The sequence below is a fragment of the Dendropsophus ebraccatus genome, chromosome 15, assembly GCF_027789765.1.
Source record: "Dendropsophus ebraccatus isolate aDenEbr1 chromosome 15, aDenEbr1.pat, whole genome shotgun sequence".
In the NCBI taxonomy this organism is placed as follows: Eukaryota; Metazoa; Chordata; class Amphibia; order Anura; family Hylidae; genus Dendropsophus; species Dendropsophus ebraccatus.
The window spans coordinates 65,848,753-65,920,841 of NC_091468.1; the positions used below are offsets into that span (position 1 = coordinate 65,848,753).

A 72,089-nucleotide genomic window follows, 5' to 3' on the forward strand; every position below is an offset into this window, starting at 1 on the left:
GGGGGTAAGTGGTCATGTTTTTGTAGCGCTGGATAACCCCTTTAAAGGGATACTCCAGCGAAAATCTTTTTTTATTCAAATCAACTGGTGTCAGTAAGTTATATAGATTTGTAATTTACTTCTATTAAAAAATCTCAAGTCTTCCCATACTTATCAGCTGCTTTATGTCATGCAGGAAATGCATGATTTTCAGTCTAACACAGTGCTCTCTGCTGACATCTCTGGCCGAGACAGAAACTTTGTCTCGATTTTCTATGAATCCCCATAGAAAACCTCTCCTGCTCTGGACAGTTCCTGTCTCGGCCAGAGATGTCAGCAGAGAGCACTGTGTCAGACTGAAAATAAAACAACATTGCCTGCAGAACATACAGCAGCTAATAAGTATGGGAAGACTTGAAATTTTTTAATAGAAGTAAATTACAAATCTATATAACTTTCTGACACCAGCTGATTTGAAAGAAAAAGATTTTCGCTGGACAACCCCTTTAATGATACAGTCAATGTTATTCCTAAACTGTGCAGTCTGGGATGAAAAGAGTTAAAACCCTCAGAGTGATACAAGTCACATAGGTGGTTGTCCATTTAACCATTTCCATGCCTTGGTCGGTGCACTAGAATTACATAGCATTTCATGTTTAAAGATCAAATGAAGGTGACCGCCTTATCTCTGTATTACCAGCCCTCTAGAGTATATGAACCAATTTAGTTCTATTACTTTACTCTCTGGCCGAATGAACCAATCCGATGATACAATCACTGTTTCCTCTATAACAGGGATAGGGAACCTTGGCTCTCCGGCTGTTGCAAAACTACAACTCCCATCATGCCTGGACAGCCAAAGCTTTAGCTTTGGCTGTCCAGGCATGATGGGAGTTGTAGTTTTGCAACAGCTAAAGAGCCAAGGTTCCCTACCCCTGCTCTATACTATGAGATCCGCGGAGGAAAGGGTTAACACTCCAAATCCTTCCGACCGTGACTGATGTTATTGATGGCATTGTATTTATCGGAGTGTCCCTTTAACCCTTTCCATAGCTCAAAACACAGTCTGGGGTTGTCATTTCGTGTTATAGAAAAGCGATGAGGAGGTCTATTTATAGAGCGACTTCTCGCTATTCATGCGATACTAGAAGAAAAGAGAGACAAGACAGTCGGTTCGTGCCCTCTATCCCCAGTTGCTATTGATTTTTCGTCACCGAATGTAATCAAACTGCCAGTCAGTCGGTGCCGTGCATGGAGCCCTCCTCTGCCAGGCTGAGATGATCAGGAAGGTTAGGGAGGATGAGTGTGGTAAGAGGCGTGGTGTGGATGGGGATGGATGGGGAGGCAGCAGGTTGCAGCCACTACTACACATGTCAGCAGCACATGGAGGGAGCACTCACCTCTGCAGGGAGCACTCACCTCTGCAGGGAACACTCACCTCTGCAGGGAGCACTCACCTCTGCAGGGAACACTCACCTCTGCAGGGAACACTCACCTCTGCAGGGAACACTCACCTCTGCAGGGAGCACTCACCTCTGCAGGGAGCACTCACCTCTGCAGGGAGCACTCACCTCTGCAGGCAGACACAGCTGGGCTGCCTTCTATTGCCATCTCTGTCATTGCCTAGTTGCTAGCTGGCTGAAAGGTTTCTCTCTGTTACTGTAAAAGAGGAGGGGGGAGAAGAAGAGGGAACTAGCAGAAGAGGAGGAGGAGAAGATGTGAGAGAGACTGAAGGGACTGTAGATCCAGCACTCACATCCCAGCCTGTCTTACCTCTCAAGTATCTCTGGCTGCTGTCAACATGGACATTATTATGAACAGCTCCTTGTCAATCCCTGACAGCTTCCTCAACAGCAGCCCTGCTGAGCTGGGTGTCAATGGCTCCCTGTCAGCCATGAGATGTCCATATGGTGTCTTGGGCAACACAACCAGGCTAGATGGCAACCAGTCCTATCTGTGCGATGGGCGAGAGCTTCTTCCTGAGGACACCAACTCCATCATCATTGCCATCATCATCACAGCCCTATACTCCATGATCTGTGTGGTGGGGCTCTTTGGCAATGTCCTGGTCATGTATGTTATTGTCAGGTAAGCAGACTCATGCTCTCTTTTTAAGAATATGCTGTTACCCCCTTTCTCTAATCCACCTTAATTCCTTATACCACCTTAACAAGTGGGGGGGGGGGGGGGGGGCAAACTTTCAGCTTGGCTTTTTAGACCATCATCTTCTTAGAGGGTTGTTATGACTTTATGACTCTGATATTTGTAAACACATGGGAATGGTGGGTGAGGGGGACTGGCAGGGGAAGTGTTAAAAGTAAGAAATGATGAACCATAGAAGAGTAGGTAAGGCCACCTAAGGAGATTCATAGGGAAGTCAGACTGATATATTAGAAACAGCAGGTGCTACACTTTAAGGACAGATGGGATGTATAAGGACAATATAGCAATCCATTCATCTTGTCATCTTTCCTCATGGAATCAGTGATGACCTCATGTTGTGTGTGATGCCATGATATTACTACTAGGGGGCAAGATATAAATATATATATATATATATATATCTTAATGGGGCAAAGTTTTAGATACTCTGGATAAAATACTCCTGAACCCTCAGTCTGGGTGTTCTGGTGCTGATGTTGCTGAGTGACTACAGGGCTGCTGAAGAGGAGGAAGAGGAGTAGACCACTGAATTAATCTCCTGCTGATCACATTATCCCAATAACACAGAGTCAGGGACATTGGGAGGACACTGATTTCCAAGCTCTATTTCAGTAGGTATATGGAGGAAGGGTATGTCATAAGGGCAGGATACATAGCACACTCCCCTCCCCAATCATGACACTCTGGAGATACAATTTAACCCCTTCCACCTCTTAGGATTGATTAGTTTTGGACAAGAGAACACAGTGATGAGAGGCCAATTATATATATAATGCTGTAATGACATCCAAAGAATATATAACAAACTGCAATAAGGGGAACATAACAATTTATTATTATTATTATTATTATTATTATTATTATTATTATTATTATTATTATTAGTAGTAGTAGTAGTAGTAGTATTTTGTTATAATAATAATAATAATTATTATTATTATTATTATTATTATTATTATTATTTCCCCCTTTATGTTTCTGTAATAGTTTACACTGTAATATACACTATCCCAGTTATTTATTGTTATTTGCGGTATTAATTTATTCATTTTGTCTGTATGTTTTGGAAATATGTGATATTGTGATATATTGTGATATTATAGTGGTATATATAGTATAGTATCAGTATATTATAGTTGTACTGTAAATAGTATAGCAATAGTATATCATAGTGGTATATAGTATTGTAATAGTATACAGTATAGTAGTGTATAGTAATAGTATATATTATAGTGGCATATAGTATTATAATAGTAAATATTATAGTAGTGTATAGTAATAGTATATTATAGTGGCATATAGTATATTAATAGTATATATTATGGTGGTATATAGTATAGTAAACAATATATTTACTTTTTTTAGCACAAGCATGGTTAACAGGATAGAGAGTATATTAGTTTCTCTCTCTCTCTCTCTCTCTCTCTCTCTCTCTCTCTCCATATATATTGCTGAGGAGACACTGGTTATGTAATACATAAAGCTCTTCTGATAGGACCACACACCTGATGTGCAGTTGATGGATTTTTTCCATCTGAAAAATATGTTTCTACTCTGTGGCAGAGATATGAGACCCACCCTCACATTTGATCTGAGACCCCCCCTCACATTTGATCTGAGACCCCCCCTCACATTTGATCTGAGACCCCCCCTCACATTTGATCTGAGACCCACCCTCACATTTGATCTGAGACCCCCCCTCACATTTGATCTGAGACCCCCCCTCACATTTGATCTGAGACCCCCCCTCACATTTGATCTGAGACCCACCCTCACATTTGGCCATGGCGTAGCCCCCATTGTATGGAGTTGATCTGCATCCAGGTTATCCAACGCAGTTTGCATGGGATCTGCTTGAGAAATGTATAAAGAGGTGGCAAGATACTTATTTAATCTACAACTATTGCACGGATTCCCAAAGAAAACCATAGGACATTATTTTGATCACCTCGAATTTTGATGCAGAATCCATGTTGGAATCCAAGCAAAACTTTTATCACCTGTGAATATGATAATTTGCCACAAGACTTTTTTTTTTTTTTCTGAATAATTTTTGGGCTGACTGTGACTATAGGAACATTATTTGACAGGACATCCTTTATAACTTAACATTACACTAGAAATGATAAAAGTGTCAGTATCAGCTACAGCTCTATAGGTAAGGCACATATACTGTATAGTCGATCAGTTTATGAGTGAACACTGCCATCTATAGGACATTGCAGATTTAGGTGAGATTGAAAAGAATGGGAAAGTAAATAATAATAACAATGCTGAAATAAAAGTGTACAAAGCCTCATGTCTCGGTTTTCTACACGCTGTTTATTACCATATCCCCATGTATTACAGCTATGCCAGTTCTCCTTTACACTTTTGCACTGGGGGCTGGGATTTGGAAGCTTTATGGTTACAGATTATTAGTGTCCCTCTGGTTAGAGTCACCTGGTATAGTGAGAATCATCCTCTTAGTCATTACACAGATAGGCATGGCTATAAACCCTATTAGTTGGCATGATCAGATTGTTGAGGTTTTTCAGTAGTTTTATATTCAGAACAATGTCCATAAATTACTTGGATACAGAACAAATTTTTTTTTTCTTCTTTTTTTTTTTCTTAAACAGTTTAAAAAACTCTGTGCTTATAAATCTTATACATTCTTCTGATCATAGGACGCACTGGACCCATAATAAGGGACATTAGATGGCATTGATTCATATGATACAAATACAGTGATGTAGAAAAGTAAGATAGGCTCCTCACTATGAGAGCTACAGTGACCTGTTATTGTATCAGCCACGTTTCCGCAGTGTCCATTTACTATGCCAATCATAGTGCCTCCTTACTATGCCAGCCAGGGACTCTTATTATTGGGAGCAGCCTTGCAATATATACCTATATACACCTTCCCCTGAGCTCACCAGACAGTAGTGGTACAAAGGCTACTGGGAATACATCTGCTAAGTCAGCATAAAGAGTATGCACAGTCCTGGGGATCATGGCTAGAAGGTTCTGGAAGAGTTATTATCTAATTTATATAAGCATCTCTATTATCTGCTCACTGATCCGTCCTACAATGCAGAAGTGTGTGTGTAAGATGTGCCTCTTCTGGAGCCCTGTCAGGACCTTAGACTAACACAAAGCTCAGATTTCATGTCTTTTTTTGTTTGTTTGTTTTTTGTTTTTTTGCATCCAGATTATTAGATGCCTCAATAGATTGTTCCTTCATTTTGAGAGGAAACATTTTATCTAGTGGTCATATAATTTGTTATATACCCCTGTAGAGGCTGGATCTCTCTGTTTTTGTGATGCATAGTTCCCCTTATACAAATTTTGAAACCTCTATGTTAAAGGGGAACTCCAGTTAAGAATGATTTAACCCTGTTCAATTCTCCCCCATAATCTAAACTTGTGTGTAATAGGTTTCTATTACACCTTGTAGCTGATTAAAATCCCCACTGCTTGCTGTACTCTGTCTACACTACTCTGTCCTCCCCCCTCCCTTCTGAGACAGAGGTCACATGATCTCTGCATCTTCTGTTACCAGGCAACCTGTAATAGCTTATCTGAAACCCCACCCACTACTGACATCACACAGTGATCACCTGATCAAGGAAGGAGAAACAACAGACTCTCCTGAGTAGTATAGGGCAAAGGAGACACTGGTGTTTCATCTCTCTATCTGTCTATGTGGATAGATAGATAGATAGATAGATAGATAGATAGATAGATAGATAGATATCATATAGATAGATAGATAGATAGATATCATATAGATAGATAGATAGATAGATATCATATAGATAGATAGATAGATAGATAGATATCATATAGATAGATAGAGCCAATGATGGAAAGATACTAAAAGACAGGGGAGGGTACCCATTAGTTGGCTTTGAGATGCAGTGCATGCTGGGAGTTTCCTTGATGCCATGATGTATTTGCCATGATGTATAACTGGGATAATTTTTAAAAGTTTGAATCTGGGGCTAGAAGCAGCGTAGACAAGTAAGATAGGAGTCAAACAATTCTTAGGGAATCGGTGGCTGCATCTATATGCTTTTTGTGCATTTTATATTTTTATGGGATTACTAGAGTTCCCCTTTAATGGTCAACCTCTTCGCAGTCTCTTCAACGAGACCCAATATCATTTCAAAATCACCTCCTAAAAGTCAGCCCTCAGTACTAATGTGGGGCAAGAAAACCTAAAACAGCTGTCTACAGATTGGTGCTGGATATTCTGGTTTGGCTAATAATTCCCAGTAATGTTTCAAAGCTCTATAAGTGGTCAAGAATGGGAGCTGAGCTGCAGGAATCCTGCACAGCCACTGCCACAGTGAATAGAGCCACATGCTTCCTACCTCATTTACTGTGCTTAAATTCAGGCCCAGCTGTTCACCCAAATAGCCTGTCAGCTATTCATGGCTTATCCTAGGCATAGGCCATCTTTCAGTTTTGCCTGGAAAACCCCATTAAAGCAGAAGTCCGGCAAAAGATCATTATTTGAGGGGGGATTAAAAAAGACAATATGCTCACCTGTCCCCATGCCGGTGCTTCGCTGCATCACCGGGCTCCCATACCCTGCTGGGTGTCCTCTTGTGGTTTCTGGGTACATCATAACTCGCGTTGAACGTCACAAGCGGGTGGGATTTATCCCACTCAGCCAATCAGTGACTGAAGCAGTGTCCCGCCTCAGTCACTGACTGTCTGAGGGGAGCATCCCTCAATTGGGTGGTGACAGCCATCTGGGGTCAAGGGGTGGGACGGGGCACTTGGTGGGCACCGGTATAGGTGAATATAATTTCTTTTTTATGTTAACCTACCCCTAGCCTGGAATAATTTTTTTGGCCCAGTGCCGGTCTTCCTCTTTAAGATAAGGAATTTAAAAAAAAAAAACAGAAGGAAAAAAAAGGAAATATATAGCAGACCCTTTGCGGCATGCTTCACAAGGGATTTAATTCAAAAGAAATACAGAAATTGTGCTTTAAGTTAATTACTATTAAGCCTTTTCTACACAGATTGAATTGAATATATCCGTATAGGTTGTGATCTTACATGTGTAAGATCTAGACATCTATTTCAAGGGCTCTTCGACCAGTGTAATGAAACCACTGATGCAGACACACAAATCCGTCACATGTTATATAGGGTATGTAGTTCTTATGACCTCTCACTTCTTTTATTACTATAAGACGTTAATTAGATGTATCCGGCCATTGGGAGATAACAGGTGAGTAGAATTGGTTTAGAAAGGGAAGTAACATAGGAATAAAGGCTAAAGAGAAGTTACAACATTTAGGATAAAGACATTGAAATAATGTACATGGAGCCCACCAATACATAGGGAAATATAATTCACAAACAACATTCACCTTCATTTTGTTTTACTCTGATACTGGTGCTACTTCCTTGATGGAAACTAAGGGTTAGAATCTACTCCTAACCTTGTTCTCAAAAATGCCCGCCGCTGACTTGATAGTATTCAAGTATGGTAAATGGGCTGGCCAGGGGAGATGGAACGCATCACACAGTATGGATAGGAGCTTTGTTATCCTGGAAGTTCTATATAGGGTCTGTATCTAGCTATCTTCAGTCTTTTGGATGAGAGCTTATGGTGAGCCATTCTATCTGCCTCTGTTGGATGTGGTGCCATGTGATGGCCATTATGGCTGCAGCGCAGTGTTTGCGTATGGGGGGTGGCCCAGTGGATCTAGGACTGGCAGCATTGGGGCTGCTGGACCAATGGGCCACTCTCTCCCCAAGCACTGTTGTTATGGCGGTGGAAGTCGCTGTGCAGCTCTGCGCCATTTAGGTTAGGGATCCATGTGAATCATGAACCGTGAAGTGGTGTCTAAGCTTATACACTTTTACCAAAATGGAAATAACTCTTGATGTTGGTTTTATATAGTGCTGAGAAGCAAACAAATCTGTGTTAGGCATTTAAATATGTTGCCATGCCTGTTTTTCCTCTTAAAGAGGTTTTCCGATTTAACCTTACTACTCTTCTATCCACAGATCCCTTCCAGAGATCTCCATATTAGCACCTCACCTCCTTTGCTTTGAATGGTTAAATTGGAAAAACCCTTTAATTCTGGAAGTTTGTGCTACTATCTGGAAAAAAGTCTGAACCATGGGATGAAATTGATCACTTTATCAATTGAACTCAAGTGTTATGATGGGAACCACCATACAGGAACTCCAACTATATTTAACAATGGGTTTAAGGCAGTCCATAGTGTTAACTTCATCAGGTGATCTCCAAACATAGAACTGGAATTGGGAAAGAGAGTCAACCTGGACCAGACCACTAGTTTCTATGCCTCTAGTGTTTTATGTCCTTTGCACCATTAGACATGCACTTTGACATTTCATGGTGTCATCATTGGTTTGGCTTTTGCAGTTGAAGATATCATCTTTGTGCAGTGCACGCCTGATGACTTTCAATGATACTGGTACCATTAAACGTGCATCTATGTTAGCAATGATGAGGGGCCGTAGTTTTGTGTTTTTTTTGGCTACAATTCGAAGAAGTGCTCGTCTGTCTCTTGCATGCATCTTTATTACATAGATTTTTTTGTCTGCAGATGTTTTGCAGGTCTTTCCATTCTGAGATGTCATTAAAAGAAACAATAGTCCTCTATACACCCATCAGCTTGGGTCATAGATGTCCCCCACCAGGCACTGACTAGCAATAGTTCTCTATACTCTGTATATCTTAATACACTCCAATACCTATCCAATAACTACCCTAAAATGAATGAACAGACCTATAGAACAGCACAAGTAATGAAGTTTATCGACAGTGATGTAAGCTGAGTGATTGAGATAAAAAGGAAGGGTTATTGTGGGTGCCATGTGTGGAACTTGCCTGACCCCATGCCAAACTCTAACTCAGCAACCTCTTTACTTGTTCCCAAGACGCTAGGGATGCTTTCCCAGGTTATCAGATTAATGGATGTGCAGCAACATAGCGGCACTCGTCTTTACAGCATGGGGGTTATTCATCTTATTAGGGGAAGGGGCATAGGTGTTCCCTATGTCTCTCTAGGGATGCTTTAGCTTGTTATCTGGTCTTTCTCCTGCCTTAGTATTTGTATTTGTCCGGGCTTTTTTGACCTGCCTTGTCACTCTGCACGTATCTTATTGTAGAGAGCCCAGTTGGGGGACCACCATTTAGGGCGGATTGTCCAAATAGGTAGGGTCAGTGGTTGGGGTAATAGCAAGACTGTATTGTTTCCTACCTAATATGACAGAAAGAATTTGACCCTCTGCGATCAATAACTTTTGACCTGAGTGATTACCTAGAAATAGGAGGAAAGTTAAACAACACTTTTAGTCTTCAAATAGCAACACAGGAGGCCGCCAATGCCAGACTAGTAGGCCAATAAATCATAGAGTTCAAAAGCTCATTTTGTCTGGTTGTCATCTTGGTTCATACAGTGTCATTACAGTCATACTACATCAGCAGTACACAAGACCACCCAATACTACGCCATTGGTACATAATACAACCCCATAATACGGCATTGGTACATAATACAACCCAATACTACGCCATTGGTACATAGTACAACCCCATACTATGCCAGTAGTACATAATACAACCCCAGTACATAATACAACCCCATACTATGCCAATAGTACATAATACAACCCCAGTACATAATACAACCCCATACTACGCCAGTAGTACATAATACAACCCCATACTACGCCAGTGGTACATAATACAACCCCATACTACGCCAGTAGTACATAATACAACCCCATACTATGCCAGTGGTACATACAGTAATACAACCCCATACTACGCCAGTAGTAGATAATACAACCCCATACTATGCCAGTGGTACATAATACAAACCCATACTACGCCAGTAGTAGATAATACAACCCCATACTACGCCAGTGGTACATAATACAACCCCATACTACGCCAGTAGTAGATAATACAACCCCATACTACGCCAGTGGTACATAATACAACCCCATACTACGCCAGTGGTACATAATACAACCCCATACTACGCCAGTAGTACATAATACAACCCCATACTATGCCAGTGGTACATACAGTAATACAACCCCATACTACGCCAGTAGTAGATAATACAACCCCAAACTACGCCAGTAGTACATAATACAACCCCATACTACGCCAGTGGTACATAATACAACCCCAAACTACGCAAGTAGTACATAATACAACCCCATAGTATGCCAGTGGTACATAATACAACCCCATACTACTCCAGTAGTACATAATACAACCCCATACTATGCCAGTGGTACATAATACAACCCCATACTATGCCAGTGGTACATAATACAACCCCATACTACGCAAGTAGTACATAATACAACCCCATACTACGCCAGTGGTACATAATACAACCCCATACTACGCCAGTAGTAGATAATACAACCCCATACTACGCCAGTGGTACTTAATACAACCCCATACTATGCCAGTAGTACATAATACAACCCCATACTATGCCAGTAGTAGATAATACAACCCCATACTATGCCAGTGGTACATACAGTAATACAACCCCATACTACGCCAGTAGTAGATAATACAACCCCATACTATGCCAGTGGTACATAATACAACCCCATACTACGCCAGTAGTAGATAATACAACCCCATACTACGCCAGTGGTACATAATACAACCCCATACTATGCCAGTGGTACATAATACAACCCCATTCTATGCCAGTAGTACATAATACAACCCCATACTACGCAAGTAGTACATAATACAACCCCATACTACGCCAGTAGTAGATAATACAACCCCATACTACGCCAGTAGTAGTTAATACAACCCCATACTACACCAGTGGTACATATTACAACCCCATACTACGCCAGTAGTACATAATACAACCCCATACTATGCCAGTAGTAATTAATACAACCCCATACTACGCCAGTGGTACATAATACAACCCCATACTACGCCAGTAGTACATAATACAACCCCATACTACGCAAGTAGTACATAATACAACCCCATACTATGCCAGTAGTACATAATACAACCCCATACTATGCCAGTAGTACATAATACAACCCCATACTATGCCAGTAGTACATAATACAACCCCATACTACGCAAGTAGTACATAATACAACCCCATACTACGCCAGTAGTAGATAATACAACCCCATACTACGCCAGTAGTACATAATACAACCCCATACTACGCCAGTTGTACATAATACAACCCCATACTATGCCAGTAGTACATAATACAACCCCATACTATGCCAGTGGTACATAATACAACCCCATACTACGCCAGTAGTACATAATACAACCCCATACTACGCCAGTGGTACATAATACAACCCCATACTACGCCAGTAGTACACCACCCAGTACACCAGTATCAGTCATATGAAGGTAACACTTGGGGTGAATAATATGGAACTATCAGTAACTCAGGATGATTTAACGTATATCATTATTGGTATCATTATTCTAGACAATTTTATTTTGTGGGGCAAATAGATCGTAGTAGGCTTGAATAATGTATTTATACTTATATTTATGTCGGTGAACTGTTTTTCTTTGTTTGTTTTTTATACTTTTTAAAAAAAAATTATACTTTTTAAACTTTTTATTAAATTTTCCCCAAAATTTTTATACTAGTAACTCACATAAAATGATTATAAAACGGCCAACACCAAGTGCCACATTTTAGTCCCACCACCAGTTCAAAAACTTCCCTCTCCCACCACAGATGCAGAATGATTTCCCCCCCCCCCTCTACAATGCTTATTCTGATTGACTGGTTTATTACCATAAATATGCTATTACATCGAGCACATGGTTTGTTTGCTTGTCTTTAGGGAGCTTTTATTACTAATTTAGTAGGTAATGTACTGTAAACAGTGGATTTTCTCTGTGTTTTATGGTGTATTTGCTTTAATAACCATTTCATGTTCTATTGACTGCAGTACCTGTGTAGTACTAGTAAATAGCTTGTTGTGGAGCCGTCTTACAAGCCAACCAGCAATGGATTACTTTTATCGGCATCTATGACAGCCGAGGTGTAGATCAAAACATGATCATTAATATCTCCCATCATGTCGGCTTTCTTGACTGAACACCTACTGTAGCTTTTATATCAGTACCATAACTTCATCATTCAAGACATAGCAAGCAAGCTTAAGAATGGCATGAAATAACATGAAGCATCGTGACTCTTTTTTGGCTGCTTATGTCTATGATATGATACTAATAAGCTATAATTTGAGCAGTATAAACTTTGTTTCATATATAGGTCCTATAGTCAACTGCTAAAAATATTTAAAGGGAACTTGTCATCCCCGTCATGATGTAGCCTTAACCACAAGTCATTTGGGTGATCATTAGTGGCTTCTTCCCATCCCACCAACTTTAAATGATAGAGCTCTCCATGCTTGAGTTCATCCTCAACTCTGAGGTCGCTCACAGCGTCCTGTTTGGCTTGCAAGTATATGTCTTTCCTTTAGTGATCATGGCCTCGCTAGTAGAGCACTTGCACAATATCACTCCACCATTTATAAAATGGTGGACTTACTCTTCAATTGTCTATGGCTCCCAACTCAGCGCCACTTCTCCTGCATCTGACCAACATGCTCTAACAGTACATTCACCGTAGGGATAAAAATGAAAGAAACCAGCAAAGGGGGAGGCCAAACAGGTGAACAACACCATTGCAAATGAACGGAAACCCAAGATTGTGTTGCTTCATCAGAGGTACTCATCCATGAGTTTTCAACCTACTCCTGGTTTTGGTTAAAAAAAAAAAAAAGACCAAAAGACTGACGGAAATACTCTGTGCGAATATAGCCTCAATGTGTCTTGCAGTAACCTGTAGCCTTTTTGTATTCAATTTTTTTTTATATTTCATTGATTGAAGGGATGTGCAAAAATAATAAACAAAAATTAAAACCAACAAAATTCAATACGTTACTGCAAGACCCATTAGAACTTTGGCGGTATGCCGTCAATTGGTGGCATATTGTCAGGGTTCTAATGTGTCTTGCAGTACCATATTGCATTTATTTTTTCATTCTAATTGTTGTAAACTTCATTTACCCATCCCTTAAAGCATGGGTCTTAAACTCGCGGCCCTCCAGCTGTTGCAAAACTACAATTCCCATCATGCCTGGGACAGCCAAAGCTTGCTTTGGCTGTCCCAGGCATGATGGAAATTGTAGTTTTGCAACAGCTGGAGGGCCGCGAGTTTGAGACCCCTGCCTTAAAGGCTCAAAATGTACAAAAATTAAAATGAAAAAATGCAAAAGTTACTGCAAAACACATTAGAAATCTGGAGGTATATTGTCAATTGACAGCATACCACAAGAGTTCTAGTGAACCTTGCAGTTATGCAGGTATGCTGTCAACACCAGGTATACCGCCAAAGTTCGAATGTGTCTTACAGTAACTTATTGCTTTTTTTTATTCTAATTTTTGTATATTTTGCCCCATAAAGGAATGTATAAATGAAATATACAAAAATTAGAGCAAACAAAATGCAATACATAATTGCAAGGAAAATTAAATCTCTGATAGTATGCCACCAATTGACAGTATACCATCAGATTTCTAATGTGTCTTGCACTAACTTATTACATTTTTTCATTCCAATTTTGGTATATTTTGTCTCTTAAAGGGATGTGTAAATGAAATACCCAAAAATTTACATTAGTATTTAAAAAGCTTCAGAGCTCCCGGCATCATAATGAATGCTCGATCAAGCTGTACGTTCAACCGAATTTGCGAAATTGGAGCATAGTTTTGGCTGCATCTGGAACGCATTTGAACTCAAATGTGGAAACACTGCTTAAAATGTTGTTTTGTGCATAATTCTATAGAGAGCCTAGTACTGAGACAAGATGCATGTCGCACAGTAATATATATGGAATGTTCCACAGAATATCTTTTCGAAGAAACCATACCAATGGAACGGCGATGTTCCATCACAGTATATGTCCATATAATAAGTATTTAGCTCTGGTTTCCTGTAAAGTAATATTTGGGTTGAATAAATTAATAATGCTCTCCGCGTTGACTTCTAGAATCTGATATGCATCATACCAATTTGTAATAAAAAATGACAAGAAAACAAGAAGTATTGCAGAGTGTAATTTTCAGTTAATATTCAGTTAATATTCAGGTTCATCTATTAGCCGGAACTGGAAGCGTCTGAAACCATTGTCTGAGGGCACAGCATGTTTGTACAATATAACCACAGCTCATTGATCTCAAGGTGTGTAATGTTTTCTTGGCCCTGTGTTGATTCTGTTGGGAAATTGAAGTTTTGCTGCCAGGTTCTTTTACAGATTACCATTGATCCCTGGGGAACATAGCAGTTGGATTCCTTGTGATCAGCTTGCTGTCTGGCGCTTTTTAACGACTAGCCATTGTGCAGAGCAGACAACTCATTATAGAATTGCTTTCCCATCTTTTACGGAATTAATGGCAAACTAAAATTTGATATCAATCTTTCAAATCCCCATTGAATGTAAACACCAGAGCGGAATTTATTGCAGACTGAAATAGTCAACATAAATTTTCTTCAAGAATACGCATCACAAAGTAATATAATCCTCTGAAACTGTAAAAGAATTTAGAAGAAATACCAGTCTGGAAAATATTGCAAATAGATTTGTAAGGTTCTTAACCCCTTCCCGCATAAAGACAGACCCGTACGTCCTGTGGCGGGTGGGGGAGTTCACAGAGGGGTCACAACATTACCCCACTATGCAGTGTGTGTCTTCTGGCTGCTATTAGTAGTCGGGGACCTTGGGCAACTGCTCAGTATGTGTCTGTGTAGGAATCCTGCTTCTAATTATATAAACCTGTATACAGTTGAAGACATAAGTTGAAGACAATGGGGGACATTTATGAAGGCTGCCCGCATGTGTAAATCATGGCTGAAACCCTGCACCTGCTCAGTTGTATTGCAATGGGGAATAATTTAAAACTGAAGTATGAGTACACCGGTTTTCATAAATGTCCCCTAATGAGTGTGGACCTTCTGTGCTACCAAACCGGATTGGGTTTGGCCATGTTTAGTGGGATGGTCCAAGGGCCGATGAGCAGAGTAAAGGAGCGCCGATCTGCTAGATCAGCTCTTGCTTACTGCAAGCAAGAGCTGTATATATATCATTAGCGATGTTCGTGCAGCCCTTGCCTTTAAGCGACACTGTACCCACAATCTGACCCCCCAAAACCGATTGTACCTTCTGATAGCTGCTTTTAATCCAAGATCTGTCCTGGGGTCCATTTGGCAGATGATGCAGTTATCGTCCTAAAAAACAACTTTTAAACTTGCAGCCCCATGCCCAACGGCCGTGGCCTAGAGTGACAATGCATTAGGCTGGCACACCCTCTCTGTCCCTCCTCCCCGCCCTGCTCATCATTAGGAATGCTCCAGGCAGATTATCTATTATTCCTCAGCTGTGTCAGCACACACATGGGCTGGATCGTTAAGGCACCTGTGCAATGTTCAGACAAGAGAAAATGTTCCAGTGGCATTACTAATGATGAAGAGGGTGGAGAGGAGGGACGGAGGGGTGGTGTAAAGTTAGGGCTTAGGGCACAGATATTCTAAGCCACACCTGTTGGGCACGGGGCTGCAAGTTTAAAAGTAGTTTTTTAGGACAATAACTGCATCACCTGATGAACGGACCCCAGGACAGATCTTGGATTAAAAGCAGCTATTTGACGGTACAAGTGGTTTGGGAGGGGTCAGATTGTGGGTACAGAGTCGCTTTAAGTGTGAAATAATAAATAGTGTAAAATAACAAACTTTGGAGTTTCTTATTTGCCTATATCGATGGTGGGTTGTTACCCACCAATCTTGTGCTGTACTCTTATGTTTTTAAAAAACCATAAAGTATGTTTAAAATCAATAAATAAACCTTATACATATCTGTCCATGCTCTCTGGTGTTCTTCTAGCTTCTTCCCACTCCCTACAGCTGAGCTGGAATTTTTCAGCCGATCGTTGAAGTGAAAGGCCGCTCAGGCCCAACAAAGACTGTCTGTCTGAGAAATTCCAGTGGTGGTTGCGGGCAGAGGGCAGAAGCTAGAGGAACATCGAGGTGCATGGACAGCTATGTAAAAACTTTAAATTTTTACAGAATTTTGGGAAGGATTAAACAAGATGATCAGCCGATGGTCTTTTTCATCGGCTGATAGTTGTCTTTATTACACAGAGCGATAATCTGCCAAATCGGCCTGATGTGTAATAGTGCCTTAACTTTTCACCCTTTACCCTTCTCCAGAATGCTGAAACTAGACTATATGGTGATGCTATAGGGTACCAGGTTAACCCAAAAGCATGGTCCTGGTGTGATAGTGGACCAGAAAGTAATGGTGCATGATATCAGTGATTCCGGCAGACAAGCATAGTCAGCAGTCAGAGTCATACACATAAGAGCCAGATTCCAGGGATGGGGTGGAGATATACAGTAGTAAAATACAAGCAAGTAGTCAAGGCAGGTGGTAGAGGTTAGCTATTAACATAGAATGAAGAAGTTATGGATCAGGTGGAGAAGAAAGGGAACAATTCCAGAGAAGATCTCTGGTGAGTCACTGAGATCAGTGTTTAAAGTGTACATTTCGGAGGAATTGTAATAAAAATGTCTGGGGCAGGGTTCCAAGTCATCTGCACAGTTTCCAGTGGATTCTTCCAACCCTTGATGGCCTTGGTTGTTAGCTTCGTCTATGTAAACCTATGACCATAACTTTCTGTTTGAAATCAGCATCTATCCATCTATTATATGCTCCTTATATGAACTCATATCATTAAATAATGTGATTTTACAGTGTGGATAGGAACCAGTCAGACAGGGGTCATTTATTATATAAGGTCACTTATTGGAATCAGTTTTTTAGTAAATTTGCCCCATTATTATATTTCTTTTTTTTTTTTTTGTTACATGATGCATTATTTTCAGCTGCCATTTTCTACGTTTTTTCTAAGAACTCAGTTATACTTTATTAGTTAGTTATAATAAAATGTTAATATACAACAATTCTACTAATATTTATACTATTCTTTCTTCAATGAACTCATTTAGGCTTAAAAATGGATTAAAAATACTAATTTAATCCTGATGAATAAACGAGGCCCAAGTTGGATAGACTTTCAATAATCTGTAGGATGTGAGCATGATTGTCAAAGCACCTGTGAACAGACACCTATATACTGTATATAGAAGGTGTTGAACTCAAACACATTCACTGAGGTGGAAAATGTCATGGTGTTAATTGCCATTGCTGCAACTGATACAAAGGTTGAAAATATGCTGTTAGGATCCCTTCACACGTAACGTGTCACAACCGATTTGCAGTGAAATCCACTATGATACTGATTACCATGCAAGAAGTTGTCTATGAAAAATTAACTTGTCCCCTATCCACAGAATAGAAGACAAGTGAGTGATCGCAGGGGGTCTGACCTCCGTACCCCCCCCCCACCACCACCACCTATACCCATATCTGGCCCCAAACTTCTTTGTTATAAATAGAGACGCAGGGACAGCACATTACCTGCGGCTCTATTCATTTCTATGGAGCTGCCAGAAAGAGCCGTGTAAGCCAAAAAGTGTTTACTCGGCTCTTTATGGCAGCTCGATATGAAGATTGGCAGGAGGATATGGAGGTCAGACCCCCTGCAATCTCTTACTAGTCCTCTATCCTGTGGAGAGGGGACAAGGACAACCCCTTTAAAGTCTATGGTCTTCCATTCTCAAAATGGATTTTAAATTTTACTGCAAGAATGCAGTGATATAGCCTTGAAAAACCCAAGATGTGCTGCTGCTTTAGTAAAAAACAGCAGAGCAGCCATGCTTACCTGTCTGCATTACCCGTTGCCCTCTGGTGCCAGCTACAGGTCCCACTCAATGGCGGCCCATTCAGCCAATCACTGCGCTGTTCAGTAATTGGCTGAGCTGGCCATCACTAAGCAGGAACTGTAGCTGCGACCAGAGGGCATCCGGGAGAGTGGACAGGTAAGTATGGCTGCTTTGTTGTTTTTTACTTTAGCAGCAGCACATCTTCAGTTTTACAACATTCTCAAATATCCTATTACCTTTGCCGTAAAACTGTTATTTTCTCTTTATTTCTTCATTCTACAAGTATTAGAGATGAGCAAATCTTATAAAAATTTGGTTTACAATGTTTGCAAATTTTCACAGTAAACTTCACAAACCAAACCATAACAAATCTATACTTACCTGTCCAAGCCGCCTCCAGCCCGCAAAGACAATCACTTACTAAGTGGGCTGTCACTCTCAATACACAAGAGTGACAGTCCACTTAGCAGGCAGGCTGGAGGTGGCTGAAAGCAAATTTTTAGTCAGTATGATTTATAGTTTATTATCTCCCTCACTGACACCTCCCAGTTGGATTTGAATTTTTAGATTGGTTAAAAATGCTTAAAGGGGAAGACTGATGTAGCATATGTGATTCTCGTGCACTGAGTCTCATGCTGGCTATAGTTTACTATGTTTGGAGGCTATGTTAAATTCGGACTAAACCATGTCATAGTCCGAACAGGCATGGTGAATATGCCTTGAAAAAAATATTAAAGTACTATTAAAGTATTACTTGTGGGCCCATTGTACTCTATACAGTCGGATACTACCAGGGGGTATAGTGTTAGAAATAAGATATTTTTGTGTTTCTTTTTTTAACACCCCTCCAGCAATGCATTCACCTACAGTAGTATTAAAGTGTACCTTCAAAGTTATATGAAAAATGGATCAGTTGTTGCCCATAGTCCCAGCCACATATGACTGCTCGATAGGAGACAAAGCCTCCTGCTCGGTCTCCTAGGTAACTGAAGCCTGCATGAGACCCAGTGCCCAAGAATCACATATTCTACATCATTGACTCTCGCATTTTTGGTGACTGAGCAAGAGGAGCAAGACGCTCTGTCGCCCATTAAGCCATTGCAATTGTCTGGGTGCATGGGCAATGACCATTCCATTCTGGTTTTTGTAGAGCCAAAACTGAAAATACATGTGATTTACAAAAATGACTTCAGCGCACAGTCATTTTTCTTATAGCTTTGTAGGTATACTTTAACCCCTTAAGGTCAAAGCCAATTTTCGTTTTTTGCGCTTTTGCTTTTTCCACTTTATGTTTAAAAGGCCATAGCGCTTGCATTTTTTCACCCAGAGACCCATATGAGCCCTTAATTTTTGCAACACCAATTGTACTTGTCATATATGTTCCTCAAGTCGTTACAATTACAACAACATGTAACATGTATAACTTTTATTTTATTTGATGGCTTTTAAAAAATTTAAACCGTTGTTAACAAATGTATGTCCCTAAAATCGCTCTATTCCCAGGCTTATAGCGCATTTATTCTTTGGTCTATGGGGCTGTGTGAGGTGTCATTTTTTTGCGACATGATATTTACTTTCTATCGGTACCTTGATTGCGCATGTGCGACTTTTTGATCGCTTTTTATTAATTTTTTTCTGGATTTAATGCGACCAAAAATTCGCAATTTTGCACAAAAATACGCCGTTTACTGTGCGAGATCAGGAATGTGATAATTTAATAGTTCGGGCGATTACGCGCACAGCAATTCCAAATATATTTATTTATTTGTTTATTTATTTATATTTATAAAATGGGAAAAGGGGGGTGATTTGGACTTTTAATAGGGGAGGGGGTTGTTTATTAACAAAAAAACATTTTTACTTTTTTTTTACTGTAACTGGAAGTCCCCCCAGGGGCCCTGCATATACACAGCACTGATCTCTCATAGAGATCAATGCTGTGTATACACACAGCAAAGATCCATTAGATCGGTGATAGATTGCTCTGGCCTGCTGCAGGCCAGTGCAATGTATTGCCGAGCCGGGATCAGCGTCATTGCAACGCTGAGGCCTGGCCCGGCCAGAAGAACGAATCTATCCCATCCCACTAGACACCAGGGACACCAGGGACACCAGATGGCTGAACCTTGACTAGAGACATATGTACTGTACTACTTTTATAAAGAAAGTCTACTACCCCTTTTATCTGATTTTTCAACTTTATTCCAATGGGAACTTAAACCTGCTCAGTCAGCTTAGTATAGTCTTTAACTCCTTCACGTCAGCTATACAGCAATTTGCCGAATCTTTGTAATATCAATTTGGAGCTTCAGAACTGCTGCTTCAGGATGTGTTCCTTGGGGGGGGCTGAGATGGAGATGAGGGAGCTTTATCTGCTTTTTCTGTTGAGTATGGATCGGCTAGAGCTGCCAAATTTATTGAAAGGACCATGATGGGCCTCAAGAGTCCCATCTGGGAATCTGTACACTACTTAGGCTTCCACAAGACCTCCTCTATAGTAAAATGCAATGCAATTATGTCATTTGTAGTAACTTAGAGCTTAGTTTGTCTGGAATCCTGTACATTAGACGTGTAGATGGCAAAGTTTGCTCAATAAGTGTCCTTTCTACTCAGTACTTAAAGCATACCAGGTGTTATTAGACTAACCCTTAAATATGGGGACAAAGTAATTTTTGTGCTGTCACTGTTGTTATTGAGTCCCAGAGAATCCCTACAATGGTGATCAGCTATTTCTCATTTTCTTTATTTCAGGTAGTAGACACACATAGGGCTTTGTTTCCCTTACTTATCTGCCCTATTACAGCACAGTCCATACTTCTCTCTGCTTTGTCATAGTACAGTGGTCCCTCAACTTATAATGGCCTATGGTTACAAGATTTTCAACCTACAATGGTCTTTTCTGGACCATCGTAAGTTGAGACCAGACTCCACATACAACGCTACAGACAGTTGCTCTTTCTGACTGTTACATGTAAGGACTTGCTTTATCTATATTAGGTACCTGCTTATTTTAAATCCTCATTTTTTTCTTGTTCTGTAAAGGGCTTTTTTTGTGGTTTCAGAACCAATTACCAGTTTTCCCATAGAATTTTGATCTCAACATAAAATGGTTATCCTGGAACCAATTAATATTCTATGTTGAGGGACCACAGTACTGGAGAAAGTACACAGGAAAGAATAGGCTGACACGGCACTGGGCTGATGATTGATCAGCAATAGATGGCATTTGAGGAGAGAAGGGGTTTTTAATGCAGAGGGGTTTGCAAGGTACTATGTAACCATAAAAAAAGAAATGTCACAATCACAGCAAGGAAAGGGTTACACTTAACATCAAGCTGCTCCTTTTTCTACAGTAGTAAGTACAGTAGCAAAAACAATATTTCTACATAGGACAGTTGCCCTGAGCTTTTTGGGTGGTCAAAGATGTGAGGGAAGCCTGCATTTACCTTTGAGGGACAGTGTGGATCATCTTCAGCAGACAGACTACCTTAGCATCTCCTAGCCAGGTTTTCTTAGGTTCTCTTCCTCTATCCTACACCCAGCACATTATTTAAATTATCCAGCTCTATAGACAAGATCTACACCTATAGCATACTCCCAGCGCACCACAAGTTTCTAATCTAGAATTAAAAGCCAGTTCTCTATGTTATTTTATAGCTTCCTTCACTGGCAAGTTGCAAAAAAATAAAAAAAAAGGTTGAGAGGTCTGCAGCAATGGTTGAGCGTAGAAGAAAAAGCACTTCGCAGTTTTTATTTCTCACCTGAGGTATGCTTTAATAATATTTTTTAAGGGGCATTGTACATTAGGACGACAAAGAAGTAGATTCTGGGAATGTGAAAACTGAAGCAGAAGGTGGTTTAGTCTAAGGGCAACACTTTATGGAACTCTGTGACACAAAACACTTTCAATTCTCCGAAGCACCGGGCACTGAACACAATACAGCTGTAATTTACATTCTGGCTTGTGTAGCAGAAGAGAAGTAAGTAGCAATCCTCGAGCCATTGCTGGATGTTCTTTCATTAATCATTCCTTGAACAGGTTAATTTTGCCAGTGTAAGACGAAACAATTGAGAAAATCAATACCTTCTGAAACAACTATGTTCTTAAGGTGGAGAAAACGGCGACATATGCACTCCATACCTATGTTATCCCTTATACAGATGGAGAACATGTTCCATAAATCACAATAAGGCACATTGATACATTTAATAGCACATGACAGGCAAGTGACAACGAGAACGGAATGAGAGAAGAAGTGAAAATTAGTAATTTAAAGTCGGAGTTGCATGGAGCAGATGCTTTCTACTGGAAACTAGCATGCTGTGCCTAAGCTGTTTCAAATTAAAATGAATACATTGCAATGCCACAGTATTTTCAGGAGAATTCAGACGAGACGCTTTATGTCCCTGCTGCGTTGGTACAAAACATTTGAATAATAGCTTTTTCTTTCTTTCTTTTTTTTTTGTGGCATTTTGCTTTATTGCACAATCCTTTCAGATGCTGCTAATATTTTTGGCACTGCTTGTGTGTCTTCACGTATCAATTTACCACTTCACAAAGTGCAGCCTTTCTATTTCATTCGTTTCAACAATGGAAAAAGCTGAAATCATGTTTTGAACTTGAGAAATTATAATATTGGGAAGGTATTATAAAATGCACAGACAGAGATTGAACCCCAAAGCACTACCTAAACGAAAGACATAGGAAATTGAAGTGGGAATTTATCAGAGCTCTGTAGACATAATGGGACTTCTGATGTCCCCTCAGTTTGAGGAGCAATAAAGTAGAAAAATAGGTCATGGTATTAACAATTTCACAATTGTGCAGATGACTGATTCTAATGGTTCATTGCAAGTAGAGTAAATATTAACTAAAGGCTCATACAACTGCAGGATACACGCAATAGATTAGGGAGAACTGAGGTTTCTTACGAATTTTGCAAAAAGTTTGGTTTGTTTTTGAAACAAATTTTTTGCAACGTTTGTAATAAGTCAAATTAGTGGCAGCTCAATTTAAAGGGAATCTGCCACCCCCCGTGCAGGGGCAGAGCCCGGCCGACCCCCCGCTAGAGACCCTTATACTTACCCTGGTGCACGAAGTCCCGCTCCTGGAGCCGCTCCCGCCGCCGAGATATCGTCGTTGGAAGCCCGACGCGCGCGCATCAGAGATGAGTCCGATGCCCGTAAAGAATGAGGGCTCTATTCATTCTCTATGGGCATCGAACTCATCTCTGATGCATACGCGCCGGGCTTCCGACGGCGATATCTTGGCGGCAGGAGCGGCTCCAGGAGCGGGACTTTCCACTCTCTCAGGAAGATCGTATGTCTTTAGAAAGATCGTATGTCTTTAGTTAAAATAGTCCTACAACCACAGATTATTTATGTTCTTGGCTCTACTCCCACATGGATCCCAGATAAGTGGTTTAAGCTGATAGAGGTATTGCTGAACCAGTTAATATGGGGATGAAAGCGTGTTAGGATACGTCATAGTCACCTTACAGTTTTAGAGAGGGTAGGGGGGTTATCATTACCAGACTTTAAAATTTATTTTTTGGCAATTTAGCTACAGAATATATTAAGAAATAATCACTCAATACTGGGGTCTTATGTTATTGGTCGGAAGAGAACTTCTTTTGAGCTCACTAGATATAGGTAAGAGTGATGACATAGAAACGACATATAGGAAGTTATGGAGTAAAACATGGAATAGCGTTAAGAAGATATGTTTAATTAAGGGGAGCACTATATTCACCCCATTATGGGACAAGCTACACTTAGTTGAATTAGTTAAGATGGACACTAAAGATTTTTGGATTAAGAAGCCTATCATGGAAGTAGCACAGATATTTCAAGATAGATCCCTGATGATTTTTAAATCCTTGCAGGAAAAATTTTCATTAGGAATATGAATCACCGATTGACACAATTTAAAATTCTGAAAAGAATTTATTATTCTCCATATACTCTCTGTAAGATGAGGGTACACCCTTCATCATCTTGCTCACGATTTATGTGTGAGATTTACCCTTGTGCTAAAATGTACCTTTATTTAACGGTAGGGATTCGGGTCGTGCCGGTCTCTGCGTTTGAATGTAAATGGTTTTTTTTTTTAATTCAAATACTCAATAAAAATTATTGTAATTAAAAAAAAAAAAAGAAATTGTTGTATATTTGAAATATATTTAACTTAACATAATGCATCAGTATAGACCTAGTTTCTTCATGACACAACCTCTTTAATTATGGAAACAGCGCAGTTCCTGCAATGCACTTAGTCTGTTCTTGCATTGAAATTCTCTTAGACGTCGACCTAACACATGTGATCAATGAAATGTTTTATATTGAAGTTAAAAAGAAAGGTTTAGAAATGGTAACGCTTTTTCCGCATGTGTGATATGAAATGTGTATGTCGAGATATCAAGTGTTCAATAGTTTTTAACACATGCAATTTTCTTTCCAATTATCAAATGGGGTGAAAAAAATGACAATTTATAAGATTGCTTTAAAGCCAAGCTCACATGCACAATGTCTTTTTTAGTAAAGAAACAGCAGTCTTCAAAAGTTTCCGTAAAAGTCTATCCATAGTCTAGCCATAGAGCACAATGTAAAGTACGGCTGGGTGCTGTTCTTTACACTGTGAGTACAGGCTATATTGTGTGGCCAGTGTTCAATGAATAGCGGCAGCACAAAATAGACCTGTCAATTATTTTGTGTGGCCGCAGAGAACCCTGTCTATAGTGTCATTAAACAATTGCCGGTATTGCAACCTGCAACAACGGCCATTCTTCAATGATAAACTTCGCAGTGTGAAAGTGGCCTTAAAGTGTCACTGTCGTTTAATTTTTTTTCAAAAATCAATAGTACAGGAGGTTTTAAGAAACTTTGTAATTGGGTTTATTAGCCGAAAAATGCATTTTTATCATGAAAAAAAAAACAGTTTGAAGCTCTTCCTCTTGTCTTCATGGCTTGTTTATGGAGAGGGAGGGGTGAAGAGAGATGAGGCACCAAAACAGGACAACAAAGAGTTAATCTACAGTTAATCACCTGGCTATCTCCTCTGACAGTCAGCACTGACCTCTCTGACCTCTGAATACCACTGTCACCCACCTCCCTTTTGTGTAATCCTTTGTTTTCTACTCTCTGCTGCCGACTAACTCCCTCCTCCCTCCTCCCCTCTCTATAGAACAGACAAAGTTGTGTCTGATGCAACAAGTCACAATTTCCTGATATTTTGCAGTGAATGGAAAAGAGGAGGGGGGGGGGACCTGGGAAAAGGCTCTTAAAATGCAGATAGTGAAATATTTGCCTAATAAACCCAATTACAAAGTTTCTTAAAACCTCCTGGACTATTGATTTCTGCAAAAAATAAATTTCACGACAGTGACTCTTTAATGCACTCTGGGAAGTGTGAAAATTCAGCTCTCCCATTTCTGCATGTCGAACACACTTCTCCTCCTGATGGATCAGAAATAGGTATCACAATACAGTGTATAGCATTGCTTTAACACAAAAAGGCCAGATTGGGTCTGTCCAACCAGCATGCTACAAAAGAGAGGGAAGCTGTCAGAATACACAGAATAGCTTATTAGCGCCTGTAGCAATGAATCATAAACAGTGTGTGGCATTTTATTTCAAGTGTCAGTTTGAAGCATAGTGTAGTGTTTGGTATACTGTACATTAAAACTTTCGGAATAAATCGCTGAGTTATTGTTTGTTAACATAAGAATTTCTCTTGAAACCTGCATGACTTTCATAGCTGGGTTTTCCCACTGATTCGCATTAAGTTGTATTCAGTTCTCGTCATACTCATAAAATTATATCCTAGAAATGAAACAGTGTGCACACAGTATAAAACAGGTTCAACAAGAATACCTAAATTATCCTTTAAATAGCCAGTTAAGATAAACTGGAAAAGCATTGATTCTGGTTTGTAGTTTTACAACTGGCACAGTTCTAACTTAACTTGGAACTGCGTTCAGCTGTTTCTGCCAGTGCTGTACACTTAGGATAGAGCTGCAGGGCACACAGATGGCAGCTGAATTCTACATCCTGCTAGCTGTGTCTTGTGACTGAAAAAAAGCATAAGGGATCCTGGGGGTCTCAGCAATCGGTAAGGGTCTCAATGGTTAGTCTTCCACCAATGTAACAGTTTTCACTTATACAGCAAACGATCTTTCAGCAAAAGCTCAGAAAGGACACAAGACAACACTGTGATCAAACTGAAAAGCTTCGGTTAAATCGGGCTGTGATCGTCTTGTTATAAGCATAGATAAGCAAAAAGAAACAATTTCAAAATACACACCTTCTTCTATAGCCTGTCTCTAGAATTTCACATCTTGTCACATACAGTATACTGATGTTCTTGGCTTTACGCCCAGGCTTAGCTTCTACAGTCTCATAACTTCTCATGGCCAACCTAGGAGGGAGACAGAGGGGGCTATATTATTATTCAGACTACAGTATAATCACTACAGAGCATTGCATATAACTACTTCTACTTGCTAAATATATGTTTTCTCTTTAACAAAATTTCCCCCCTAACTCCACAGCAGCAAAGCTATATAATCTGAAATCTGGTATTCCCAATCCTTGTTTCTTCACCTCCTGATAGGACACTTCCAGCCTAATCCTCACCTTTCTGCCTTCCCAAAATTACCTCTCAGTTATCCTTAATACTTTCTCTCTAATCCAAACTGGACTGTTTGCCAAGCTATCTAGCAGTTGGATTAATATTATCATTTAACATATCGAACATCCCATATTCAACATGACCAACGGCAATTTATATTTCATATTTTCATTCTGGTTTTGATGCTATGTGTGACCGGGAAAAGATTCAACTCCACATATATCCCTGGATATCCTAATTCCCACAGAAAATCCTCTCCCAGTTCCTATAATTCTATCATGCTCCACTTCCCCATCTAATAGAAGCAATGGGAACGGTCTTTCCCCAGTTTATACTCACTACAGATACCCAACCAAACTCTTCTAAAAGATTTGTAATTAGGGGAAGACTAATATTAGAGTTACCTACATAACACACCACATTGTCCTCATATAAAGATTTTTCCTCCTTCACCCAAATCTCTATTCATCCTCCATAAAACTCCCCCTTCAGGGCCCGTTCACACTATGAAAAACAGGCAGAAATTCTGAACCGTGGCCTGATGACTCTCTGAATTCCGCCTGCTATCTGTTTCAATGGAATGTCTTGTGCCCCTCCACACTTCACGCCTCTCCGCTCAAAGAATTGACAAGTCAATGCTCGCGCCCCTCCACTCTCCGCACCTCTCCACTCAAAGAGTTGACATGTCCATTCTTTGAGCGGAGAAGCGGGGAGAGCAGAGGAGCGTGAGGCATCCCATTGAAACAGATAGCAGACGGGATTTTGCGCACAGTCGCAGGCAGGGGTTCCGCTCTGAATTTCCATCTGTTTTCCATAGTGTGAATAGGCCCTCAACTTCATCTTATTTGCCAAGGGATCTATAAAGGAGAACAAGTAAGGAGATAAAGGACAAGGGTGTCTTGTTCTTCAAAAACTCCAAAAGAATCTGTTAACTTCCTATTTACCAAACCTTTTCTAGTACGACTACTCCACCCTGTCAAACGCTGCATGGCTGTCGTCGCTTTATTCATCATGTCTGTTACTTTAGAAATTGAAGATTAACTATTGAACCTGATAAACCCTACTTGTCATATTGTAAGTGACACACGTAAGGTATGAACTTGTTAAATATCATGTGAAATCACAGGAGAGTGTCATTCTCGCACTCCTGAGCTTGGAATACACAAGTGTCATAAAGCAGTGAATAATTTTGCAGCATAAAAAGCCCGGTGATCCGCAATGAATTGATAGATTGTAATTACTGTTAAGGATGGATAAGAATTCTAGTCCGGATCTGGAGCCTCTTCTCATTCTAATCACTAATGTAACAAATATCAGCATGTAAACACGGTGTGTGATGAAGGAATATTTTATACAGGGTTAAGGCCTCGTACTCACAGTTTTTATTTTCTTTTTGCACTGGTTCTTCCATGGATTGATTGAAAACGGCAAAAAATCTACAATTTATAACTGGGAATATCTGCTGATCTTTTTCCTCTTTAGATTTGTAATCTGTGTGGCAAGAAAAAAGTAAGTGTCATGTCATTTATTGATAGAACAAGTACATCTAGTACCCTGTTTTCCCAAAAATAAGACAGTGTCTTATAATAACTCTTGCTCCCAAAAATGTGATATGTCTTATTTTTAGGGAATGTCTTATTTTTTTTCCTCCCCTTCTGACCCCAGCCCCCTTCCCCAGCCCCCTCTTCCCCTTCCCCCTCCTCCCCCGACCCCAGCGCCCCCCCAAGTATTTAAAGCTATCCTGTAAATCCTCCACTATGCTTTATTTTTAGAGGCTGTCGTAATTTCGTAATTGTCGTAATTGGGCTATTCCATATCCGAATCCACAGCCAAAGCCATGACATAGAAAGCAAAAGGCTATGTTGTCACTTTGGGAATATATCAAGGTGACCTTTGTGTCATATACCCTGTTTCCCTGAAAATAAGACACCCTCCGATAATAAGGCATAGTGGAGGATCTACAGGAAAGCTTAAAATAAGGCATCCCCCGAACATAAGACCACTGCCACCACCAGGATTATGTCAATAAGTGTGAATTCTTCATGGAAAAAGAAGACATCCCCTAAAAATAAGACATAGTGCATCTTTGAAAGCAAAAATTTATATAAGACTTGTCTTGTTTTCGGGGAAACCCGGTAGAATCATGTTTATAGATCGTGATCATTATTAGTGGTTGTCTATATGTGGAATGTCTTTGCCTGATATGTCCCCGAGGTGGGTACATAGCCACAGGCTGCATTTAAAAACCAGGATCAATTACAACATATACATAGATATCAGTCATGTTCTGTTGTCATATGAACATACCTTTAGGCTATGTTCACACACTATCAAAATAACAAACATTTTTATTGGTTAGACGTCACTTAACAACAAAAATAGGATGCAGCCCTAAGGCTGCCAGGAAAACATGAGTACAACCTATGGCCTATGGCTGTATCCATGTTTTCCAGGACTCCCTAGGGCGACATCCACCTTCTGCAGCTGCAGGGAATCAACTGCCCTGAGCTCAGGTTCAGATAACGTTGCCAGACCTAAACATTTTGAGTCCGGCATTTAGGAGATTTATCAAGCATCGAGGATCCACAGTGCGTCCACATAATCAAATTTGAGAAAAACAGCAATCCTGTTCATCTTATGTAGACATAGGGGGAGATTTATCAAACATGGTGTAAAGTGAAACTGGCTCAGTTGCCCCTAGCAACCTATCAGATTCCATCTTTCATTTTTCAAAGAGTCTGTGAGGAATGAAAGGTGGAATCTGATTGGTTGCTAGGGGCAACTGAGCCAGTTTCACTTTACACCATGTTTGATAAATCTCCCGCAAAGTGTATATGTGTGTGTGTACAGTGTGTGTGTGTATGTTCGTGTGTTTGTTTGTGAATGTATGTGTGTGTGTGTGTACAGTTTGTGTGTTTGTGTATGTATGTATGTGTGTGCACAGTGTTTGTGTATGTATGTGTCTGTACAGTACACACGTACACACACATACTGTACACACACATACATACACAAACACACATACTGTACACACATACATACCTACATACATACATACATACATAAACACACACATGTATGTATGTATGTATGTATGTGTGTTTTTGTATGTATGTGGGTATGTGTGTGTGTGTGTGTGTGTGTGTGTTTACAGTGTGTGAAGCTCCAAATGCACAGTTTACCATTTAGACTGTGCAGATAGCATTATCAGTGAGCAATTAACTGTGATAGAAGGAGTAATAGCGGCCTACTGTGCATCTGTGCTTAGCATTGAATCTATTACATGTAGTGTGTCAATCTTTATTGTCAAACTTGTTTTCATAAGGAAAAGAAATATGCTAAGCTGTGCCTCACTCTTACCATGCAGGTTGGCTTAGTCTTGTTCTGAGGTTTTCATTGCATTAAATATATAATATGATGTGAATATTGCCATTCAGAAGGCAATCCCCTTTGTGCACAACAATATGGTAAACTTTGTGGCAGAGTTTGCAGCAGTACTGGGAATTACTGATCTACAGTATGTCGCTGTATTGTGGAGATAGCATTGCAGAAGCGCTGACCTGCAGTATTACCATTTTCCTATGACCTATTGTTTAATTTAAGTTTTTATGTTAACCACTTAACAGTTACATTCAAATTGTGTAAAACCCTCCCAAAAATGTCTCTTTTTCTATAGGTAATTTGAAATAAATGTCGTAAATATATATTGTTGGCGCCTGACTCTGATGCTTTATGGCTATAATTAACCCTTTAGTTACAGAACTGATTTTAACATCAGACAATTTTTTTTATTGGTGTGTGTGGCTGTAGGAGTCTTTGTACAGCTGTAAGCTGTTTTCATAGGATCAATTTTTAAGTATATATGTTGCTGCAATGAATTTTTGTGATATTTCTTTTCTAGAAAAAAATGCAAACAAAGTGCAAAAAGCAAACAAACAAACAAAAAAAGCAGTAAGACACCCCCCCCCCCCCCCGGATCGGATTAGCTCAGGCAAAACTTAACTGGCCTTAGTCATTTGTCCCAGGCAAGACTAATTTTAATACCCATTAAAAAAAAAAAAAAAATCTTTGACCACTAAGCCTAATGATAAGCTTAGACTTCCTGTTCTGTACAGATCACATTGCAGCAGTCTCCTCCCTATGATCAAGTACTGTAAAAGATGACACCAGTATATGGAGAAAATGCCATTAACAATACCTAAAGCTCAGACTCCCCTTCCCTCTAGAATGACTTCTGCACAGGTCATAGAGCATGCGTAGAAAACGCAAATAGGATCTGGGCCAGACTATTGTGACTTGCCAGAAGGTATATCTCTAAATTTCATTAAAACAGCTCAGGCATGATGGGTGCCCCAATAATACTGTACAAATAATAAGATAAAAAACATTTACAGAAATTAGAAACAAATTAGGAAAAATAAATAAATCTAGGTAACACATTTACTTTAAAAGTGAATGTACAACAATAACTGCACAATTAAGATTTCCACATCTTTTTTTTTTTTTTTTTAATCAATAAGCCAGCCCTTTCTGGGTGAGATAACAAAGCACTTCATTATTAGGCTATGTTCACACAACAGTTTTTCAGCTCAGTTTAAAATGACGTCCGTTATTTTGAGTCTAAAATAGCGGACGTCATTCAGCTGTTTGGCCTCCCCTGGTGCAATGACTGGTGTTTGCCCATTATTCCAGTTACTAATTGGACTTTGGGTGTGTCTCAATTGAAAAGTCCATTGAATTTAATAGTAAAAAAAGGAGAAAGAACAGTGGAAAAAGAGAACTGTGTGTGAACAACTAATAAAAAACATCCGCTGTTTGCAAAAGACGTCTAAAAATAATGATCATGTTAATTATTTTTGACGTCCGCAGTAAAAATGTCCGTTATTCAATGCGTTGTGTGCATTGGACGTCTGTCTTACCATTGACTTCAATACATTGCCTTTTCTCTATTTTTGACGTTGTGTGAACATAGCCATAACTGTAAATTCGTCTCTACTATTAACTTATTAACACAATAATTCACATCCATATAATGTCCATTAATTTTCATAAATGACAATGTGCACAGTATAAAATGTGCACAGAACGTGGCTGGGATGTTTCATTTGAACACAGGCTATTCTTGCCCAGTAAAGCAAAGTCTATAGCATGTGTTGTTGTAACACCCGCATCTGTCTGTAGTGCCCACAGAAAGCAGATACGGGTTTAGATAGGGCAGCTGGCATGCGGATAAGATGGGATTGGGTTGCCTTGGAAACAAATAAACATGCATTAAAACATTTCAACTTAGACTTAAATCCTGAGAAATCATGCCGACAATCCATGTGGGAAAGAAGAAGTAATTGAAGTGAATGTTAGAAGCATGCTGCTGAAATAGTTTGTCTTCCCATATGCCGTGATAATATGCGGAGCGCTTGGTGTATTGTCGCTTATTGTAAAGCACAAGGAAATGGTCCTGACTGCAAAGCATTGATATTCAGGTTCCTGGGTCAGAAATTCCTTCCCATTGTTATAACATTGTGATGAGATTTACGAAGGTCAGATAACTCGCTTTTTATGCTTGGTAACTCGTCCTATCTTTCTCCATGTACAGCAGAGCATTGAGCTGTCACTTCTAGAAATAAAAGTTTCGGTTCACATTTGCACATCCTCCAAATTCCCTCTACAGTACTGTGCAAGAGTTTTAGAGGAAAGTTTACAAAGTACTAAGTAAATGAAGAGATAAATCCGTACTTGTGACTGGCGTTCACCTTCCATTCTTCGAGGTACCTGCACACAGTTTTTGAAGGAACTCAGCGGGGAGCTAGTTGTAGACATCTCGGAGAACATCTTCTATAAGTGTAGGCTGCTCAGAACCTTGTTTCTTTTTGAGTAATACCAACGTTGTTGAGAACAGGGCTCTGTGGAGGCCATATTGTCACTTCCAGGGCTTCTTATTCTTTTTTAAGCTTAAGATAGATTTTAAAGACACTGACTAGATGTTTGGGGTCATGCTGCGAATAAAAATTTGGAGCTCAATAGCTGCCCCCTGATTTGCAGCATTTTCTCTGTGCCAGCCTGGCAACAGCCTAGAGATATCTTTGAGACTCGCAACTGAGGCTCCACGGACTCTTGTTTTGCATATTTAAATTTTGGGGGCATCAGTGGAGACTCTTGATTGAGTACTTCATTGGAATTTTTTCACTGATCTCCTTGAGTTCAGTGATTGCTGTGTTTTGTTTGTCGATCTGTCATTGCCCCAATTAGCCAGAATCCTGCTCCACACTGACGAGGGGCAAATACCCCGAAACAGCTGTCTGTGGATGGATGCCTGCCTTGACAAGCTCTTGTGATGTCACAATACTCGCATGTTGAGTTAGTCTTTGACACAAAAGGGGCCACCCTGGTGTTTCCCTATTTATGTTCTAATACTCGCAGCCAAGCAACCTATCAGGGTGGTGTGGTGCTCTCCCCATCATGGAGGCACCCCGTGGCAACATGCTAGGGATATCTGGCTATTCCCGTCTTTTGAGAATCGCAACTGAGGCTCCACGGACTCTTGTTTTGCATACTCTCTGCCAGCCTAAAACATTTGCACAGTACTGGAAATGCCTTTCTGGTTCCCATCAATATTGGTGATATTAAGTTGCAATTCCTATTCTTGGCATAGGTAACTAAGTGGGAGATGTGGGTCAATAGAACTGTAATACTCTTGCCCTCTACCACTCAAGGGCTATGTTTCCACAGCATCTGTTTTTATGGCCCTTTGAGGCCAAATAACAGCTCTTGTTTCATAATGATGGTTGTCCTTTGTACAATAATGGCCGGCAAAAAAGGCGCTCTTGGAACACAGCCTACCTATGATACACTAGTTCTTGGTATACAGATAACACGTTAGTGGCATGAACAGCTTTATTTAATTTTTTACAATTGTTTTTAAGAAGATAAAGTGGATTTCCGAAATTGCAAAGATAAGAATCCCCGTTTGTTGAATCTGTTTTGCTTATTTCTTTGAAATGCAAGAATAAAAAAGAAAGCCACAACTAAATGCAGACTACAGCTATGTTCACACACCGCCGTTTTTATTGGACGGCCATCCTTAAACGGCAAATAATGGCTGATATTTTATGACGAGGGACGTTATTTATATGGATTCAGGATAAGGGTCTACCAAAGGACTCAAAAAGAGCCCACAGAGCCCACTGCAAAACATGATTGTCTTTGCTTCATGGGACTCAGGTGGCATTTTGGGAGTCAAAGGGCATTTAGATGGAGAAAGACTAATGGCTACATATAACCCATGAGGGTACCAAATGGGGAAGAGAGTAGCTTATTAGCTGAGGCCAGAACCAGGAGGGTATCGATAAACCAAATCAGCAGGCAGAGTATTAACCAGAGTTCAGTCCAAAGTCAGAATGCTGGAGGAACCTAAAGCACCAAACAGAAGTTTACAGCAAGCAGATATGGAGCCAGAAAGCATTAAAAGAATTTCAGAGTGACACAGTGTTGTTGCCTAACTTAAAGCGACTCTGTACCCACAATCCCCCCAAACCACTTGTACCGTCAGATAGCTGCTTTTAATCCAAGATCTGTCCTAGGGTCTGTTTGGCAGGTGATGCAGTTATTGTCCTAAAAAACAACTTTTTAACTTGTAGCCCTGTGTGAAATGGCCGTTGCCTAGAGTGTGTGTATATTGGGCTGGCACAACCTCTCAGTCCCTTCTCCCCGCCCTCTTCATCATTAGGAATGTTTCAGGCAGATTGTCTCCTATTTCATCAGCTTTGAGAACATGGCACATGGGTTGGATGGTTAATGCACCTGTGCAGTGTTCACTGCAGAGGAATAGGAAAAATCCTGCCAGTGGCATTCCTAAGGATGAAGAGGGTGGGGAGGAGGGACAAAGGGGTGGGGCAAAGTTAGGGCATAGATACTCTAGGCACTCTTTGGCACAGGGCTGCAAGTTTTAAAGTTGTCTTTTAGGACAATAACTGCATCACCTGCTGAACGGACCCCAGGACAGATCTTGGATTAAAAGCATCTATCCGAAGGTACAAGTGGTTTGAGGGGGGGGGGGGTGTCAGATTGTGGGCACAGAGTTGCTTTAAATATACTGCCATGGTGCTGGAAAAGATGGCGAGCCAAAGCCCTAATTGGTACATTCGGCCTTAACGTGGATTAGTCGACCAGTCCTGCTGGTGGCCATGGCATTTCACAAACTGGAGTGAGAAGCACCAGAAGAGATTCCTCGGGAGCATGGAGAGTAGGTTTCTGACAGGAAAGTAATAAAATTTCTGACAGGAAAGTAATAAAATTAAAGAAGCACCGTTGCAATTTTTTTTTTTTTTTTAAAGAAATCAGGGGATTGTGATCACAAGCAGTTTAGCAATTTACTGGCTTTATTTTTATATGTTATTTATTTATTTTTATTTTTTTTATTATGTTTAAGTCAACATTATACATATGGCCACTAGATGCCTCCCTTCCTGTCGAACTTGGGGGTTCCTGCTGCATTGCCATACAGCTGCATACAGGTCTGTGTGGGCGAAATGTGTGGGTAAATCTGTGTTATTCTTGCTATTTCAGCCTTTATTTACATACACCCTAATACCCTATTACCTATTACATGTTAAGTTATTCGATGTTCTGTATTGCACTTTTCTTTTCTATACATGGTCTTATATTATCAATTGTACTGTATTTGCTATTCAGGGACCTTCATACCTCTATGGTTTATGCTGTGTGTGTGTGTGTGTGTGTGTGTGTGTGTGTGTGTGTGTGTGTGTGTGTGTGTGTGTGTTTTTACAGTTATTTACTATAAAATATTGGATATGGATATTTTCTACTAACCAATATTTTGGACTTTCTGTTATTGTATGGTGGGTTGTCATTTTGTAGGTGTTTATAATTCAGGTTTTTTTTCCTAAATGGAAGACATTGGGGTTACTTGGACTGTTCTCATCAAAAGGATCCTCTAACCAACATGTCATGTCTGTGGCCATCTCTATGGGGCGATCAGTGTCTTAGTTGAAGAATCTTTACACTAATGGGTTTGGGTTGCAAAGAATAGAAAATATAAGTAGGAATGAGCGAATTTTCAGTAGGAACAAATTGAAGTGAATCACTTTGTTAGGATTGGCCGTCAGCTTGTCAGGCTGCTGGCTTTGAAGTTTGTGCCACTCCTCCCCGGGTGTCGGAAAAAGCTGGATCCAGTCCTGGGACTACTCCCAGTTTCCCCTTTTCCCCTTACCCGGAGCTTCGCAGACTTCAAAGCCAGAAGCCTGAAAAGCTGCTGGCCGATCCCAACAAAGTGATTAACTTTGTTCCCGCTGTAAATTTGCTGATCCCTAATGGTAAGCAGTCTACACTGGTGAGGAAAGGAGTTGGGTTAATTCAGGATAATGGGGGGGAAATTTACAGAAATGACAAGTAAATTAAAAATTCTAATGATTTTACAATTAAGAATTGTAAGATTCTATACATAAAATAATAATACTGTTCAGTTTAGGAAGATGGCTGGTAACATCTTGGATTCTGTAGGAGTTTCAATAGCAGCAAAGACAAGAGCTCAAGGGAGTCGCTTCGGAGATTAAAGGAGATTATTTTTCTCAGTCATATAAATAATTGGTGTAGGATAAGTCAGTCCAAGTGGATAAACCAACAGAAATGACATTTTAATAATTGAAACGAAAGCAAAAAATCACTGAACAATGCTCTGAAAATTTGTAATACACATAATAGATAAAATACCCCGATAATAGAAAGTACATAAGAGCTAATGTAATGGAGAGATTTAATAAAATATTTTATAGTTTCATCATCTATTATGTGTCATTTATTGCTTGCATTTATTTGGTTTAATTTGGATTTTAAACACATTTAATATGACTTCCAATTTGAAATGTGGCCTATGTTTAATAGGGGGTGGGGGTTATAAAATGGCTTTCTCCAGGGCTAGAAAAGCTAAGTAATGTTCTACTATAGGGGTTAAACAGAGTGGACATTTACATACAGATATAACAGAGGTAGAAGAGAAGAGTCTAAATGTTGCTGGACTTTTGCAGTCTAGGGGGGAGCCCATTGGGCTTTATCTGCTAATCAGCATAAACCCCCAAAGCTTAGCATTTAAGTGAAAGAATAAGTTTAGATAGCAATAAAATGCGTGGACAGGTCTGCTTTAAAGTGACACTGTCACTCCCTTTTTGCAATATGACTTTTTTTACATAGGAGTAAAGGGTAAATTTTGCAGTCATGGTGCTTGTTCCAGTAAAAAATGGTCTTTTATCATCTGCGGCTTGTGCTACCTGGGCGGGGCTTCATGGCAAAACTTAGCCCTGCCCACATTGCTACCATAGGCCCGCCCCTCCATGACATCATCTGTGCATGGGTCAGGACCTTTAGGCCAGCCTTTTACAATGGCCTTCGGGGGGGGCAGTGCCTATGCACCAATGACATCACAGAGGGGCGGAGCCTACAGTGACAATTTGGGCAGGGCTAAGAGGCGCTGCGGCCGTGAAGCCCCACCCAAGTAGCACAGTCGGCAGATGATAAAAGATCACTTTTTACTGGAACAAGCACCATGGCACCATGGCGTATGATAAAAAATAAGGTATGAAAACGTCAGTTTACCCTTTACACCTGTGTAAAGCAGTCAGAATGCAAAAGTGAATCTGTAACCATCCCCCAAACAGCTCGTGTTCCGCAGTCTTAACTTAATCCATGACTGGTGCCGGGGTCTGTTTGACTTCATAAAAAAAAAATCTTTTATTCTGGTGGCATGGGTTTAAAGAGGCAGGGCCCAGAGCATACATTCACTAGACCTGTAATGCCTCTTCCTTCTTGCTACCGACTCTATATTTTAGCCACGCCACAGGGGCCAGTAGGGTGGGTAGCACCCGACACCAGGTATGAATTGTTTTAAACTATGCAACGGTAGCAGTAGTTGGGGGGAAGGGGGGGTTGTGGCTACAGATATGCTTTAAATATCTTACTATTAAAAAATGAAAACCCAAAGAATAAAGCTAACTTTTCATCTTTACCACCCAAACCAGAAAAACACACACCTAAATTTTGCCCCCCCCCCCTTCATTGTGGCTATGTTCACACACACGTTCCATAGCAACGGACGATGTTAAACAGCCATCTGCCGAGATGCACTCAGCCCGTTTCTGCAGCCAAAACCTCTGTATCGGCTGCAGAACGTTCTTTTTTCACAATTGATTTGCAGGCACCGTTGGGTGTGCTCGCAAATGAATTAGCCTAGCCAGTCACCTCAATGCAATGTACGGCTGCCGCTGCACATTGCGTTGTATAAACAGGTGATGTTTCCGAACTCTGTGAACAGAACGGGAATTAGAATAACGATGTGTGAACACAGCGGGCGGCATTGCATTGACTTCAATGCAATGCTGCCCCTGCAGTAAAGAACGGGCGCTCAGCCCATTGCAATCAGCGTCCGTTCTTTACTTAAAAAAACGATGTGTGAACCTAGCCTAAAAGTTAATAAACAAATACCTTAAAGCTCTGTTCACACTACGTATCAGACCGGCTTTTCCGTGACCCCGGCCGGGTCACGTAACGGCCGGTCTGTGCCCGGATCATCGCATCGCATCAGAGCTCTGTGCCCGGATCATCGCATCGCATCAGAGCTCTGCGGCCGGTCAGATCATCCGGCCGGTACTTAAGTACCGGCCGGATGATCTGACCGGCCGCAGAGCTCTGATGCGGGCGCATTAGCATGCGCCTGCATCAGAGCTTCCCATAGCACATAGTGAAGTGAGCGGCCGCAGAAAACTGACCTGTCAGTTATTTGTGACCCCGTATGGGATCGTATACGGCAACAACGGCTGTACTTTTACGTAGTGTGAAGATAGCCTAAATGTGTACCAAAAAAACAAAACATCAATTCTGCCCATCATTTTGCTAAAAAAAAACAAGCCCTCATACAGCTAGATTATTGGAAAGATTCTAACATTATAGTAAAACTTTAAACAATTTAATAAATTAAAAAAATTACTTTGTCCAAAGCTCCCAAACGTATGAAGTATGAAGAGGTTAAACTGCGATGGAAATAGAGATAGCACAAAATTTAGGTTTACTGCCCCTTTAAATTGTAACAGTAAAATGTTCAAGATCTTTCTCTGAGAAATACTAAATCTAAACTTATGTCCCCCAGATTGTATTATCCATTAATATTCATAAAATCCTCAGAATATTCCGGCACAGGTCATGAGTTTTCATTATTAAACATGATGCAGAGAAACATCCGCGGAATTTAGAAGGAAAATGCTCTATCCGAAATCTGCTGCTTTATTATTTATGTGCTGGAAGGGAAACCCATACATACATATTATTGTGACTGAACACTCTCGTCCCCAAACATGACTCAAAAGGATTTATTTTTTTCATTAAATCCATTAAAGGTATTTTAAAAAGGCCTGAGGCTGCGATTCATCAATATTGAAACGGGAGGATTAGGCGCTGCGTTCTCTCTTTAACTGCTGCCCAAATCGCACACTAGAACTGAAGTACTTCGCCTTACTTTTTTTTTTTTTTTTAGGAAAAATTGCCTAAAAAGAAATAAAAAACCAAAGCTGAATGTTCTATTCTTTGTTTTATATATAAAGTTTTATGTTTTTTTTTCCTCTCCTGAACCATTATTATACCTGGAGCCTTGAAGAAACAATGTTTTATCTTCCTAAACTATTCTGGATTTGATATTGTAATGGTTTAAAGGGATTATCGAGCGTTAGGGAAAAAAATGGCCAGCACCACCCTCGTCTCCAGTTCTAGTCCAGTTTGCAGTTAAAGGGGTTATCAAGCACTACAAAAACATGGCACTTTTCTCCCTCTCTTGTCTCCAGATTGGGTGGGGTTTGAAACTCAGTTCCATTGAAGTAAATGGAGTTTAATTGCAAACCACACCTGACCTGGAGACAAGAACGGTGCAAAAGTGGCCATGTTTTTGTAGCGATGGATAACCCCTTTAAGCTCCATTTACTTCAACGGAGCTTAGAGTGGTCCTGTCTCTAGAAGAAAATGGCCATGTATTTCTAAAATTTCTATAGTTGTAAATAATAGTCTTGTGAGGATAGACATTGAGCTTACATTTACAAAGCACAGAGATTCTTCAAATGTAGCAGTCGCCATCATGTTCCTGTTTGGAGGCCCAATCCTTGTGTCTATCACCAGACTTTCTGCTTCTGTACAGTAGTCAATAGCAATGCATACATTGTATCGCTGCTCCCTTTTTTTTTGCCGGGCCAAGTGTGAGAGCTTTGTATAGACAGAACAGGAGGAGTCTGGCTTTTTTATGAATGATATGGGTCAGGTCTAAAATGGGTGATTATTTCTTACCTCTTTACGTCCATACTACATTGCTGGAATACATGTGTGTAAATGCCAAAGATCTCAGTGGCCATATATCACCAAACTAGTGATTTGACACATTGTATAAACCCTGGACAGTCATGAAATTTTTTTAACTTGCCATGAATTGGTTGGAAATTGGATGGACCTTTTTAAGCTGGCGTAATAATGTTGGCGTAAGCCGCACCAGGGAGCGGAGTCTAAGAGTTCACTGGTCTTCACCAGTGTCCACTGCAAGGCGGGATGGACCCGCTGCAGCAGGCGACCCCCAGGTTGCTACCTCTGGCTATGCTTGCTAGCGGCGCCGGGAGAGGTTCAGCTGGAGACTGGAAGGCAGGCAGGAACACAACAGGACTCATGGCTGGAACTGAGATAGTAGTCATAGGCAGGAACACAACAGGACTCACGGCTGGAACTGAGACAGAAAACAGGAACTAGGAGCCATAGGCAGGAATTACAGAGAGCTGGGAAGAGCTAGTGGTGCAGGGCCCCTGCACGTGGGCTCTGGCGTCAGCCAGGCAGAGATTAGCGGGGAGATTGGCAGCCACGGCCATGATAGTGAGAACAGAGCAGCACCCCAAAATTTCATATATTTTAACTATTGGCCTAAAAACCAATGATACATGTACTCCTGAGGATACTGTACACTCACTGGGGGTTAATTTATCAAACTGGTGTGAAGAAGAACTGGCTCTGTTTCCCCCAGCAACCAATCAGATTCCGTCTTTCATTTTCCAATCTGTGAATAAAAATGTATTCTGATTGGTCGTTAGGGGCAATTGAGCCAGTTTTAGTTTCCAGAAGTTTGATAAATAACCCCCCATATCTTTAAAGTGATACTGTGATACTGTAATTTCATCAATGGACAGTGTCACCTAGGCGTGGACAAGGGAGTCTAACTGTTGTGAAGCTCCGCCTACTCTGTCCACTGATGAAATGAAGCAAGAGTAAGAGGGGGGGGGGTTACAGTATCACTTTAAGGGGTAGTTGCACTGTCCTCATGCTTTGCTTCTATTGTGGAGCCCAGTGTATGATCATCACAGCCTTGGGGGTTCACTGAAGTAACTTATTTGAGTATCTTTTAGTACGTTAGCCTTAGAAACATGAATTCCTTTCTGAATTACTATATTTACCTTACAAGTGCAATGGTGAGAAGTGGAACAGGTGCAGGAATTGAGCGTGCTGTATATGCGTTGATTGATGGGTGTATATTCAGGAGGCCAGGACTGATGACCGTCATCTTGGTGCCATAAAACGTCTATATTATGCAAATTATGGGGGAGATTTATCAAACATGGTGTAAAGTGAAACTGGCTCAGTCGCCCCTAGCAACCAAGCAGATTCCACTTTTCATTTCTCACAGACTCTTTGGAAAATGAAAGGTGGAATCTGATTGGTTGCTAGGGGCAACTGAGTCAGTTTCACTTTACATCATGTTTGATAAATTTCCTTCTATATCCGTAATTTGGTGTCGAAATAACGGCCATCCAAAAAGACAGCCCAAATAGGGCCAATAGTAAAATGTTGCGGAAACATCACCTAAACATCAATCCCTGTATATGTTTTTGGCTTATTTTTGTTTTTATTTACGTTAATACAGAGAGATGCAGTACACTACTAAGTAATAGGATTAATACCAAACCAGAATCACCATACATACCATTTCAGCACACTGAAGTCATATTCTTGTACAATAAACTGATAATTATAGACTAAGGAGATAATAGAGCCAAAAATTGAAAGTAGACGCATTCATTATTGAAATCTCTTCGACATTTATCTTGTAAACCAGCTGCCATAATAAGAGGTTATTGTGTAATAAGGATAAATGCATTAGCAAATGAGAGGAGCACAGTTACAAATTAGATATAACATGCTCAATAATGTAATAGCTATGCTCCTAAATGAGATCTTGTGCTAAGAGCACAATATAGTAGAATAATAATAAAAAAAAAAGTAAGACTGTTTGTTGATACATAAGCACCTCATACACCCTTGTCATTACCATGTCCTCACCATGTTCAATGAGCCATGGGTAATCTAAAAAATGCCTATTATGGGTTGTACTTTTTTTTTTTTTTTTTAATATATATATACACGGGGGGGGGGGGGGGGGTCAATATTACTTCATGTCATGTTTAGCACGTACGCTGGGAGGCATACATGGCATGTATACTGAACACAACCCCCTAAACACAGCATGAACAATGTGTATTGTAATAATATAAATTAGAGAAAAGAAAAACAAACTTTTCAAACCCAGACTCTTTCTGAACGTGCCAAAAAGTTCAGAACAAGTTCGGAACAAGTTTGGAAAGATTGTGGCCACACATCTAAAAGACAAAAAATATATATGTTTTTTTATCTGTCCACGCTCCTTCGGTGTCCTTTTCTGGGTCTCCGGTTTCTCCAGCCACCTCCAGCCCACTCAGCCAATCACTGACTCAGATAGGACAGAGTAGCTGCCAGAGATTGGCTGAGTCGGTTGTCAGTCAATCAATGGTGGTCTAAAATAAAAACAAGGGACAGCGCTCCATGGCGCGAGTCAGCTAGACTAAAAGGGGTGAAGGGATAGAATATGGTAACCCTCACCTGATAGAGTTGTGCTGAACAGGAGGCACAACTCTCGGAATAGCATGAAAAGTATAAACCTGCGAACCGCAGCCACTACCGAACTCCACCAAGGGAATAATGAGGAAAACACCACCAAACTCCAACAACGGGGATCCAGGTGCAGGTCTGACTAATGGTGACCAGATAAATAATGTAAAACTATAAAAGTTTAATAAAATTATCCAACGTGTTTCGGAACCATACTGCTACGGTTTCGAAACGCGTTGGTTATTTTTCATACACTTTTATAGTTTTACATTATTCGTCTGGTCATCATTAGTCGGACCTGCACCTGGATCCCCGTTGTTGGAATCACTGGCAGTGGCACTGTCCTGTCAGCCAATGACTGGCTAAGTGGGTTGTCACTCTCATCTCAGGAGTGACAGCCCGCTCAGCCAATGACTGGCTGACTGAGTCGGCACAGTGCTGTAGCCAGTGATTGACAAAGCTAGCTGTTACTCTCCAGACAAGAGTAACAGCCCACTCAGCAACTCACTGGCCGTCATGCTGCCCCCCCCCCCCAGTCATTGATTGGCTGAGGGGGATTTTGGCGGTTGTGGAAGACACCGTAGAAGACGGACACCAGGAGAGCGCAGACAGTTAATTATAGATAAACCATTTTAGTGTGATTTGTTTAAGGTTTGGGCAAACTGGAACTTTACGTTAAGATTCAGCGAACCAGCCGGACTAATCTTTCAAGATGATGGCTCATCTCTAATATAAATCAAAACAAAATATTTACATATATTGAGGAAAGTATTTTAGAAAGTGTACAGATAAATAGAAGTAGTAGCATGCGTGTTTAATGTAGTATAGTACAATATCTGGAGAGCAGGAAAAAAGAACATGACCAGGGTTGCGCCTTAACCTTGAAAATGAATAGTCACAAGACTGTTTACACTTTACAAACAGGAAGCTGGAATAAAAAAAATGTCAAAGCTGTCTCAGAAACCTGTCAGATGCAATAAATCTTATACATTTCTAGAAACAAGGACCTTGAAAAAGCAGAAATAAACATTGTATTAGTGACTACCTGATGAATTCAGTCATCCCATGGTTGTAGAATAGTACAATGGTATAATGGATTAGAAATAGTCTTGGAAGAAAACTGGCCTTGTTACCTTGACTTACTTTCCTCCCTGACGCCATACCAGTGCAGTTAGTAGTTTACGCTACCATGTGGTAAAACTAGGGCACTGGTGCACATGTTAGGAGCACTGCCTGCCCCCATAGCGCCGATCCGGCCCTCCTCTGGCTGCCCCGCCGCTCTCTCATTATAATCAATGGAGCGGGCCATCCGGAGGAGGGCTGGATCGGTGATATGGGGGCGGGCAGTGCTCCTAATGGGTGCCCCAGTGCACCTAACCGTCTGGAAAAAAAAAATCTTAGCCATACTGCCAGGGTTGTGGTGAACATGACATTGATGTATACTTACCTGTCCCGCTCCCTTGGGCTGCCCACTCTGCGCCACTGTCAGTGTCTTGAAAACATCTGATGATGTGCTGCTCAGACCAGAAATGAACGATCAGCATATGGCGAGTCTAGTATATGGCCATGTACTATAGGAACAGGACATCATCGGCTGTAATGAAAATGCTGACTGCAGTGTGGACGGACCAAGAGAGTGCGCGTCAGGTAAGTATACATCACTGACATGCCCCTCACAGCATGGGTAAGTATGAATTTTTCACGGACAACCTCTTTAAGCAATTACCTGTTGCTAATAAAGACAAGCTAAGTGTAGGAAAAAAAGGATAAAATTCAGAAAGCAGCACTGTGTATATTGTAAGAAGTATTTTCACAAGGGATATGACTCATTAGAAATGCTAATACTACGTGTACTACAGTCGGTGACTTTTGCAACCTGAAGTTCTGTGCAATTGAACCTGAGTGTTGGCCACTCTGCTGGTTGTTGTTGATATGACCCTTGGGTATTGAGCTATAATTGTGCATTTTTTGGTCTCCTGATGAACCTGAAACACGTCGAGACCCTGGTGCCAGATTTGTGAATGTCACCAGTAAGATTTAATTCTGGCTCAATGGGTCAATTAGGTTGCTTGTTTGTAAATACAAGTGTATCTGCCATGGAGTAAGTGATCTCACACTTTGTATCAAGTATTTGAGAATTCCTTCCTGGACTTTCTTACTATCTTAGTGTATATCTAATAAAATAATTGTTTTGAAATTACATACTACAGTGATAGTTCTTTAGACAAGAGACAGTTGCCAAGAGCCTTATCATAAAAGATTAAAGGGATGACTTGATTTACCATCTGGGGGCAGCAGACAGGCTCAGCTTCCATGTACATAATCCAGACTTTCTCTCCTCCATAACACTACGTTCCCTACTTTCTGTGGATCAACTTTGACGCTTTGAATTTTTCCTAATGAAAGGCAATGGATGGCAGCTTTTAGGGAAATGATGCACCTTGTGAGCAAGACTTTTTGGTTTTTAGGTAAAAGTAAAGAATAATTTCTTAGGCAATCAAATGAAGTTGACTAAATAATACCTATGTATGTTTCCCAAATACACTGTGTTATTGAGCAATGAATTGCATAGATAAGTGCCCTGAACAAATAGCAAGAAATAAATAGAAAATAGAGGGGGTTTAAAAGGAACCAAACGCTGCAAAACATGGAACCGACACCCAAGGCTATGTTCACACAACGTCAAAAATAGAGAAAAGGCGTCTGATTTTGAAATTTTAAAAAACGTCAGTTTTTGCCGCCATTTAACTGACTGCATGGATTGCATTGAAGTTAATGGAAAGACGGACGTCCAATGCACACAATGCATTGAATAATAGCCGTTTTTACCACAGACGTAATAATGACAAAATAATGAACATGATCATTATTTACGGACGTCTTTTGCAAACAGTGGATTTTTTTTATTAGTAGTTCACACACAGTTTTTCTTTTGTCACTGTTCTTACTCCGTTTTTACTATTAAATTCAATATACTTTTCAATTAAGCCGCATCCAAAGTCCAATTAGTAACCTAAACTAGAATAATGTCAAACCACAGTCATTGCCATACAACTAAATGACGTCCGTTATTTTAGACTCATTTTTTGCAGGGCTGAAAAAACGTTGTGTGAACATAGCCTATGAGCTTTGCATGTACCTCCTGAAAACCAAGTTTTGTAAATGTCTTGTGCAGAATGTAAATTACCCTCAATTAGTCATGAAGGCATTCCTCAGCGCAGATCTGCTCACGGCACGCTCAAGTTGGCTATAATCCTGCTTTTCTTGGAGCATCGGGCATAGCGACCGACCAGACTCCCACATTGACAATCACGCCCAGAGGTGCCATCCCTGAGCCCTGACACTTACAGAGAGGGGTTACAGCCAACTCGAGGGCCAGCCATGACTAATTCGGCACTGAGGAATGCCCACATAACTAGTGAGCGAACATCCCGATGTTCGGTTCGGATCCCGAACACAAACATAAAAAAAAACAAAAAACATTACACACATGTGTACAGATTATCAGGTACAAGGTATAAAATACTTACAGTAAAGGGGTTATCCAGCGCTACAAAAACATGGCCACTTTCCCCCTAGTCTCCAGTTCAGGTGCGGTTTGCAATTAAGCTCCATTTACTTCAATGGAACTGAGTTTCAAAACCCCGCCCAAACTGGAGACAACAGTAGGGGGAAAGTGGCCATGTTTTTGTAGCGTTGGATAACCCCTTTAATAGCAAAGCAATTACATAGCACTTGTGTATCTTTTATTCGCCGGTACGTATGTACGCAATGACATATACTATTGTATTTATTAAATCAAATAATGCTTTATTATTTACCACAAAAAAAAAAAATTAAATAAAAAGGATTAGAAAGCAAAACAGTACATACATTGGATGGCTTACAAGGCAGGTAATCACAGATAATAAAATAATATATACAAGCTGATGGTATATCAGTCAACAGAAGGAGGTAGGGAAATAAGTGTGACTAATGCACACACTACATTGCAAAACATTGTGAGTGCAAACCAATAGACAATGAAAGGTAACAATATAAATGACCCCTTATCCTCCTACAGTGTAATGAACTGCCTAGTAATACCACTCACCCAACGCAATGTTTTCACTGAACAAGCTTCATCCTTGATAGGGATAAGGGGTGCCCTTCCTTCCCCACACATTCATTGGCTCTTTCAAAGTGGTGGGGGAAACTTGCGCAGTTGCCGCATGTTCAAAAATGTTCTAAAATGATCATTATAACCATGGAATAAATTGTTCATGATCGGCAAACACGAACAATTAGCGGCATGATTAGTTGAGGGTAATTTGCATACGGTGCAGAACATTTATTAAATTCATTTTGGGGGTATATGCAAAGCTCATAGTTGTCAGTTACATATTTGGAAGGTCAGGGGGCTTTATTACGCTATACATATAGCTTCCTGGGCATTTTGGCAGTGATTGCTTCCCATTAACCCCTTAAGGACAGAGCCAATTTTCGTTTGTGCGATTTTGTTTTTTCCTCCTCGTGTTTAAAAGGCCATAGCACTTGCATTTTTCCACCTAGAAACCCACATGAGGCCTTATTTTTTGCGTCACTAATTATACTTTGCAATGACAGGCTTAATTTTTGCATAAAATACATTGCGAAACCAGGAAAAAATTCAATGTGTGGTGAAATTGAACAAAAAAAACGCATTTCTTTTATTTGGGGGGTATTTGTTTTTACGCCATTTGCCCTGGGGTAAGACTGACTTGTTATGCATGTTCCTCAAGTCGTTACGATTAAAACGATATATAACATATACGTATAACTTTTCTTTTATCTGATGGCTTGTAAAAAATTCAAACCATTGTTAACAAATATATGTTCCTTAAAATCGCTCTATCCCCAGGCTTATAGCGCTTTTATCCTTTGGTCTATGGGGCTGTGTCAGGTGTCATTTTTTGCGCCATGAAGTGTTCTTTCGATCGGTACTTTGGTTGCGCATATACGACTTTTTGATCACTTTTTATTACATTTTTTCTGGACTTGATGCGACCAAAAATACGCAATTTTGCACTTTGGGATTTTTTGCGCTTACGCCGTTTACCGTGCGAGATCAGGAATGTGATTAATTAATAGTTCTGGCGATTATGCACGCGGCGATACCAAACATGTTTATTTATTTATTTTTATTTATAACACGGGGAAAGGGGGCTGATTCAAACTTTTATTAGGGGAGGAGGCTTTTTATTAACAACAACATTTTTTTTTTTTTTTTTTACACATATACTAGAAGCCCCCCTGATGCACTCTGATCTGTCATTGATCTATGCTGTATATAGTTATACAGCATAGATCAATGACATCGGCACTTGATTGCTTTTGGCTGCTGCAGCCAAAAACAACCAAGTGCGGAGCCGGGATCAGCGCCATTTTGGCGAAGACCCCGGCAGGTAACTGACACGGGACAACATCTCCGCCACTAGACACCAGGGACAGCTGCATACAAGTGATCGGATGCAGCTGTCAACTTTGACAGCTGCCTCCGATTACTTAATTAACGGGCACGGCGATCGGACTGTGCCCACTAATAGCCACTCAGTGAAGGAGGCGGGATCCGTTTCAAGTCCGCTCAGATCCCGCCTCTGTCACTGAGCGGGCCCGGGAACCGGGCACCGGAGCACTGCGATGCGGGACCCGCCGCTGGAACCGGGGGGGTGAGTGGACATCTTTTCCCTCGGCCACCTCCTCCCCGGTCTCAGCAAAAAAGTCCCCCCCCCCCCCGCTGGAGTACCCAGCAGTAAGAAGCTGAACACTCTACATCCTTGTTCTTATGACCACATTGCGGCTCTGTGCAAGATCCAAGTTGGAAGATGGTGACATATTGAATAGTAAGTAATTAAGTTAATGGTCCCTAGTGGCTCCTTAAGTCTTTTCACCTACAACATTTCCAGGCAAACTTGTTTGTTTTGTTAGATGCCTCATCCGGCCACACAAGCATTATTAGCTGCTGATCCTTGTATTCCCAAACCCACAAAATACATTGTGATTCCATCAATCCAAGTCAACATGTTATTTTGAGAGGACCAAATATAATTTATTTATTTTACGAATCTCTGTATTAATATACACTTGAAATAAAAAAAAGGGGGGGCTTATGTGGTCTTGAAGTGTACCTGTCATTTGAACAGCCATCTGACGTTTTATAGCCACTTGTAAGAAGTTTGTATTGGTGAGGGTCCGGGTGCTGAGACCCCCGACAATCTCTAGAACATAGGGGCAGAAGCGCTTAGCCCCTTCATCTCCGATCTCACTGCTAATGTAGCAATGGACCGAATTATAATGGAGCCTTTGCAGTTGCGTCTTATGGAGGTTCCATAGACTGCCATTAGATCCAATGATCTTATTTGTTCCCTAAGGGCCCTGTTACACAAGGCTGTTACCATTAACGTTTCACATGTATATTTCACCCCTAGAGTTTGTGGCATTCATGTATATAGGCTCTTCTTATCTATAGAGGTCAAACTACATTAATTTTCCAATTTTAAATAATTTGTGTTCTCAAAAATTCATTTGTATCTTTAACTAGAGCTGGAACTTCTCTCCGGAGGGGTCTAAGAAGCCAATCCACATATTTAGAAAAATACTTCGTAGCTGATCCAATTCCAGAGACAATAGGTTTTCCAGGGGGAGTCAATTTATTTTTATGGATTTTTTTTTTCTTAAGATATGCTTATCACTACTAGGGAACTTAACTGATTTGTCACAATACCCAATGGGCTAGAATAGGCCAAAATAAGTCCACAAATCAGTCCTCTAAGCTTTGCATTCTCTATCCCCTAATAAATGTTTTAATTTTAATTTTATTTAAACTACATGCATTATGATAAATGATTAACTACAGACGTGGTTGCAAAGGTGGATCTACTGTATATATATATTGAATCCAAACTTGAAATAAAATAAAAAAAAAAATGTTTTTTAAAGCATTATTTTAAATTCTGAAAACATTTTACTATTGTTATACTGGTTGTAATGAACGGCTTCTAGAAATAGATTTATAGCTCACATTAAATCTTGTCAATCCTGTCTGTCTCATAAAACCGTTGCTCATTGATTGTTCTAAATATAACATATAGATTTGTAGTATATAGATTTTTCTTGACATCATTATATTCAGGTTAAACCTTTACACACATCCTCATTAATGCTGGTTGTAGGATTCTCACTTCTAGTTGTTTTGGGGTTTGTTTGGTACTTTTTTAAATTCATCATGCAGCTTCAGTCAGGTCATGTGATCTCCTGATACACCCCTCCCCCCCGCCTCCAGGAATTATATGTGTCTCTGTGCTCTGACTGTTCTAAACAAGATTTCTACAGGTGGGATAGACGCTCTTATCACAGTTATTGGGGATCATTGTACAGCTTTTGTCTTGTTGTATAATAAGTGTAGAGCAAGTATGATCAGCTGAAGATAATGCTTTATCAAGCATCGACACAATAGAACTCCAGTGATATGTGCTATTGACTGCATCCTGCCAGAGTTCTAATGTATCTTGCAGTAACCGACTGCATTTTTTGTTCTAATTTTTGTACATTTTGTCCCTCCAATGGATGTTTAAATGAAGTATACAAAAATTAGAATGAAAAAATGCAATAGGTTTCTGCAAGACACCTTAGAACTCCGTCTGGATGCAGTAAATTGCCAGAAAATACTGCTGGATTTCATTTAATCATTCCATTCGAGAGACTAAATATACAAAAATTAAACACAAATGCAATAGGTTAACCAGGCACACCCTACACTGCAGAGCAAAGGGCACCTGGTTAAATGATCAAGTCTCCCATTGATTTCAACAGAGTTCATCATTATCATTACCTACCCCTTTAAGTTCATAGATACTAGCTAGGTAGAAGGCATTATTTCTTCTAGTAGAAACCACACCAGATTTGACATCTGTACTTTTATTTTTAGCTACAGTACATCTGTGCTAATTGGATTAACATCTTTTGATGTTAGAACACTATACTATTATATAATACATCCTATAATAATGTAATGTAATACGCAGACACCCATAATATCATCTTCCATGTATATTTTAGAGAGCTCTTCAGTCAGCTCTGCTTTTGTTTTAGTAAACAATATTTGATGGCGTAAGTGCCCTCAGCAAAAAGGTTCTTCAATTCCACATGCAGAAATGTCCTCTGTGTAATTTTTTTTTTTTTTACCAACACCATCCATTGTTCTTTACAAACAGGCAGCTGTATTTATAACAGCTATACTTACTGTATCCAGCTATACTTCTGTATTATTGCACAGATATCATCTATTAAAAAAAAAAAAAAAAAAGCTTGCATATGTACTGTATATACGGTGGTAAGGTTTCAATGTCCAGCATTCAGTGGCCTCTGGGTGTAATGTTTATACAGAGGTCTAAACTTACTTTATCACAGATAAATTCCAGTATAGCTATATAACATCTATACTTACTTGTATCCAGATCCAGTCTCCTGAAGGCTGCTATATAACAGCTATACTTACTGTATCCAGGTCCAGTCTCCTGAAGGAAGCTATATAACAGCTATACTTACTGTATCCAGGTCCAGTCTCCTGAAGGCTGCTATATAACAGCTATACTTACTGTATCCAGGTCCAGTCTCCTGAAGGAAGCTATATAACAGCTATACTTACTGTATCCAGGTCCAGTCTCCTGAAGCAAGCTATATAACAGCTATACTTACTGTATCCAGGTCCAGTCTCCTAAATGCAGCTATATAACAGCTATACTTACTGTATCCATGTCCAGTCTCCTGAAGGCAGCTATATAACAGCTATACTTACTGTATCCAGGTCCAGTCTCTTGAAGGCAGCTATATAACAGCTATACTTACTGTATCCAGGTCCAGTCTCCCAAAGGCAGCTATGTAACGGCTATACTTACTGTATCCAGGTCAAGTCTCCTGAAGGCAGCCATATAACAGCTATACTTACTGTATCCAGGTCCAGTCTCCTGAAGGCTGCTATATAACAGTTATAATTACTGTATCCAGGTCCATTCTCCTGAAGGCTGCTATATAACAACTATACTTACTGTATCCAGGTCCAGTCTCCTGAAGGCTGCTATATAACAGCTATACTTACTGTATCCAGGTCCACTCTCCTGTTTAACAGCGTCCGTTGCTATGCTGTTAAATAGTCAACCACCAGGCAGCACTCATCCCCTTCCTGCAGCTGATACCTCTGTATCGGCTGCAGAAACGTTCTTTTTTCACAATTGATTTGTGGGCACTGTTGGGTGTGTCCGCAAATCAATTTGGTATTCACTTCAATCCAATGTACGCCTGCCGCTGCACATTGCATTGTGAGAACTGCTACTGTTTCCGAACACTGTTCAGTGAAATAACTGACAGGCACATTATTCTAACGCCCGTTCTAAAGAATGGGCATTAGAATAACAATATGCGAACACAGTGGACGGCATTGCATTGACTTCAATGCAATGCCGCCCCTGCGGTAAAGAACGGACGCTCAGGCCATTGCAATCAGCGTCCGCTCTTTAAAAAAAAAAAAGATGTGTGAACTTAGCCTTCTTCTTCCATTTCAAATGAAAGGATCTGAAATTACTAAAATTACAGTAATGCGGCCTTCATATTATGCATATGTTAGCACACATTGATTTTTGTATTCAAGCTAATGAAGAATAATTGCTAAATGGGAAGATCCAATTTTAGATAAATTGGCAGATTGATTTCCCAGTAGCAGTCTTGTATCATTGAACAGTTCATATTAGGAGCATGTATAATGCTTTTCTTATGTTTGCATTCAAAATCGGGTTGAAATGTTACTCATATTTTGGAAACACAATGGATATGTGGTAAATTGTGCAATTATGTCTAATGTACTGAGAAGCATTTTGTATCTCTGTTTTGGCTTTGTTTTGTTGTCAAAACTAAGCCAAGAGAAAAGAAAAAAGGTTCTGATTCTGGAAAGATGTGGATTTCATATTATGCAATTCTTGTTTGGGCTTACAAATGTTAATTGACTAAAACACTGGCAACTTTAAATAGCCAATAAACTTGCAGGGAAGGCCTGGCACATTCTGTTATGCTGTAGCCAGGTGACCTGGGTCTATATATGACTGGGTCACCTGATGTTCAGCTCAGACACCATCATTTAGTAGGCAGGGAGAGAAGCTGGAGGAGGAACAGCGTTAATGTAGGGAAAAGCTTAAAGGGGTTATCCAGTGCTACAAAAACATGGTCACTTTCTTTCAGAGACAACACGACTCTTGTCTCCAGTTCAGGTGCGGTTTGCAATTAAGCTCTATTCATTTCAATGGAACTGAGCAGCAAAACCCCATCCAAGCTGGAGACAAGAGTGGGGCTGTCTCTGGAAAAAAGGGGCCATGTTTTTGTAGCACTGGATAACCCCTTTAAGTAGGTAGGCAGGCCTGTAGCCTATAAAGACCCAAAAGTCTCAAAAGTAGAAGAATATAATTAGAGATGAGTGAAGCTAATCTGGTGAATCAAAATTTACTGTGAAGCATGCTTTCAATTTGCTTCATTCGGTGAAGCGAATTCCTGCCGATTCGTCAAGGAAATTTGCAAAAAAAACACCCCAAAATGGCGGCTGCACATGCTCTCTGAAGCATCACTGGGCGTGAGAAAAAGATTAACCATAATCAGCTGCAGGCCCCTCTGTGATGTCAGCACCTCCCCCTCACCCTCTATGTAAGGCAGTTTGGTAATAAAAGTGGCCATTCAGCTGTGTGTGGAGGAGAGCAGGATTGCAGCAGGCAGTTACAGCAGAGCAGGGAGAGACTAACAGAGCAATATAGGGACAGAGAGAATAGAAGAATGGCAGAAATTGGCTGACTGACTGGCTGATTGACTTTTTTTTCGTGATTTTCTAATTTTTGACACTTTTACAACAACATGCTTTAACAAATTCACCATTCTGTAATAGTCCCAGTATTGTAGCGACTATAGTTTTGGATGTTTTATTTAAATTTTTTAAAATTCGATTTGTGAATCTTAACGAGTTTGACCTGAAATTTGCGAAAACAAATTTCCGGCTACTTCGCCCATCTCTAATAATGAGAAAATTACAGATTAAAGTATGTACATAAAGACAGCAGTACAGTACATAACTGTAACATAGCATTAATAATATTACTGTTAATAAACATGAAGAGAACACAGTACTCGTAGCACTAACCGCTATAGATGGACATGTAACCATGCTGTGCAAAGACTAACATAGGTTCATTCATGAAATACATCAACTTACAGGCGTATTAACCACATAATGGTTTGTTACATTTAGAACACTGCAGACAGTAGAGGTTCACATGCTTATTAACTTCTGTTACTGTAGACCATAGGATTCCCACACCAATTAAGGCTGATAACATACCTTGTGGGTTGCCTAGAAGAAAAATTATTTTTACGTTAGTTACAGCACTGGGTAAGTCAAAGTAACACATTCAATTATTTCTGATCGTTGAGTCCAAGGTTTCCTATAGCATCTGCACAAATGATCCGCTATGATTCCTGCCTTAGAAATAGTTTGCCTGCTTCCCATTTATCAGTTATCAGCAGGCATGGACCAGGTTAATCATACTCGGTAATATGTGCTGTCACTAACTTAAACAGAATTTTTCTTCTAGGTGACCCACAAGGAAAATTATAAACCTTAATTGGCGTGTGAATTCTGCAAGTTATGGTAACAAATGTTAATAAGTGTGTGAAACTCTGCGGTTTACAGGGTTCTAATTGTAACCACAGAATCAATATGTGGTTACTGGGCCTGTTAGTTGATGTATTTCATGAATGACCCTATGTCAGTCAATGCACAGCACGGTTACACATCCTTCTACAGCGGGAACTGTGTTTCCTTTCTTAATGTTTAATAACAGTAATAGTATTTATGGACCCTGTACTGTACTGATGACTTTATGTTCAAACTTTAATTAGTAATTTCACTTTATATTCTTACACTTTGTTTCCACGTTATGTTCTTGCATTCTCCCCCTAGTATTCCTGTTCCATTTCCTTGGTGTTTCCACTTCTTTCTGAAGTTTTTGGGTGAACCAGACACCCTGCCAAGCAAAAGATTATTCTTTCTATTGGACAGCAGACACAAGCTGTAAGGAAACAGACTGATGGGGGTGCTATGCGTTATATGTACTTCCCATCAATACCATCATTTATTATTTAGTAACTTATCCTCCAAATCAATCAGTTGCGTCAATCGTAAATTTGATTTGTGTCATTGACATTTGTTCTGTTAATAATGTAGGTATATTTGTCGAGTCACTAATTTAGACAAGATTACAGGAAATGAAGTAAAAAAATATGGTTTTACATTACTCACATAACTTCAATCTCTTCGAGGCCTGAAAGGTTATTTGTAAATGAGCCTGAAATAAAATAAACCCTAAAGTGATGCTATCGAGATTCCATTATAGATTTATTTTTGCTAATTTTTGTTTATAAAAAAAATACTTCCAGCATGGTGTAAATAATAAAAATATGGACATTTATAAAAGTCTAATGGACAATTCTTCTATATTCTAGGTACACAAAAATGAAGACAGCCACCAATATCTACATCTTTAATCTTGCCCTAGCAGATGCCCTTGCAACAAGTACCTTGCCCTTTCAAAGTGTGAATTACCTTATGGGAACCTGGCCCTTTGGTGATATTGTATGTAAAATTGTTATATCAATAGACTACTATAATATGTTCACAAGTATTTTTACTCTTACTACAATGAGTGTTGACCGGTATATAGCTGTTTGCCATCCCGTGAAAGCTCTTGACTTCAGGACACCAAGAAATGCCAAAATTGTTAATGTCTGCAACTGGATCCTTTCCTCAGCTATCGGATTGCCCGTAATGTTTATGGCAACCACAAAAACGGACAGAGGTAAGTCATTAAAAAAAAGTGTATTCCTTTAAATAGATACCCAAATAGTCCTCTATTCTCCTGTAGGAACAAAACTAAGATATACTGTATATTACTCTGATTCTAGGATTCTTTATGATCAGCAAGGGTCCAACCCCCATGATCCTTATGATTCTTAAGGTCCACATCACTGAATTAAAGATTCTGTAGTTTTAATTTTATTTGCAAGTCGCAAGAGGACGTGTGATTTCTTCATCTGTTTTAGTAAATTAAAAATGATTTAAAGCTTTCAGGATACCCTTTTATTTTATAAGCAAAAGGGACAATTACATATCCCAGCAAGTAATGGGTGAGCATCACAGGGAACATTCCTGATTATTATTGTACTTTTTGTGCTGATAACTTTTAAACCACAAGAAAAACTGCAAATTTATTCTGGTTTTCTTTGATATGCTACATGGGCAACGTATCCTTGATCCAATAAGATAGGCCCCCCTCACTCATTACATTCAGGGATATACAGATATGTAAATTTTCCTTTTTTTTTTAAATAAAAGGGTGCCCTGCTACTTCTGGCTCTGTACATGTATTTCTCATTAAATAATTCTGGAGCTTCTCTGCATATAGGTTCTGTGTTCTTGCTAGAAATGTATGACTAATTTATCAACCTGTTGGGAACATCTAAAGGTTCATGGGTTCAGGTGCAAGAGTTCAGAAGCCTGTTGTTTTTTTCTTTTTTTTGTTTTCATTTTAAAATCCGGCAAGAGCTGGGGGGAACATTATAAGGAACAACTACTTACCTCTCCCTGTGCTCGCAAATTGCCATGCCAGAATGTCCGGGAACCCTCACGGAAAACATTTTCTCCTGAGTTCTGATGATGTCACGACTCGGGGGGAAAATGCCTGTCCTGGCTGATGGATGCCCCATCAGCCAATCAGTGACTGCAGCAGTGTCCCGCCCCAGTCACTGACTGGCTGAGCGGGGCATCCATCAACCGGGTTGTGATGTGGAAGAGAGGAGAGCTAAAGAGCACCGGCTGATGCCCCTGGAATGGGCCGCGGTGAAGCGTGGGCACAGGTATCAGTAAGTATAAGTACTTTTTTTTACATTTTCTCACCCCCTGCCTTCAGTAAATATTTTTTTCTCCTTTAAAAGACTACATCCAAGATATACTAAAGCATTTCCTGGTAGCTATTTAATGTTACAAGGTTCCTTATGTAAACCAAAATTGTTCTTTTAAAATTAAAAAATATTAGCATTCATAGTAATAATAATAATAATAAAAAATACACACTAACCTTTTTTATGTTTTTAAGGTTCAACTGATTGTGCTCTTATATTTCCACATCCTTCCTGGTACTGGGACAACCTCTTGAAAATATGTGTCTTCATATTTGCCTTTATAATGCCGGTCCTTATTATAACAGTATGCTACGGGATGATGATCTTACGACTCAAGAGTGTCCGAATGCTGTCTGGCTCCAAAGAAAAAGACAGGAATCTGAGAAGAATAACCAGGATGGTCCTGGTGGTCGTTGCTGTGTTCATTGTCTGCTGGACTCCAATTCATATATATGTTATTATTAAAGCCTTGATCAATATCCCTCCTTCTCTTTTTCAGACAGTGACCTGGCACGTATGCATTGCTCTAGGTTACACAAACAGCTGCCTTAATCCAGTGCTTTATGCTTTTTTGGATGAGAACTTTAAGAGATGCTTTAGAGAGTTTTGCATCCCTACATCTTCTACTATTGAGCAACAAAACTCTACCCGAATGCGTCACAATACTCGCGACCGCGTTTCCACGGCCAACACAGTGGATAGGACTAACCATCAGGTATGACTAGCCGTGGAAATGTCATGTCTGGATTCAGGAGTTCCTGCAAGAGATGACATGAATTCTGAAGTTACTCAGATAACTACAGGGCTTTAATTCATTGATGGAATGAGACTAAAAATCCTGTTGAGTTTGGCACAATAAGGTCCAAGCACTTTCGATAGGAGACAAAGATTGTCACTGTACAGAGATGGTATATTCTTTGATGAAGCAACAGGTGGATGTTGCATCATATACATTTATTCTAGGTGTACAAAATGTAAAATACCAAGGACTTTGATAGGTAGAAGTGCATATTTTATAATTGAAAGAAAAATTATATAATTTGGAAGAGGTTTCAAATGGGTTTACAAATCTGCACATGAAGATACAGTACTTGGCGAAGTCTTGACGACTTTCTCTAATGACTCTATGTAGGTTTCTGTAACCACCTAAAGACAAAATAAGCATAACTAATGGATTGTAAATAACTTTTCTAAACACAATGGTCTGTGCCAACTTTAAAACTATTACCCAGGGTTATGCCTGTCTCTTGTTTGGATGTAAAACACATAGTGATATTCACACAATGAAGATACCAGCAAAATGAATAGGCAAGCTGGTAAGCAAGCTAAACTACCAAGTAACAAATAGTAATACATTTTGTAACATATAGTATTAATGAGAGATAGAGAACAAACAATAATTCTAAACAACCTAAAAGCCATAATACAATACAAAGGTTGTAATGCCAACATTTCCTCAAGGGCAGACGCTTTAATTACGTATTAGATCTCATAGAGTTTATTTTTTTTTTTTTTTTATGGATAGGGACTCAAAGGAGAAGTCCAGCGGATTATAAAATTTGGCAGCCAGCATGTGCAGTGGGGACCTTAAATACAAGTACTAACTTACCTCTCCCCGTGCCCGCTGTGAGCAGCGGGACCGGCCTTGGTACCTCCGCCGGAAGGCATTTTCTTCCACGGTGTGATGACATCACAAGTCAGGAGAAGAGGCCTATCCCAGCTGATGGACCGGCTGCTCAGCCAATCAGTGACTGGAGTGGCGTCCTGCCCCAGTGACTAACTGGCTGAGCGTCCAGTCCATCAGACGGGTCGTGAGGTGTCAGCTCTGGACATCTCAGAGCCCGGTGGTGGACCAGTGGCCGGCTTCGTCACTCACCACAGCAAGAGGTGACTTAGTACTTATAATTCATTTCCTCCCTGACCCTGCTGGCTGCAAGATTTTATAATCCGCCAGACTTCTTCTTAAAAAAAAAAAAAAAACTAAGAATTTGTCCTCCTTAATAGGTGTAAAGAGTAAAATACATTAGAGGCTGTATAGTTTATTAAAAGGACAGGTGCCATTTGCATGCCTACCCCCACACATTGTGGGTTAATATGCTGGTCATGGACAATATGGGTGCATGGAAATAAGGTGGTATTAATGGAGAAAGGGTCCAATTTAATCTGAGAATAAAAGATTTGAAAGCTTATTGTAAAGAACAAACATTCATTGATAGCAATAGGAAAAGACATTTAGCTTGTGACCTTTTCTAAGTTTGGAATTCCAGCCATTATTGCAGAAATAGATGATGTTTAGTTCCATTTTATATCCGTTTGCCTATTGTGCTTGCTTAGATGACGTGCTATAGCTTCAGCTATATATACGATCACTGCATCACTACGATGACCTAACCATGGAAGTTAGGCATTATGATCAGACACATGAATATTTTCAGATAATAAAGGAGTAACCAACATTCGATTTGTTTTATTCCGTTTATTGCATAAAATTAGGAAATCATTGAAAGAAAACCATGCTGCGTGCTGCCTTATAACGACTCCTTGTAAATAGGATACAAAGTATTTTCTTGACTATAATTTTATGTGTATATTATCATCTACAGTCAATTAAGGATCCCTAGAAAAAAAAACTATGAAATTAAAATTTATAAAAAATTATATAAAATTTAAATGTTTCATGATATACAATTTATAAAAAAAAAAATTCTAAAGCTATTACATATGGAGAAGCTATTTTTAACTATTGGATCTTTTTATTATCCTTGATTGTCACAATGAAGCTAATCACAGGTGGAGTATTACAGTCTTACTAGACTACTGGTAATTCCGCTATGATATCGCTGTAATGCTGTGTTTGCAATGTATAAACTGTCAACTCCTGCTTACCGTGTACTTTCTCTATCAGCATTTATCATATCAATAAAAATCGATCTGCTTCGTGAGAGTTCATTTTTTAACATACGGTAAATGTTATCAATATAATAGACGTCAATGTGATGATGAGGGATCAGTTCATTTTCCCGTTGTGGGAAGGACTGCAAGATGAAACATAATCCATATTTCATCCAGAAGTTGACAATCTTAGTGTAGGGATTGCCCATGATTTAGATTATAGGGGAATGTAAGAAGATAAATATCTAAGAATAAAAGGAACAACAAATGTATTACCAAATTTTTCAGCGTAAAAGGCGACTGAGCGTATAAGACGACCCCAAGAAGATTGTCAGGGGTTCACCTTATACGCCTAAAAATGTTAACCCCAGCCCTGCTACAGTTAGGCAGGGGTTAACTGCAGCTACATAAAAAAAAAAAAAAAAAAAACAGTTAACTCACCTGGGGCCCGTTCCCGGCCTCCGCGTGCCTCCTGTCCCATTCCCGGTGCAGGCAGTGTGATGTACACTGACTGCGCCGGGGATTCCCAAAGCTCTCCCGAGCAGCTTAGGGTCTCATCGGAGAAGCTCGGAGATGTGCGGCTGCCAGAAGAATGATAGAGGCTTCGGGTCCTTCCGGAGCCTCTGTCATTCTTCTGAAGCTCTCCCGGCAGCCAAGCATTTCTGGGCTTCTCCGTTGAGACGCTCAGCTGCTCGGGAGAGCTTTGGGAATCCCCGGCGCAGTCAGTGTACGTCACACTGCCTGCACTGGGAACAGGACAGGAGGCGCGCGGAGGCCGGGAACGGGCCCCAGATGAGTCAACTGTTTGTTTGTTTTTTAGTGGTCCCACACCGGATGGGCTTACCTTACCCTTCGTATAAGATGATCCCCGACTTCTAAGAAGATTTTTCAGGGTTATAAAGTCGTCTTATACGCTGGAAAATACGGTATTATTATTATCAGTAATATCAATACAAATATTTTTCAAAAGTGAACTGTTAGTTGCACTTGGAGAATGACTTTATCAGTACTGCACTGTGCCCTCGTGGACCCCTCCCATTTTCTTCTGGCCAAAAATGGGAGGGGCTCGGACCAGCATAGTCAAGTGGTTTCATATTTCTTATACTGTAAGTCTTCATAAGTCTTATTCCCAGACAACAAAGTGGTGGATCAGGATACTAAAAAGAACATTCCTTACACTCTAAATTTACCTAATAAGCAATCCAAGCAATTTATCATAGTCAAACCTGATGATAGAATCCATTCCAAGGAACTTAATCTGTCGATAGATTCTTATAGGGAACATTACGTGGTGACAAACAGTATGGTGCCTTTAATATGATGCTCCAGTGTGGAAATTAAATAATTAATTGCATTGGGACGGTGTTGTACCCCCCCCCCCGGTATGGCCCGATATGGCTGCCAGCTACTATTACCATGTCCCTAATGAATACAGAGGCCTTAGTATTAAACAGGGGCATAGTAGGGTGGAGTAGATGGTGCCTCCAGTGTGCAATTTAAAAAAAAAATATTTTTATGAATATGCAAATTAGACCAGGGTACACCAAGGAGTAAAGGACCCGCACCCAGTCTCATATGTATATTAAAAAATAACACACTGAAAGGGCAAAAAGGCAGCATGTGCCACTGTTTGATGTCCCCTATAATGATTTATCAGCAGGTTAGGATAGCCTAACCAAAAGGTAAGTGGTGGTTACTACATTCCCTGGGCTGGGTGCTCTAGCAAAATCTAAGTGAGGAGGCAGTCAGGGTTTAATTACTATTCAGTGTAAATGAGCAGGGACTCCTATCTTTAACAGAAGTCCCTTCTCCTTTATGTTATTTCCATTGGACCCTATGTCATTTTTATAGGGTTCCAGAGATGTGATCTTTCTTAAAGCATACCTGTCACTGTGAGGAAACCAGAAGTTTCTATTGTGATATTGGATATATGGGATATTTCCACAGAAACTCTCACTTCCTGCACATGGAAGTCTCCTCAGTGACAGGTACACTTTAAGCAGCCTTGAAGTTAGCAGCAATACTGTATGCATTGCCATTTACACTCACTACTACATTCACTGGGCTCAGCACAATCCTAGGGAGGCCAAATCTGAATCCAATCCATTGTTGAGTGAATTTTAGGATATTAATTCATCTCTAGTCAGAAGCATTGTACCCTGAACCAGCAGTGCTGCGGTGGAAGCCAGAAGGGGAAGAACAGAAAAATCTAGTTGTCTAGCAAGTGGATGTGACCATCAGGAAGAACATTGTCCAATATAGCTAGAGATCAGCAAAATTACAGTAAAAACAAAGTAAAGCGCTTCATTATCTCTGCAATCCGCTCATCAGCCGTCTGCCTTATAACTGACTGCCAATCTCTGACACTCCTCCCCTGGTGCCTTGAAAAGCTGGACCCACTCCTGGGAAACTGGGAGAAGTTTCCCAGGACTGGATGCAGCTTTTCCCAGGGAGGAGTGACACGGAGCGCCACTCAGGCTATAGAGAAAAGGCGGCCGATTTTGATATTTAAAATAACGTCCATTTTTGCTGCGAATTAACTGACTGCTATGGCAATGCATTGAAGTCAACAGACAGACAGACGTCCAATGCACACAATGTATTGAATAACGGACGTTTCTACCGCGGACGTCAAAATAATGATCATGATCATTATTTTCGTACGTCATTTGCAAACAGCGGACATTTTTTTATTAGTTGTTCACACACAGTTTTTCTTTTTTCATTGTTCTTTCTCCGTTTTTACTTTTAAATTCAATGGACTTTTCAATTAAGCCTCATCCAAAGTCCAATTAGTAACCAAACTAGAATAATGTACCAGCAGCTGAAGGGAAGGCTAGACAGCTAATAACGTCCGATATTTTAGACTCAAAATGACGGACGTCATTTTAAACGGGGCTAAAAAAAACGTTGCATGAACATAACCTTGTAAGGCAGCAGCTGATAAGCGGATTGCAGAGATAATGAAGCGCTTCACTTTGTTATTACTGTAAATTCACTCATTTCTAGTTATTACTAAATTTAGTGAAGGTTAATAGGGGCACATCTGTATATAAAACTCCTTTAAAATAAAAATACCTGTAAAACTGAACTCCTGCCCTTGCATTTCTTTTCTTATTTCTTATTACCAGTACTCACTGGGCATCATACGGTTGCTTTGGCAAGACAACATCCCAGAGTTGAGCATGTCTCTCCATTCCCGATCTGTAGAACACACGAGTTCAAGTTTACAAGAACACTTTAATTTCACCCTTCCAAAGAAAAGAGTATTAGGAGGCACTCACCACATAAAATCTTCTTTATTGGTATATATTCATTAAAAAGCTAACAGAGTGTGTAGCAGTCGGCGGGGACGCCGCTCAGCAGCTGATAGTGTGACAACCCTTTCCCACGCGCATGCACGCTTCCTCAGACATCTGAAGAAGCGCGCATGCGTGCGGGAAATGGCTGTCACACTATCAACTGCTGAGCGTCGTTCCCGCCGACTGCCACACACTCTGTTTGCTTTTTAATGAAGATATACCAATAAAGAAGATTTTATGCGGTAAGTGCCTCCGAATACTCTTTTCTTTGGAATGTTCTATTGTTGCTTGTACTGCATTTCTTTGGGAGATCACCCCGCTACATGCCACAATATTGGCCTAAGAGAACCCTTATGTATAGTTAATTAGTGCTGGTCCGCTGTTTCTCTTGTGATAAACTTAATTTCACCACTGGTAGTCCAGAGAATTTGATAAGTCAACATTTATTTCTACTACTGAACTGCAAAAGACTCAAGAACCGGAATATGATTAGCAGAGGTATTCAAATTGTAGTTGCTCAAACTGATAGTAGTAAATGTTATAGAACTTTTCTACTCTGTCACTTTTCTTTTTCTACTCGTTTCTTTTCTTTCTTTCGTTAACTCTTCAGTACTTCAGTAGTTAAAAATTATATTCTCAGCATGGCTAATATTTAACTGGAAACCTCTTGAGTAGTCCAGTTTTTATTTTATTTTATTTTTTTTTACAATATAATTATATTATATATCACTGGTGCAGGAAGCTCATCATGGCAATTTCTAGCCATAAATTTATTTTGGATAAAAATTATTAAATTGCAAAAATTCCAATTCATATATTGAGGTTTGGAGACTAATTGTGGAATATTTATTTAGGTCAATGCTTAAAACAAATGAAGCTGGTTTTTTAACGTGTTTCTATGTTGTCATTAATCTATTATGCATCTATTACGTTGTACATACACAATAATTCGTATTGTGTCGGCCAAAACATGTAAAAGTTTGATCTAAACTAAGTGTCAGTGAGTTTGCATACCCAAGCTGGATACATAACCATACTTTGTTTTAGCCTTACAATTAGAAATAAATAGGAACATTAATGTTTAATCTCAAACCAAAGTGCCAACAACTCTACCTGGACTCATTGTAGTTTTTTTCCACATAGTGTTTCAATGTAACAGGTCACTTAAAGGTCACCTCTTGTTTGGCAGCTACTGGTGTTGAGCGAACACTAACATGCTCAAGTGCTTTTTACTCAAGTCAAGCATTTTTCAATGCTAGAGGGCTCCATTGGAGTAACGAACCCCATTAAAGTCAAAAGGATACTCGAACATTTAACCAGGTGCCCCCAGCTTGACAGAGCGGAGGAACCTGGTTCACCTAAAAGCACCAGAAAGTCTCACTGTGCTCTGTTGGGGGTGGGGGGTATCTTCTCTCTTCAGAACCTTCAGTTTTTTCATCTAGGGTGGGAGACTGCTACAGCTGTTAATTTGTTGAGCGAAGACTTCTGCAGTTTCCAATCAGCATCCACAGCGGTGTCCCATCTGATTGGCTTATTGCAGATGAAGGAGCGGAAGAAAGAAGATGCCACACACTAAGATCTAAGAAGGAGTTAAACTCCTTGGGGGGCCAGACCCAATGCTTGACTGAGCATTTTAGCTTAACAGTAGCGGCTACCTGCGGGAAGACGTTCTACTTGATAAAAAATTTTGTCCCACTGTTTTTTTTTTTGTCCATAGCCCAGTAAAATAAGTATATCCATAGGGACACAGGAGGCCTTAATTTACTCCAACCTTTAAGAACCTTTAAGTTGTATTGCCCTAAATACAAGATCAGAATTATTGCAAATTTACACAGTATTTGATGCACATAGTCACTTTTGCATCCTTGCACAATACAGCTTGACCATGCTTAATACAGAATATGTTATAATCAGAATAAAGTTTCTTTACTGCACTTTCTATTGTTTATCTAGTAACACTATCAAAAAGTTAGTGTTTTATATGGCAAATAGTATGATTATATATCTCAACAAAGATCCAACTATTCAGGTGTGGTCAAAGTAGAGTATACTGAGCTGCAACGCAGGGGCCATTTTTTATGGTAATTTGTAGTTGGGGGCAGCATTACACATTTTGACAGCTAGACTTCTCTTTCTCCTGGAGAGGATAACCAGTTAATTTTTACAGCTTAAAATACCTTATCTAAGTCAGATTGGCTTTTTTGACCCCAACTATACCCTTGTGTAAAGAATAGTGTTTAAGGGTGCGTTCACACCTACAGGATCTGCAGCTGATTTTCTGCAGTAGATTTCAGTTAAATAACTGAACACAGCATCAAATCTGATGCTGTGTTCAGTTATTTAACTGAAATCTGCTGCAGAAAATCAGCTGCAGATCCTGTAGGTGTGAACGCACCATAAAGAGGAACTATCAGCAGGTTAGATGAATTTAACCTACTGATAGCCCCGTAGTGCGCATGGGGTGCCGAGGAGGAATGCCTGTCTCTTACCTTTCTCCTCGACACCGTTCCCGTTTAGTTAGTAGTTGAATTCTCGGCCTGGAGTACTGTTAAGAGCACTGCCCCACCCCCATGGCGCAAAGCCGGCCCACTCCTTCTAATGCTCCTAACGTTGCTTCAGGCCATGGATTCAACTACTAACTGCAGAACTGGGAACAGTGTCGAGGAGTAAAGAAAGAGGCCTACCTTCTTCCTTGGCACCCCGTGCACAATAGGGGGCTATTAGTAGCTTAGATTCGTCTAACCTTCTAATAGTTCCCCTTTGTATGGTGGCAATATATATATATTTTCTTATTACTGATTTCGTTTAGTTGGGTTCCAACAAAAAAAGTTTCTGAATAAAATTAGGAACATACATAAGTATAGCATGACCCTTTATCCTCCTATGGGTTCTGTATTACAGCTCTGTACCACTGAGAGTTATTCATGCATTTGTTTTATTACATTTTACATTATGGACTTCCCACAAAGTTGTAAAACTATATTATTGCATGTAATTTCTTTCATGTCCGTCCTTTGTTCTTGCATATGGTATGTCAGATAAATAGCATTTGTTATATCAAGTTTGCTTGGAAAAAAATAAAATAGACTATGCTCTTCTGTGACACCATGGATTATGGAAATCGTGTGTTGTAAAAAGCTACAGTAAATAAACAATATAAGATTATGGATAAGATACTCTGTATTCTTTATACTCATATGTGATATGATATGACATATGGATTCAAAAATTCTCATGACCCGCAAAGCAGAACATGTTATTTGCAAAACAGCCCTGACAAGAATTAAAATGTCATGACGGTACAGAACGAATTGTCATCCACCAGTGAATTTCTCTTGAATCGTGACGCTAATCTCCATGCTGGATCTACTTGAACAGACCATTAAATCTTCACTAGCTTGAAATGCTAAATCTCGTGGACCACTGCCTTTGTTCTGCCTTCCTGTTTGTTCCTGATAGCAAAATATAATGGACACAATGAACCATGCTTTTAGCTTCATAAGAGGAAAGAAAGTGTAATGTGCAGAGCCTTCAAGACAAAAAGAAGGGATATTTTTAGATGGAGTGAATCCAAGGTACATAGAAAAGAATAGAAAGCATTTACTGCCGGAGAAGCACCTTGATTAACCATCGCTGATGGATTTTTCTATCTTAAACTAACGTACAATGACAAATCATATCGTTGCCTCCTACATCTCCAATAACACAGGGCTAGAAGCTCAGAGGTCGAAGGGCAAAAATAAAATAATGTATATAGAACGTAAGTAGAATCCTAAGTCTAAAAAAAAAAAAAAAAATATGGGCAGAAGGTTTAGTTTTGATAGCTTTAGGGGAATAATAAAATAAGCTTCTTTTAAGTAGAGATGATAGAACATCGGAAAATCTTAGATTCAATAGAACTCGAATCTTGTCGAACTTTCCGCATTTGATTCCCGATGCCTTCCTGATCCATGGGGAAGGAATAGACAGCCCGGGTACCGCCTGGAATTCCGGGATTTAGCCCCGGTACCTGGTTGTCTCCTCCTTCCCCATGGACCGGGAAGGCATCGGGAATCAAATGCAGAAGGTTCGATAAGGTTCGAGTTCTATAGAACCTAAGATTTTCCGATGTTCGATCATCTCTACTTGTAAGGTGTCTAGGGTTCTTATAGATCAGCAAGCAGCAAGAAGAGTTTTGGAAGAGGAACAATGGATTATAGGCATACAAGCTCAGTACCTGTAAGTGTGAAAGGTCACTGTTTGAAGTGAAAACACCTGCAGGTACATCACTTTAAGATCTTTATATAAATAGACATGCACCGGCTCAGGGATGCCGGTGTCACGGTCCTTATTTTGAACCATGGTCCAGTTCCCGCAAATGGCGCCCACCCCCCCCAGTGTGATGTTCTGCCCTCCTCTCTGTGACGCGGCTCCATTAGAATTAGGGGAGGAATTTCTTGGCACTGGGGGTGGGTGGGCTCGCCTCCAGTGCTTCATGCTGGTGACCGGGAATAGAGCAGCACCATGCGCAGGAACCCGTTCAAAATAAGGACCGCGGCACCGGTATCCCCGCACCGGCACCTGTCTAGTGATATAAAGATCTTAAAGCGATGTACCTGCTGGTCCATTCAATTTAACTACCTCGTAGATATCTTTGATCTAGTATACTTAGTATTGCAAATGAATTAGTATTTTAAAAACAAAAATCTACTAAATAGCACAAAGAGCCCACCTATATTGTATATGTATGAATATAGAAGGCTACCAATAACCTCAGTATCCAATAATCCTCTACTGTGTGTGACTTACAGATACATAAACTTCAATCAATAAAATGAATATTTTTTATGAACATAGTTTACAATGGCATTCATGCTATATCATTACATGTATGTACATACAGTCATGAGTAGAAATAAGCGAATCTTGAGCACGGTTCGGTAAGTCCAAACCTGGACAATAGGCATTTGAATACCGGCGGCTGAAGAAGTTGGATGAAGCCCTAGGAAGTTCTAGAAAACATGGATAGAACCATAGATCATCGGCATGTTTTCCAGGCAGGCTTATGCTATGTTCACGCAACGTTCTTTCAGCTCAGTTTAAAAATGACGTCCTTCATGTTGAGTCTGAAATAACGGACATTATTTAGCAGCCTGGCCTCCCCTTGCAATGACTGGTGTTTGTACATTATTTTACTTTGGGATTACTAATTGGTCTTTGTATGCGACTTAATTGAAAAGTCCATTGAATGTATTAGTAAAAACGGAGAAAGAACGATTACAAAAGAAAAACTGTGTGTAAAAAACTAATAAAAATCGTTCGCTGTTTGCAAAAGACGTGAGAAAATAATGATTATGTTCATTATTGTGACGACCGCGGTAAAACGTCTGTTATTTAAAACATTGTGGACGTCCGTCTTTCCATTGACCTCAATGCATTGCCGTTGGCAGTCAGTTAAATCGCGGCAAAAACTGACGTTTTTTTAATAGCTAAATCGGACGCCTTTAAATATAATTAAAGGAGAAGTCCGCCAATTTTCTTTTTATTAAAGCATTGTATTGCCTCACGAAAGTTATACAAATCCCCTATATACACTTATTATGGGAAATGCTTATAAAGTGCTTTTTTTCCCTGCACTTACTACTGCATCAAGGCTTCACTTCCTGGATAATATGGTGATGTCACTTCCTGGATAATATGGTGATGTCACTACCTGGATAACATGGTGATGTCACTTCCTGGATAATATGGTGATGTCACTTCCTGGATAATATGGTGATGTCACTACCTGGATAACATGGTGATGTCACTTCCTGGATAATATGGTGATGTCACTACCTGGATAACATGGTGATGTCACTTCCTGGATAATATGGTGATGTCACTACCTGGATAACATGGTGATGTCACTTCCTGGATAAAATGGTGATGTCACTTCCTGGATAACATGGTGATGTCACTTTCTGAATAACATGGTGATGTCACTTTCTGGATAACATGGTGATGTCACTTCCTGGATAACATGGTGATGTCACGGCCCGACTCCCAGAGCTGTGCGGGCTGTGGCTGCTGGAGAGGATGAAGGCAGGGGGACACTGAGGGACACAGGGCACTGGAGGGACACTGAGCATCCCTCTGCCATCATCCTTTCCAGCAGCCACAGCCCGCACAGCTCTGGGAGTCGGGTCGTGACATCACCATGTTATCCAGGAAGTGACATCACCATATTATCAAGGAAGTGACATCACCATGTTCTCTAGGAAGTGACATCACCATGTTATCCAGGAAGTGACATCACCATGTTATCCAGGAAGTGACATCACCATGCTATCCAGGAAAATGCAGTCTCTTCAGTCTGACACAGTGCTCTCTGCTGCCACCTCTGTCCCTGTCAGGAACTGTCACAAGCAGGAGAGGTTTTATATGGGATTTGCTGCCCCTCTGGACAGTTCCTTACATGGACAGAGGTGGCAGCAGAGAGCACTGTGTCAGACTGGAAAGAATACACCACTTCCTGCAGGACATACAGCAGCTGATAAGTACTGTAAATTACAAATCAATAAAAGTTTCTAAAACCAGTTGATTTAAAAGTAAAAGATTTTCACTGGAGTACCCCTTTAATGCCAGGAAAATAAATAGATAATAATAATAAAAAAAAAACAGAGTGCTTATTCAAGAAAATCCAGCAAGATGATGAACACATTTGGACCCCAGTAGTCTGACATTAAAGACATGGGCTGTATTATACCCTGGTTAGTATCAGATCTATGAAATGTGGGAAAATAGGTTCAATAGTCTTAAAAAATGGTTCTTAAACAAACTGCCAGGACTGTGATCATGGCCGGAGTATAAGCCACGCTTCAAAGAATTGGATGCTGGAGAATAAACAAGTTTAATGTAGCAATAAAACATAGACACAAGCCAAATCCAACAACTTGGCACATGAGATGAACTCATCGCAAACAGACAGCAAGCCATCCAATCTAATAAAGATGATGACAAGCCGCAGCAGGACATGACAGGAACAGAAAGAATCTAGGACATGTCAGAATCCTCAGCCCAATCACTATATGTCATTACAGAGCTTCAGTACAGGAATCTACAGTAAGTTAATCATATCCTGGTGTGCAGGAGGAAAAGAATTGATGCCGATAACGTTATTAAATACGGAGAAAAAGGTTTAATTTTTAAAGGGAAGCAATCACCTCCCTGAGGGAGTGTTACTTGGCCTCAGTACCTTACAGCTCTTTGGGGCTTTGGGGGTTGGGGCTGCAATTTCAAAATAAAGTCCCAGTCCCCAGTATCTAGTCATGAGGGCGGAGCCGCAGTGACATGTAATCACGCTGCCTCCACCCTCTTTCCACGTAGTATTATCATATAATTGTCGGCACTCACCAATTCAGTTCATGCGTTTTTTATTGTATCAATCCATGTAACAAAAATATACCGGACGCATTTCGGCTAATGCGCCTTTATTAACTGATAAAGGCGCATTAGCCGAAACGTGTCCTGTATATTTTTGTTACATGGATTGATACAATAAAAAACGCATGAACTGAATTGGTGAGTGCCGACAATTATATGATAATACTACGTGGGATTTGTTCTCATCTACGTCCACCACCCATTGACGGAGTGCTAAACACGATTGTAAATTGGATTCCAACCTCTTCCCAGCCTTGATTGGCTGGACCAATCAGGACTGACAGAGACTGCAGGGAGCATGAAGGAATGAGCAGGACAGATGTGGGCACATACATGCAGCGCTCTCTGTCCGGGGAGAGAGAGGTTACAGCTATAAAGAGATTACCTCCACAGTTCTGTCCCCTGATGTAAGCCCCAGCCTGAAGTGGATCTGCTATGATTTGGAAGATGATGGAGACTTCCTGGGTCAGAGTACAGAGCTGTAGACCCCGCTATGCAGACCATGACCCTCCTCCTTTCCCCCTCCCACCCAGTACAGGGAGCTCTTACACCAAAGCAATGCTTTTGAACCAAGTCCCATTTTTGAAAAACTGTGAGCTCTTCTTGCGAAACGCTCTCAATCCAAGTTACTCTTAAACCAAGGTACCACTGTATTTAGAAATTGCCGCCCCAACTGAGAGCTGTTCTCGGCAGCTGTGAGGTACTGGGGCCAGGTCATACTCCATCATGGAGGTGGTTGGTTCTCTTGAGGAGCCATCTGCCCTTGAAGAGAACCTATCATCTAATTGTAACTGCCCCTATTATAAAGGTGTTAGATATAGGTAGCCTTTGCAGCCTGTATCTAATAATTTACCTAATCCTATGTCCCATTTCTGTTCTGTCAGGTGCTGCCATCTTGGTGACATAACTTGTGTTCCAGAGCTGGAATATACTGCTGGAACACACACAGCGACCTCGCGCTGGATCACTGTGCGATCACTGTGTATTGACAGAGCGACAAGCAAAGGCTCATGGGAGTCCTTCCCGATGCTCTGCATGCCAGGGAGTTACAGGTTTGTGCCGACTCTTTTTAAAAACATAGATATATTTTAAACGAGGGCACAAGAAACCCCCCCCCCATGTCACATTTTCTTGATTAAGGCTATCTTCACACAACGCAACTTTTCGTAAAAGTACGGCCGTTGTTGCAATTGACAACAATGGTCGTACTTTTCCCAAAAAGATACATTGCCTTATGTTCTATGGGATCCCGGCCGGAGCGTACACACATAGTATACACTCCAGCTGGAATCTCTCGCGACGCCGTAGAAAACTGACATGTCAGAAAACCCTGTCAGTGCCCACTATGGAGCGAGCGTGCTGCGGGGAGTTGTGAGCAGGCGCGCACGGATGCGCCCACATCAGAACTCTGTGGCTGCAAAGATCAACTGCAGTACCGGCCGGGATAATCTTTTCAAAGACAGGCCGCTCATCGACTTATTTTGGTATATCGATATTTTTACCTTGTGTCCATAGCTTTAAAGAGACATTGTTGCAGATTTATCTTCCACTTTCTTGTTTCTATCACTGCTAGTGTAGTGTAATAAAAAAGTTAAAAAAAAAAAAAAAAAAGAAAAAAACCTTATATAACCCCCCATAAAAGTTTATAATACCTCCGTATCGATTATAAAAATAAAAATATGTAAAAATGAAATAAAATAAAAAAAACATTTTACATATCTTAGCTTGTGGAATTGTCCGATCTATTAAAATATTGTTGTTCCCACACGGTCAACGGCGTAAACGGGAGAAGAAAAAAAACACAGAATTGCTGATTTTTTGAAAAATTCTGAAAAAATGTATAAAAAGCAATCAAAATTTTTCTTTTGCACCAATATGATATTCATAAAAAGTAGAGATCAT

The 72,089-nt window shown here is 40.2% G+C and overlaps 1 protein-coding gene and 1 long non-coding RNA gene across 2 annotated transcripts; one reads left to right on the plus strand and one right to left on the minus strand.

Moving 5' to 3' along the window:
- The first annotated feature begins 1,369 nt into the window (after positions 1–1,369).
- OPRM1 (opioid receptor mu 1) lies at positions 1,370–59,205 on the plus strand. Its single transcript, XM_069954146.1, has 3 exons — positions 1,370–2,067; positions 55,135–55,487; positions 56,784–59,205. The coding sequence occupies exons 1-3, from the start codon at positions 1,781–1,783 to the stop codon at positions 57,308–57,310; spliced, it is 1,167 nt and encodes a 388-aa protein (XP_069810247.1). The 5' UTR covers positions 1,370–1,780; the 3' UTR covers positions 57,311–59,205.
- On the minus strand, positions 21,830–28,113 carry LOC138774455 (uncharacterized). The gene is made up of 3 exons (XR_011360319.1): positions 28,015–28,113; positions 26,311–26,424; positions 21,830–22,696 (listed from the first exon to the last, which is right to left on the minus strand). It is a non-coding gene; the product is annotated as an uncharacterized lncRNA (long non-coding RNA).
- Positions 59,206–72,089: the final 12,884 nt, after the last annotated feature.

Excerpts from the sequence above, each read along its gene's own strand:
- OPRM1 (XM_069954146.1), top strand. The coding sequence starts at position 1,781 with ATGGACATTATTATGAACAGCTCCTTGTCAATCCCTGACAGCTTCCTC. Across the intron at positions 2,068-55,134 it reads GTCATGTATGTTATTGTCAG|GTACACAAAAATGAAGACAG; the intron begins GTAAGCAGACTC and ends TCTATATTCTAG. Across the intron at positions 55,488-56,783 it reads AACCACAAAAACGGACAGAG|GTTCAACTGATTGTGCTCTT; the intron begins GTAAGTCATTAA and ends TATGTTTTTAAG.